Genomic DNA, 72,089 nt, shown 5'->3' with positions numbered 1-72,089 from the left:
CTTCAAAACAACCTTAAGAGAATCTAGTGGGTGAAAAACCTTAAACGGGTTAAGTTGTTCATCTTCGAAGAATCACACCTAAATCCCATCCTAAATAAATATAGACGAAGAACAAGTTTTCCAAAATCATTATCTTTATAATCAAGTGCTATGTATTCTCCTAGTCGCGAGCACATTGCCATTCTAGGATGCTCACACTGCCACAATTATTGTAAAGTTGGCTTTCCAAATCTTTCTCAAAAATATAAAATCCTAAAAATATTTAATGAATCTCCAACTTACAAAACCATTGACGTATCTGAATTTCACAATTAGAACTATTGTAATCGAAAAGTTTGTCTAGCTTAATTCCCAAAACTATCTACTTGATGTAATGATGAAATCTAGTTAGCTCCATTTACGAATCGTGAATAATAAAAGAGTTTTCAACTTTTGTAAGATTGTGTACTTTATACTAACTTTATGCTAAAAGTTTAAAGTTTTCGTAGATTCAAGTATTGAAAAAGACCTTAAAGAGAAATGAATGTTGCAAGCTCTCAAGAAGTATGACTAATCTTACAAATGTTAACAAAACTAGACCATTGCGCCTTCCATATCCATGCTTACCCTAGCTGAAGCACAAGAGGAGAAATTCCTTCTCAAGAAAATCAAACCACCTTAGTTTAATGGCAAAGGAAAGGATGTCAAGTCTAAAGTGAAAATTTGGATCGAATCTATGGAGCATAACTTCGTTGCTGCAAGTACTGCTCCTCCAAATCAAGCAATGATAGCAAAACTAAATTTAATAGGTGAAGCCTGACTTTAGTGCAAGCAATGGTGCAAAGACCAAGGGGTTTTGGACACGAACATTACTTTTGGGAAAAGCTAAAGGAAGTTGTATATGGGCGACACCTCCCACCGGCCTACCATATATTGAAAATGAATTAATTCTTTAGCTTGAAGCAATCTGGATTAACCTTGGAGGCCTACTATTCTAGATTTGTATCACTTTTGAAGTATGCCCCACCCATGGACATCACCCAAGCAAGTGTCAAAGTTTTGCCACAAACTTAACCCTCCACTGGAAGCAATGCACCTATCTAACTTACAAGACGTATTAATTTGAGCAAGGTCCATTATATAATAGCTTCAACAACATCAAAGTGTGGCAGATTTTGAAAACAAAGTTCTCCATTCAAAGGACCACAAGGGTATGTCAAGAGGATCCAAGGACAATACCACACATGGAAAAGGAAGAATGCCAAGACAAGTGCAATTGGAAACTTCGTACTTATAGTTGGCAACACGGAGTTACCAATATATTTCCATTGCAACGAACTTAACTTCAAAAGACAATGTCCAAAACATTTAAGTCCACCAATCTGCCAAGGGAAATTTCATGACCAAAATCAAGCGGTTTTAACTACTAAGGGAAAAGTTGCTAGAATAACCTTCAAAGGAAGAAACAAAGAAATAGTCAAAGGTGAGATCCCACTTTAGAAGCGAACATTCAGAGAGAAATGGCACATGTGCTGCTAAAATATCAGAGTGAGAGACAGATAGTGTGCATAAGAGGGAGAGAGAAAGAGAACTCAAGTACAAGAAGAAGATCTTGCCTAATGAGTTGTTCACAAGTACAACTGGTACACTCTCCTCTACATTGAGAGTGACCTTTAGGTTGTTTAAATGGCCTTTGGATAGCTATCCATTCACTTTTTGGCTTTTGTACATGTCCTAACCCCTCTTGGACACCCACCAATTTTTTACATGACTGGCTATTTTGGCCTAGGTCCTCTTTCCCTATTCCCCTATTCCCTTCTATTTACATTGTGGCATCACCCATGCCCGTCTACTCTTTACAAATTACAGAGGAGGAAGCCTGGTGCTTTTTTACAAAGATTTCGGGGTACCTTTGCATTTTAAAATGCACCTCTTCCATTTTTGCACTCGCCTTGGGATGCAAGGAAAATGGAAAAACCAAGATTTGTGGAGACTGGTGATGATACTGCACATCCTATTGTGCAAATTGGAAAAATTCCCTTGTCTATGCAGGATGGGAAAAAGAAATACCTATCTGATGTATTTCATGTCCCGAATATCACCAAGAATCTGGTTTCTATTGGTCAAATGGTTGAGCAGGGCTTGCATGTCAGATTTAATCCTCATGGATGCTTTGTTGAGGATATGAAAAATAAAGGTCGCTTGATAGCAAAAGGAAAGAAGAAGGGCAGAATGTTTACGTTGGATGTAGACATGCCTGAATTGAGTGCAACAATGTTTGCACATGGGACCGGTGTAGTTGCAGATATTGATATCTGGCATAAACGCATTGATCATATTAATGTACAGTGACTTAAATCAATGTAGGCCCAAAATATTGTTGAAGGATTGCCTAAATTCAAGGTTGCAGAAATGCATAAGGTATGAGAAGCCTGTCAATTTGGAAAACAGGCAAGGAAACCATTTCCTAGACATGTTCAAGAGAGTAAGAAGCCATTAGAATTAATCCACTCTAATGTGTGGACTACTAAAGCTGCATCTCTTGGAGGCTGTCATTATTTTATTACTACTTATAATCACTCTTGTAGCCTGATTTATAAAGGCATCCCATTTTGTTTGAGGGGGGGACGGAGCATTAACATATCTTATAGTCTAACGCCACTCTAGCATTGAGGCGGAGTGTTGAGAGACATGCATGTGAACCCTATGTATGCAAGGGTGGAAAAGGGTAGCTGGGTGTGAATGAAGTGGAGGGTAGGGTTTTGAGTTTTGAGTTTGCATTTTGCGTTTTGTTCTTAAGGTGTTCGAGTTTCTATGTTTTAGTCGTAGTCATACATATTGTGTTTCCTCAATGCAAACACTAGCATAGCTTATATTTAGAAAATTCAATCATCATATGTTTTGGAGATAAAGTTGGCCTCCAATTCTTTTGGTACTTTAGGGATGGTAGAACATTTACTAATAATACGCCATGTCTTCTTACATTTGTTGCACTTCACTTTGTCAAGATATTTTTTCCAACAATCACTGACAAGATGTCCCTTCTTGAAGGTCTTATCAATTGCTCTAGGCAATGGCAATATCTAGTCCTTTACACAATGGCCATTAAGTATGAAAGCAAAAAGAGATGATTAATACATAGCACTCTCAATTGTGATGTGTTACAAGATGAGATGAGGGATGAGGACAATGGTCTATATGTTTATAACCTACACATAGCCTCATAATGACACTAAAGTACTCAATACATATGCTTAAGATAGAAACAAATCTTATCAAGACTGAGGTTTTGTGTAAAACATCTTTCACATTCTAATTAGAAATAGCATCATGACTATGAGATGTAGCATTAGTGCTTACAAGCACTCATCTCATTGTATATGTCTACAAGTCGGCTTTCTCATGAGCTTAAGGATGTTCACCAAGTATCTTTGAACCTGAGATGGAGCTTCCAAATCTACAAGAGACTCCACAAGACTTTAGTGATTAGAATCACTATTATTGTCAACCAGAGTGACTAATGTTAAAAGAAGAAATCTTAAAGCTTTCTGTCTATGGCTGCCAGACAACCCACACCTAGGGTTTTACTCTGTGTGAGCACTAGGGAACTGTGACAAACCCTCTTAGGTGGAGATAGCTCACTTGGAGTACTAACAAAGCCCTAAGAAGCCCTCCCACATTGCATCTTCCACAGTGCGTGGCAGTCTATGGAACATCACGCTACCACGAATGGTGCCTTTTTTGCATTTGCAATGACGGCCTACTGTTGCACATCCAATGTCCAAGTTTGGCATACCAAGATGCTATGCCACAAGTTAGGAAACAAATCTTCCTAAGGAATTTTGAGGCTAAATGCTCTCGCCAAGTCCTCCAACACAGATGGGTATGGGAGGCAGCTATGGATGTAAAGAGGTATAGTGAAAAAATGGCATGCTTGTGTGCACTTAGTGGAAAGTGGAGCTGAAGGAAGCTTGTTGGATTAGAGATGGATCTGATACCATGTTCAAATATCAGAGTGAGAGCAAGAGAGTGTACAAAAGAGGGAGAGACAGAGCTCAAGTACAAGAAGAAGATCTTGCTTAATGAGTTGTTCACAAGTACAACCGGTACACTCTCCTCTGCATTTAGAGTGGCCTCTTGGCTATTTAAATAGCCTATAGATGACTAGGGTTAGGGTTTTCCCCTTCCCTCTAGTTCATTCACACTGAGCTACCCTTATCCACCCTTACATACATATGGTTCACATGCCTATCTCTCAACAACATGCTGCTCTCAACAAGAAGAGCCTCAACCGACAATTCTCAATAATCCAAACCCCAGTAACTTACCAAGGTAAAACCTTTAAGATTTTGATTGATTGTGGAAGTCTCCACTCATTTATCTCATTGAATTATTCAAAGAGGCTAGGAATAAACACTGAGCTTGCATCTAAGTTATTAGTGGAATGGACAAATGGGAAAGAGACCACTTCTGCTCAACAGACCAAAAGGATGGAATTTAACTTAGGAGGCAATCTTTCCAACATGGGTTTCAAAGTCATGAATTAAGGATCTTACAAGTATTTTCCAAGGATGGATTTGCTCATCTCCAATGACACTTGTATTCATTGCAGGAAATGTCAAATCATGTTCTTGGATAAAAAAGGAGAGTTAGCAACCATTTAGGGTGAAGCTAGAAACCCTAGAATCCAACTAGCAAAAGCTTCTTGGATCATGGATGAGGGTTTGAGAAAAGGACTATCTATCTACCTAATCAAACTTAATAAGATTGTGCAAGGAAAGGAAGCTGGTGAAGAACCATCCCAGCTAAAAGAATATGCAGATGTATTCCCTAAAGAGCTAACAGAACTTCCTCCACCAAGAGAAGTTGATCATGACATTAAACTAATACCAGGAGCTGTGCCAATAGCAAAGAGACCCTATATATGACCATTCTAGAAGCCATTGAATTGAAAGAATAACTCAAGAAACTTTTGGACAGATCAAGTAATTCACCATGGGGATCCCCAATACTATTCCAAAAGAAGAAGGATCGGACCCTCCATCTCTACGTCAACTACCATGGGCTAAACCAAGTGATGATCGAGAACAAATATCCAATCCCAATTATTGATGAATTACTTGACCATCTTCATATAAAGATCTTGTCAAATCTGTGTGATCAAGCTATTATCAAATAAGAATCAAAGAAAGAAGACATTCCAAAAACTACATTTAATACAAGATACAGATATTAAGAATTCATTGTAATGTCTTTTGCACCTGCAACCTTTAACAAGCTGATGTAAGACCCTTTTTGGCTCTATCTTAATGACTTTATTTTCTTCTTCAACAATATCTGGAACTAATCAAAGAAGAATGAAGATCATGAATCACAACTTGGAGTTTTCCTTAATACAATGAAGACGCACAAGCTCTATGCCAAGAAGAAGAAATGTGTCTTCTTCTTTTAGAGGCAGAATGAGTACCTTGGATTTATAGTCTCAGACAAAGGGATTGTGGCAGGCCCTGCCAAGGTTAAAGATGTACAAGAATGGCACCCCCAATGACAATCAAGAAAGTCCAAAGTTTTTTGGGCTTGAGAGGATGGTGTAGGATTTTTATCAAGGATTATACCTTGATTGCCACATCCTTGACTGGCTTACTCAAGAAGAAAACTGCCATTGAATGGAATCCCATTGAACAACTAGCTATGAGAAGCTTAAATAGAGTTTGACCATAGCTCCTATTCCAAAACTACCCAACTTGAATCAAGAATTTTAAGTTGTCAGCAATGCAAGCTCTCTTGTATTAGGTTGTGTGCTCACGCATGAAGACCATTTGACGGCCTACTCTTCTAAGAAGTTGAAGATTAATGAGAAGAAGTGTGCTACCCATGATCTAGAGCTACTTTTTGTAATTCATGCTCTTAAACTATGAAGACACTATTTTATTGGTAGCAAGTTTACCTTAGTCACCAACCATAAAAATCTCAAATGGATATTTACTCAACCCTATGAGGCAATGACGATGGATTCAAGCCTTTTAGGAGTGTGACTTTGAGATCAAATACAGGCCAGGTAAGGAGAATTCCATTGCGGATGCCCTAAGCCACAAAGCATTTCTCAACGCCCTTATCTCATAAGAACCCTCCAAGCAAGGTCTCTAATAGCAATGGTATCAATGCCTAGTAATCCAACCATAGAAATGGCTAAGGAGGAAGCAAGTAAGGACCCAAGGTACCAACAAATGATTAAAGAAGTCCTATCTAAAGAGATAGACCCTAAGTTCAAATTCAAATATTTGAACTTCTCTGTAGAAGGAGGACTTATCTACTTCAAGATTAGACTATGCATCTCAGGAAATCTAGACCTCAAGAAAAAGATACTTTAGAAAGCCCATGATTCTCCTTTCTCATGACATCTGGGCTATAATGTCTTTTTTTTAAAGGGCAATGTGAAGACTCTCAAAATTATAAAAAGAAGCTTTCATAGGGAAAAGCTCAAGGGAGATGTGCTTAAATATTTCATTGAATGCCTGTGAGTCAAGGATAAGTTGGTCAAGATGCCAGGAAAGCTCCAACCACTTGGCATCCTGCAAATGATGTGGGAATTTATCAGCATGGATTTTGTAGTTGAGTTACCCTATGTCCAAAAAGGATACAATTCAATCCTAGTCATTGTGGATATACTAATTAAGGTTGCTCACCTTATGCCAGTTAAAACCAACTAAAAGGCTTCAAAAATTACAAGGATCTTTGTAAAGAAGATATTTAGGATGCATGGATTGCATAGAAGGATCATCAGTTATCGTGATTCTCTCTTCACTTTTCATTTTTGAAAGATTTTGTTTAAGGCCAATGGTACCTAGCTTTGTTTCAACACCGTCGATCATCCTCAAACTGATGAGACAAAAACTAAGCAAGTCAACCAATTCATTGAAGATATACTTAGAGCTTACTGCTATAGGAAGCCTATGCAATAGATACAATACCTACCTTTGGTAGAGTTTGTTTACAATGCATCCTATCATCAAAGCATCCAAATGACCCCATTCCAAGCCTTGTATGGACAAGAGTGCCTAACATCACTAAAAAAATTTTACCCTAATCTAAAAGTAGAAAGTTCCAAGAAGATGTTGGAAGAAATGGATGAGCAAGTTAAGTCTATCAGACAAGACATCCAGGGGGGCAAGGATCGATAGAAAGCATATGATAATCTAGGCAGACAATAATGGATCTCTAAGGAAGGAGACATGGTTTTCATTCGTGTTTGTCTAAGAAGAGCTCTTTATCTTTGGGGAATGCAAGAAGCTAAGCCCAAGTTATTTTGGACCATATAAAATTATCAAGTGTCTAGGACTCAATTCTTATAAGCTATAACTTCCTGAACACTTGAAAGTTCACAATGTATTTCATGTTAGCCTTCTAAAAAGTTATGTACCCAATTCTGATCATGTTCTTGATTATCAACAAGTTGTCATGCCAAGCCAAGGAGTCCTTGAGCTTCAACCTGATAGTATACTTGATATAAAGGAACATGCCTTAAAAACAAGACCCTTAGGAAATATCTTATCCAATGGAAAGACTAAGGAGGATACAACTTGGATGGACAAAGATACCATGTATAAGCAACATCCTCAATTTCTTTTGTGATAAAGAACTAGGCCCTAATGAAATCTCAAAAAGATCTTCCTCAAATGTAATAAACCTTATACTTGAAATAATAGCTACTTAAAATAATTGTTCTACCTTGTCCTTATAATCTTGGATTTCAATGCAGCACCACAAAAACATGAAGAGTCCTATTCTACAAATCTTACAATCCAACTTATCTAACTTCAATATGAGGACATCTTGATTTTCCTAAGGGAAAAAGGATGTAACAACCGATACCCACGCGTGAAGGGGGGGGGTTAAGGGAGGGGAGCTTAAAGATATTAAATCCTTTCAAAAAAATTTTAAGAACAAACCAAAAAAATGAGGAATAACAGACGCAATGCCACTGCCATCGAAAGCTTTGGACATGATGCCACCCTTCCATGAACTGCTACCAGCTTGAGTAATGAGATCCTTGTAATCCTCGTCGATGCTATCCTCTTGCCGAGCTCATTGACATATCTATTCCACACAATTGTGTGATCGACAACAACCTCGATATCATTGTGAACGATAAGAAGGAGAGTAAGGAGCTGAAATTGATTGGACTAAGAGCCTTGATAAGGCTATAAAATCTAGTCTTAGCTTTAGCTTAGGCTAATGCTATTATTCTACCCGCGAGTCACTACCCACAGAGAGAGAGAGAGAGAGAGAGAGAGAGAGAGAGAGAGAGAGAGAGAGAGAGAGAGAGAGAGAGAGAGAGAGAGAGAGAGAGAGAGAGAGAGAGAGAGAGAGAGAGAGAGAGAGAGAGAGAGAGGAATAGGAGAAGTGGGGAAGAAGAGAAGAGAAGAGTAGAAGGAAAGAAGGAAAGAAGTGGAGAAGTGGAGAAGAAGAGAAGAGGAGAAGTGGATAGGTGGAGAAGAACAGAATAGGAGGGGAAGAGGAAGGGAAGAGAGGTGGTGGTAAAGAGGAGGTAGTGAAGAAGAGGAGAGAAGGAGAAGAAGAGGAGAGGAGAGAACAGGAAGAAGAGAAGAAAAGGAGGGGAAGAGAGAAAGTAGAGAAGAAGAAAAGGAGTAGAAAAGAAGAGGAGGATAGATAGGACGAGAGTGAAAAAAGAGAGGGAGTGAGATGAAGAAGCAAGAGGAAATCATCGTAAATCACCAAGGGAGCTCCACTCTGGCTCACAAGGATCTCATCTACCTTCTCACCTTTCGCACCCCAACACAAGTGTTTTCTCTCCTAGCGAAGCATTGATCTCGCAAGGAGCCACCAAACCATTTAGAGTTCAAGATAGTCAAAGCAGCTTAAAGATAGTGTTGTGGACATCTTCTCACAATGGCCCTGAAGAGGCAGTATTCTAGAGCAAGGAGCATGAGAGCTACCAACACAGTCGTAAACGTGCTCAACACACCATCATACACAACATAAGACTAGGTTCCTTCGTAAATTAATGTCCATTCAATACACTGCTAGGAACATAAATTTAAAAAATTCAAACTAGTAAAGAATATAGCGAAAGAAAATGTTAGAATATGTAAATATTATTAAATTATAGTTTTATAATTCGAAGTTAGGATAAATTGCATTGCATTGCATTGCATTGGGTAAATTATCTTAAGTTGATTATAAACAAACAATTGCATCAAGAATAAATTCTATTTATATTTATAAATTGTGCAAACATAAAAAAAGGTGAAAAGTTGCATTAAAAATCACTCTTTTTACATTTATAAATTATCCAAACATAACAAAAGGTAAAAAGTTGCATTAAGAATATTTATTTTAGCATCTATAAATCATGTAAATGTTAGAACAAGTAAATTTTGTATTTAAATAATTATTTTAGCATTTAAAAATTACATGAATGTAAGAGAAAGTGAAAATTGTATCAAGGATGTTTCTTTTTGCATTTAGAAATTTCTTAAATATTAAACAATACTACATTAATATTATAAACATAGAAATTTAACTTTTTATTGGTATCAAATATTCATTTAAAGTGGATTAGGATAGCTAAAGTAGCTTTTTATAAACATAGAAATTTAGCTTTTTATTGGTATCAAATATTTATTTAAAGTGAATTAGGATAGCTAAAGTAGGTGATCAAAAATCTATTGATTGACACTACTTTTCTTTCAAGAAGAAGACTCCATTACTATTAATTAAGTTAAAAATTCTAGCGTGCACAACTCATCGAAAATTATTAAATCAAATATGTAGTCTTAAATTTAGGATATTTGAACCAATTCACTTGCCAATATGACAAAGCAAAATACAAGTCCTAGATTATGAGAGAGAACAAAAAAAAGATTATATAATTCTCCCTGGAAATAATAAAAGGCTAAGAATTTCTAGGAAGAAAGTACTTGCTTTGTCGACTCACATAATCTCCAAAGAGAATTCGTGATTCCAAGACCTAATTAATCCTCACAAATTAGGATAAATTCTAGATTTGTAAATTATGAGGTTTAAGTGACCAACCTTGACAAGAGTTACGAGCAAAAATTGTGAACAAAGACTAATAACAATCAAGGAAAGACCCAATAAAGAAAAGCTAATCAAAATTTAAATCTCAAAAAGAGGGACTTAGAAAAGACAAATCCAAATAAAAATTGAAAAAAACCCAAGAAGATAGGAAGAGGACCAAGTCGGAAAGAATTGCCTCTAAGTTAAGATCTTGCTTAATTGCCTCTCTATTTAAATTGCTTGAAGAAGAACTACTTGGGCTTATAACAATGCATACAAGTTTAACCTGATGCACTTAGGAAAATTGATTGAATAATCAAAAATCCTAATACACTAAGTCTACAACATGATAAAAAGGAAAGTGCACTAGACCTCCCCCAAGGCTAGTTGCGAGTCCCTTTTCCAAGCGAGAACAAACTGCCATTGGAGAGTTTTGGACTGACCCCAATGGTCGCTCTATGAACACCTCTACCCCAACAACCTAAACAAGAAGTGAAGAGCAAGGATGAGCTCAACCCAGATCTTAGAACACCTCTACCCCAACAACCCAAAGAAGAAGAGAAGGGCAAGAATGAGCTCAACCTAGATCTTGAAACACCTCAACCCGAATAACCCCAACCCCAACCACCAACCAAACTCACAAAGTTCAATGATGATAGGCTAAAAAAAGAGTTAAAGGAGAGAATCCTCAAAATATGGGATAATATAGAAAAAGATTATAAGAAAGAAGAAGGAAAAGACTTATTAGATGGAGCCACAGAGAAGAACAATGACAAGATGAGACAAGAAAAGAGAAAGAAAGAGATAGAAGATCAAGTAGAGTTAAAGGAGAGAATCCTAAAAATATGGAATGAGATAGAAGAAGATGATAAGAAATATGAAAAAAACTTACTAGATGAAGCCATAAAGAAGATCAAGGACAAGATGAGAAAAGAAAAGAGATAGAAAATCAAGTAGAGTTAGCTAGGAAGAAGCTAGGAGAGAAAGAAAAGCTAGAGCAAGATATGAGGAAGCAAGTAGAAAAAAAACAAGAAAGAAAAAGTTAGGAAAAAGATTGAGCAAGTAGAAAGAGATGGAGGAGCCAAGCTAGAAGAACAAGTGTGGAGAGCTAGGAAGCCAAAGGAAGAAGATAGGCTAGAATAAGAAGAGCAAGAAAAGATAGACCAAGGCATGAAGGCCAAGGAAGAAGAGATAGAAGATAACTTAGACTTAGGTAAGAACAAGAAGGAAGAAGAGGAGCAAAAGATAGACCTAGGCAAAGAAGGCTAAAAAGAAGAAGGAAAGATAAAGAATAAGAAGAATGAGAATAAGAATAAGAATAAGACAAAATCAAATGCGAAGAAACAAAGGCAAGCGGCTAGAGCCAAGATGAGAGATGAGAATGCAGATGCCTCCAAAACCCCCCAAGCTAAACATCTGGCTAAGGATGAAGCAAACCAAGCTTTCGATCCAAGGCCACATCCCATCGTACCCAACTTGGATCAAAGTAGGTACCAATTATACTTCAGTAATGAAGTCATTGGCTATACCTTTGAGCTCAAAGAGGCAAATCCTTATGAGCTTGGAGAAAATGAATCAGAGGATAAAGCCTCAAAGAAGGGAGAGTATAAGGGATTGCTCGCAATATCATCCACAACCAAGGTAACTTGGTGCCATGGAAGGAAACCTTGCTAGTTGAGTCTTGGAAAACTCTCCAACGCACTCTTAAGGTGAATGTCTTTGGACTATGGAACTCGTTGGGACCACACTTAATGCTGGTAAAGATTGAGATCTAGACATTCAGGTTGCAAGTAGTGCAAGGAGTTGTTATCCCAATCCTATGGATCCGTGACATACCAAGCACTCCAAATATGGGCGACATCCCAAGAACTTCGATGATAGCTCAACTTTTGCAATGCAAATCCAGTCTAAGTATGATGACTTAGTCAATCCCCCCCCCCAGAACTTCAACTCCAAATGAGACTAAGAAGAGTCGCAGAGGTGCCATGCACCAAGACTGCACCTTGTGTGTGAAAAGGCAAGTTGAACTAGCTAATCTATCTTAAGTTCAAGGCAAGCAAGAAAGATCCGACAAGGAGGCCAAGGAAAATGGTCCAAGTTCTTGACTTGGAGATGAGGGCAAAGCATCTTGGCAAATGAACCAAGAGACCCTAGTACCCAAGGCCCAAGGCGATGGCAAGAAGAAAGGGAGGAACAACACAAGGACCAAGTCAATGGATTGCCTCCCTTAAGGCATGGCACAACATGGCAACAACCACACCACCATGCCTTGACCACAACATCGCGACCACTTGGGATCGAGTCCACAAAGCTTGGCATGCAAAGCCATAAGCACTGAGGCAAATAAAAGTTAGAACTATGAAGCCTCCACTCCTCAAATGTAATTGAGTCAAGGCTAGACTAGAATGAAAAAGAATAAAAGAACTAAGTCTGGATGGGTAGACCCTGGCCAACTTGATAGAAAAAGCTGTGTTATGACCCCCAAGTTGTGGTGTGGCAAACACTGACCAACTTAATAGAAAAGGTTACATTAAGTCCCCGCTAATGAGTTAAGTCCTAGACTTGCACTAACCTACTTGGTAGAATGAGCTGTATTAAGACCCCAAAATGAGTAAATAAAGCCATCCTTAGATTGCTAAGGGCAGCAATCCATTAAGCAAGGGTGAGTGTAAGGTATGGGCTTTGTAGCTATCATGGCATTAGAGCCAAAAAGACCTATATAGTGAGTAGTAGTCACTCAAGCCGCCCTACTTAGGATGTGCTTCTACATGTGACTCCCTATACTCAATAGTGAACCCTCACATGTATGGCATCACGAGGGTGTAGTCCTGAGATGTGCCTCAATGTTGTATCTTTCTATATCATGAATACAAATGATTCCTTATCAATATACCTTGTGTGCCTTTCCGGTCTACCATTTTTGTGCCTCATGATAGGTTATGACTTGAAGTCCCGTGAAGATCCATAATTTTGGGCCGGGGGAGGGGGGGGAGAGGTGGGGACTTAGAAGCTAAAATTGAGTATTAACTATGCATACATACTTGAGTGTGCATATGACAGTAATTTAGAGAAAGATAGAGAGAGAATTATACAAAGGTAAAGAAGATTTGTGTATGATGCGACTATGCATGTATGTTTTGTTTATAGAACTAAGGTGTATGAGTGTTTGTGAGTGTATGTGTGTAGATGTAGAGAGTAGATCCACATAGTAGGTATGAGTAGAGCTAACTAGTAGGTGTGAGGTATAAGCTACTTTAAGTCGATAGATCAATCCATATGAGAAATGTGTATATGCATTTTAAAAAAGGGGACCTTAATGCATGCATAGGTATATGTATAAGTAGAGAGAGAGAGAGAGAGAGAGAGATAGAGAGAGAGACTATGTGTGCGTGCGTGCGTGCGTGCGTGCGTGCGTGCGTGCGTGTGTGTGTGTGTGTGCGCGCGCGCGCGCATGTTTGTGGGGGGAGAGAGGTGTTGTTTTTGCAAATGAACAACTCTCTCTTTCAAAATGCCTCAATCAAAATCTCCATCAACTGCTTTTTGTCCAAAGGATTTCAGCTCCCTCTTTCAAAATGCCTCAGCCAAAGTCTCCATCAACGGCTTTCTATCCAAAGATTTTAGCTTCCATGCTCAATGAGGCAAGGGTGCCCCCTGCTCCTCTTTGCCATAACAACTGAGCCACTTATCTATGCAACTCACGAGAGGATGGAACAAGGGTTGTCAAGGGTTTCAAGCTATCCAATGGAGGCTATTTTGTTAAGCAAATATTCATAGGATCATGACACCACTTTAGTATAAGCAAAAGAAGGCTTGGTTAAAGCACTTCACTAGGTCTATGATGATTTGTCAGTAGCATCATCTGGGCAACAGGGTTTCACCTTTGAGCCTGATTGGGCACCCAAACTCAAAAGATAGAGCATATTTGAGAAAGATAGAGGTGCTCTACTTAGGATGGGAGGAGACACTAAGCTCGATCAACAACCTTGGCTTCAAGCAAGCCAAACCTAGTGCCATAGCATGCTACCACAGCTCCATGATCGGCATAAGGGTGGTTTACAATGGCAGGAAAGTTCAAGTGGCTCAAGGATTAGGCAAAGGAAAAGCTAATCAAGTGGACAAGGCCGTCTTAGAGCTTGGCTAGCAAGTGATTAGCGGTCATGCAAAACATGATGGCATCATTTACACACTATGTGGGGTCTATATACACATTTTTCGGCACTACCTGGGGGAATATGGAAAAGATGCTACGAGAGTATCTGTGCAAGAACTTATCCATGGGGCTTGGCGTAGAGTCCTTGCCTGCAAAGTCAGGCAGGCTGGTATTTGCATTGCTCAATCAACAAGATTGAGGATGGGGTGAAGTCACCAGGCGTGTGATTGGCATAAGCCCCACTACCCTAAAACTCAAACATGGATTCATGTAAACGCCCCGAGCAACGTAGTATGCTTAACAATTATGATATTCGCTTGTTTTCGAGATTTAATATAAAAGAGAATGAACACGTAAAGCTGAAAATGAAAATTACTCACAAAATTACAGCCATGAAAATGTAAAAGTAATGGAGACAAGATTGAGGGTTGAAGATGGGCAACCCCCCCCCCCCCCCCCCCCCCCCGAAGGAATGTATTTCTGCTCAAACCAAGTCCCTTAGGGAAGAGCTCAGTTACAATCAACCTGAGAGTGAGAAGAAGTAATTCTCACTCTCACAAGATCATGCAAAGATGTACAAACACACATGCATTATCTATTATGCAATGATAAGAACTGATTTCTTTACAGTATGAGAGAAGAAAAAGGGGAATTCAGCCTTTCTCCATCGTTGATCAGCAGTACATGGATAGGGCTTGCTTCTTGTAGCTAAAATGGAAGAAAGAGCTCGAGAAGGAGGTGTTGTAATGAATTTACAAGCTTGCTGTCTTGTAAAACAACAGTGATAGAAGAGGGAATATGGAGGAATTTGATCATGGAGAAGTGGGGGATGATGATGGGGATGGATGGGGCCAGTTTCTGGCTATCTGTGGGTGCTGTACATGAGTTTACAGCAAAGAAAAATGATGTTGAATGAAGAAAAACGAGCTCTTATTTATAGGAGAGGGGAGAGCTAGTACAAAAGGGGAAAGTGGAGTAGCACAAGACAAGTGTCCAGGCACATGTCATGAGATGTGACAAGTGGTGGGACACTTGGAAACTTGTGTGACAAGTGTCTTGACACTTGTCTCTTCTCTATGGCTTTGCTTTTTGGGTTGAATACTGTCAAGAATAGAAACAACCAAATTTAGTAAGCACAGTCAGAGTACAGAACTTACTATTTTTAGAATGACATCCCTATTTTTTAGGACTAGCATTTTTAGGCTAATTCGAGGCTCCTAAATTTTAGAGACCTCCTAAAATTTAGGGATCTCCTAAAATTTAGGGGGCCCCCCAATATGGGTGTCATATGAAAGCTTTTTCTGTGTACATCGCAAAAATGGTATTCGAATCTTCATGTGACTTTCCTATGCAAAGAGATGTGCATTTCAAGCTTTCAGCCCACACATTCACATTATACAAGCATTTCATGATCATGCCATCTTGTTGATTGTAACTGTTTGTTTTGGTGGATCTAGCCCACACTTCAAGGCATCAATCCTTTCTGTGTGCGAGTCTAACCCTGATATGCGTGAGTTCTAGTCACAGGTGCCCAATCGGGTCATATAGGTGGAAGTGTGAACTATCTTTTCTCTAACCCACCGCGTGGGTCCACCATAACCTGTGACCACTCATCAGTGGCCAGCTCCAATGCACTTTTCTTTATATCTAATTAGTGCAAAGGAAATAAATTTAATAAATCATTATATAGACAAATTAATGAAAAAGGATACAAATTCTGTTTCTATAGAGTTGTGACAGCCCTCTGGCTTTTATTCAGCTGTCCTCAGCTGAAAAGCTTGTTGATATTGCTATAGAATATTTGGATAATCCTTCATGAATCTTTCATCTACCCATTGTGCATCTGTTGTGGGTAGATTCTTGAATTTTAGTAAGAATTTTCGTGTCACAAGGCCACTTCTCGTGGTTCGATCCTTGAGAAACAAAATCTTTTCAGGTTCCAAGAGTTGCTCTGTTTCTTCAACTTCTGGGGAATCTTCAGTAATGGGTTCCTTTGGTTCTGGTCCTATGTAAGGTTTTAGCAAACTTACATGAAAAGCATTGTGTATTTTCCAATGAGCAGGAAGCTCAAGTCGATAAGAAACTTCATTTATTTTCTCAATCACTTTGAAGGGTCCAAAGTATCTACTGGAGAGCTTTGGAAAAGATGAATTTTAACCAGAACCTTGTTTGAGCCTGCTTTTATCAAACTTTAGCAAGACATATTGACCTTTTTCAAAAGCCAAAGGTCTTCTTCGTTTATCTTCTTGCTTCTTTTGTCGCTCTTGGGCAACTTTGATAGTGGCTCGAACTTGATCCATTGCGGTTTTTAAATCTGAAGCAAACTCATCAGCAGCAAAAATCTTATCTTTAGTGAGAATAATTGGAGGAGGAATCACTTTACCCTGTACTATTTCATTTGGAGCTTTCCCTGTGGATGAGTGCACTGTATTGTTGTAAGCAAACTCCAATAATGGAAGATTTTTCTCCCATTGTGACTTATGTTCACTAACATAAGCTTTCAACATATCCAAAAGAGTGAGATTCATCACCTCTATTTGGCCGTCAGTTTGAGGATGAAAAGATGAGGAGAACTTTAAAGTGGTTCCCAAATTCTCAAATAAAGCACGCCAAAAGTTACTTGTGAATTTGGAGTCTCTATCTGAAATGATCTCAGAAGGCATACCATGTAATTTGAAGACATGTTGAATGAAAAGTCTTGCAGCTTGTGCGGATTTCAATGTTTTTTTACATGGAATAAAATGTGATTGTTTGCTGAATCTATCAATTATGACCCAAATCATATCATGACCTTGAGGTGTTCTTGGAATACCTGAGATGAAATCCATTGTGATAGATTCCCATGGATCTTTGGGCATTGGAAGAGGTTGTAACAATCCTGGAATCTTCTGCCTATCATATTTGGATTTTTGGCATACCAGACAAGCCTCAATGAAGTTATGTGTATCTTTTCGTAATGTTGGCCAATAAAAGTAGCGCTCAATTGCACTTAGAGTGGCTGCCCTTCCTCTATGCCCTACATAAGGGGGTTCATGACTTTCTTTAAGCACCTTTTGTCGAACAGGAAGAGTGACACAAAGGCGATTGTTCATGAGAAGGTAACCGTCCTTGATGGAATAATCTGGATGAGAACCTCCTTGCTGTAAATTTGACCAAATTGCTGCAAAATCAGTATCTTCATCATAAGTATTCTTCATCGTTTGAAAATCTTCATGATAAGCCACTGTAATAGTTGCAATGCGAGGCACTCTAGAAAGTGCATCAACAACTACATTTTGTTTCCCTGGAGTGTACATAATTTGAAAATGAAACATAGACAAGAAATTTTCCCATCTTGCATGTTTCTCCTGCAAATGCTTTTGAGTCTTGAAATACTTCAAGCTTTGATGATCGGTTTTAATAAGGAATTCATTGCCTAAAAGATAATGTTTCCATATCTTTAAAGCATGAACCACTGCTAAGAGCTCCTTTTCATAAATGTCATACCTTTTCTCCACATCATTTAGACGGCGGCTTTCAAAGGCTACGGCATGGCCTTCTTGATTTAGCACTGCACCAATACAATCACCGCAAGCATCTGCTTCCACCACAAATGGTTTTACCAGATCTGGAATGATAAGAACAGGTCCAGAAGTAAGAGCTGTTTTCAGCCTTGTGAAGGCTGCCTTCTCTTTTTCCTTCCATTGGAAAGAGATCTTCTTCTTTGTAAGGTCATGAAGTGGAGAAGCCATATGTGCAAAATGCTTGATGAAGCGGCGGTAATAAGAACGTAAGCCAAGAAACGATCGCACCTCATGTATATCACGAAGATGAGGCCATTCTTGGATTATCCTGATCTTTTCAGGATCCATCTGAATCCCTTCAGAAGAGATGACATGCCCAAGGTAATTTATTTTATGCATGAAAAATTCACTCTTTTTACCATTTACCAAGAATTGATTTTGTTGTAGTAATTGTAGAACAATTTCCAAGTGTTGATGATGATCCTCTTCATTCTTGCTAAAGACAAGAATATCATCAAAGAAAGTACCGACATATTGTCGATGCTCTCTAAAGATGCGCTCCATCATTCGATTAAAGGTGGCTGGTGCATTGGTTAATCCGAAAGGAACCACCAAGAATTCATAAAGACCGTATGAAGTGCGGAAAGCAGTTTTGTGTACATCTTGTGGTATTACCCTAATTTGATGATAACCACTCTTTAGATCAATGCGGCTGAAAACCTTTGAGCCTCCTAGACGATCCAAAATGTCGTCAATTCTGGGAATAGGAAACCGATTCTTCACAGTGATTTTGTTGAGGGCTCGATAATCAATGCACATCCTGAATGTGCCATCTTTCTTTTGAACAAGAAGAACCGGTGAACAAAATGGTGAGCTACTTGGCCTAATTAGCCCACGGTTGAGTAGGTCTTCGACTTGCTTTCTGATTTCTTCTTGTTGAGGACGGCTCACACGGTATGGTGCTATATTAGGAGGAGAACTGCCCGGAATAGTATCAATATGATGGTCTTCTGGCCTTTTTGGGGGAAGTTGATAAGGAAGATCTTCCGAAAAACAATCTTTATACTTTTCCAAGAGCTGAAGTCGCTCTTGGTTTTCAGCATTCATATTATCTTTTACATCAGTGACATAAAGCAGACAACATTGAACACAATCCTTCATTGCTCTAGAGACTTGCATATGGCTTACCATAGGTATGGTGTCTCCAGAAACTCCAGCTTGGATCTCGTACTTCTTGCCTTTGTTGGTGAGTTCTACCTTCTTTTTCTGAGAGAAGATGGTTGAATCTACTCTATGATTCCAGGGCATGCCAAGAATCACATCGCAACCATTAAGGTCTCCGATATAGAAGGTATCTTCATCACTGTAGCCTTGAATTTGAAACTTGAGCTTGCCAATGTAGGGTATCACAGTCTTCACTGTGTCACCTTCATCAGCATTTAAAGCTTGGCGAACTTCTGCTGGAGTGTCCATCTCTTCATTCTTTAATCCAAGCTCTTTAGCTAATTGCAAGGAAATGATATTTTCATTCACCCCAAGATCTATCAAGAATAGTGCTTGCTTACCTTGCAACTGTCCCCAAGCTTTTAATAATTTGCGCGTCTCTGGAGTGTGAGTTGTGTTTGCAACTACACCACTGATAGCATTGATTTTCACTGGCGACTTAGGCTTGTTGTCAGAAACCTTTCTTTGTCCCTTGTTTGGACATTGCTTCGCTATGTGGCCTGTTTGTCCACATTTAAAGCACTTCCCTTCTTTCATGAAGCGTTGCTTTTCTTCTTCGGAAAATTGCTTTGCTTGTGGGTATAGATTGGAGCGAAATTGAGGAGCATTAGGAGGTGCATAGGGCTTCATCTTCTTTTGATTTGATGGCTGCTTTTGCCACTGTTTTTGTCCTTCATTTGGGGCTGAATACTCCTCATCATCAGCTACTCTCTTCTTATCATTCTTTTGGAATGATTTGTTGCCATTATGCTCCATTTCCCATGTCTCAGCATGGTCAATGAGTTCCCTGAGACTAGAACAATGATAATGATTAAGAGCAGTACGAAGTTTAAAATGCAAACCTCCTTGAAACTTCCTAAGCTTTTCCGAACTGCTGATCTTCTTGAAATGTTGGACCTTCAAAAGTAGCTCCCAAAATCTCTTGGTATAGTCACCAAGTGACTCATTTTTCCTTTGCCAAAGCCGATCCCATTCCATTTTTACATCTCTTTTGAAATGAACAGGAAGAAATTGGCTTTGTATCAGGCGAACAAAGGACCGCCATGATTTTGGGGCAGCATGATCATATTCCAACCCCGTCCACCAAGTATGGGCTAAGTCGGTTAAATGTAAAGCTGCAAACTTAATCTTTTCTTTTTCTTTATACTTGTCACGACCATACAAAATTTGAAATTAACGAATAAACTTCAGAAGAAGATCAGGATTTCGGGAACCATCATACATACTGAACTTGATCTTCTTTTCAAGTTGAGATAGTGACTTAGTCTTCTTCTTCTTCTTATGCCTTCGTCCATGCTCGAATCTTGAGGTTGAAGATGATGAAGTGCTTGATGGGGATGAAGATGGAGACGAGGGTGAAGAATGTCGATGCCTTTGACGATGATGAGGTCTTCCACGAGAAGGGTGTGACTCTTCATTACTAGAAGAGGATCCATCAGAATAGACGCCAGATGACTTTGAAGAAGAGGATGAGCTTCGAGCGATCCCTTTCTTTGTATTGAAGTAGAATGGGACTGCCTCTTAGAAGTAGTTGGACTTCTTGATCGGCTCCTTTCATTGGTATGGCTTTGTCTCCTTGAAGTAGATGGGCTTCTTTCCTTGAATTCTTTAGGATTCTCAACTTTTTCCAGTTTGAGAAGTTGCTCACGAATTTGCTGATTCTCCTCTCTAAGACTTTGAATGGCTTGAAGGATAGCACTCGATTGATCCATTGAGACTAAAGAAAAAAAATATGCTCAAGCACTCAATGCAAGGGCTAAAACAAACAAACTTATAGTTGTAAGCACTACCAGTGTTGGGGTGAGGACCGAGCCAAAGCTCTGATACCACTGTAAACGCCCCGAACAACGTAGTATGCTTAACAATTATGATATTCGCTTGTTTTCGAGATTTAATATAAAAGAGAATGAACACGTAAAGCTGAAAATGAAAATTACTCACAAAATTACAGCCATGAAAATGTAAAAGTAATGGAGACAAGATTGAGGGTTGAAGATGGGCAATCCCCCCCCCCCCGAAGGAATGTATTTCTGCTCAACCCAAGTCCCTTAGGGAAGAGCTCAGTTACAATCAACCTGAGAGTGAGAAGAAGTAATTCTCACTCTCACAAGATCATGCAAAGATGTACAAACACACATGCATTATCTATTATGCAATGATAAGAACTGATTTCTTTACAGTATGAGAGAAGAAAAAGGGGAATTCAGCCTTTCTCCATCGTTGATCAGCAGTACATGGATAGGGCCTGCTTCTTGTAGCTAAAATGGAAGAAAGAGCTCGAGAAGGAGGTACTGTAATGAATTTACAAGCTTACTGTCTTGTAAAACAGCAGTGATAGAAAAGGGAATATGGAGGAATTTGATCATGGAGAAGTGGGGGATGATGATGGGGATGGATGGGGCCAGTTTCTGGCTATCTGTGGGTGCTGTACATGAGTTTACAGCAAAGAAAAATGATGTTGAATGAAGAAAAACGAGCTCTTATTTATAGGAGAGGGGAGAGCTAGTACAAAAGGGGAAAGTGGAGTAGCACAAGACAAGTGTCCAGCCACATGTCATGAGATGTGACAAGTGGTGGGACACTTGGAAACTTGTGTGACAAGTGTCTTGACACTTGTCTCTTCTCTATGGCTTTCCTTTTTGGGTTGAATACTGTCAAGAATAGAAACAACCAAATTTAATAAGCACAGTCAGAGTACAGAACTTACTATTTTTAGAATAACATCCCTATTTTTTAGGACTAGCATTTTTAGGCTAATTTGAGGCTCCTAAATTTTAGGGATCTCCTAAAATTTAGGAATCTCCTAAAAATTAGGGACCCCCCCAATATGGGTGTCATATGAAAGCTTTTTCTGTGTACATCGCAAAAATGGTATTCGAATCTTCATGTGACTTTCCTATGCAAAGAGATGTGCATTTCAAGCTTTCAGCCCACACATTCACAGTATACAAGCATTTCATGATCATGCCATCTTGTTGATTGTAACTGTTTGTTTTGGTGGATCTAGCCCACACTTCAAGGCATCAATCCTTTCTGTGTGCGAGTCTAACCCTGATATGCGTAAGTTCTAGTCACAGGTGCCCAATCGGGTCATATAGGTGGAAGTGTGAACTATCTTTTCTCTAACCCACCGTGTGGGTCCACCATAACCTGTGACCACTCATCAGTGGCCAGCTCCAATGCACTTTTCTTTATATCTAATTAGTGCAAAGGAAATAAATTTAATAAATCATTATATAGACAAATTAATGAAAAAGGATACAAATTCTGTTTCTATAGAGTTGTGACAATTCAACTAGGACAATAAGATGTGGCAAATCTTTAAGAGGAAAACATCAAAAGCAAGGCTACCTAGCACCATTAGATGCAAGCAAGCCTTGCTAAGAGATAAAGGGAGACATGAAAAGTGGGAGCTTCTGGTATGATCAAAGGAGTGGTTTAAAAAAATGCATGGTTGATAAGAGAAGAAAGATGAGCAATTTGCGGAACATTATTGGATTCTCGTCCTCTGGTACTTGGGCAGGTTTGATTAGGTCTGTTCAGGGAGTTAGGCTCAAGGTCTTAAGACTTTAAGGGGTCCTTCCCTCATTTATGCTGTAAACATTTTTATTTCTTTTCTGCAATATAATTTAACACTTTAAACCCAAAAAAATAGCAATTTATGTGCTGCAAGAAATGCAAAATTAAGGGGCAATACATTTAGTAAGAATGATATAGATAGTGCTCCGAGGAGATGTCTAAGACCAACTTGACATGATGAACAATTTCGGACATCCAATTGAGTAATCATTGCTATAAATCTCCAGACCTTGCATTCCAAAGTGTACTTCATATGCTCAGATTGGATATGATGGAAATTACCATCACCTACTTTTTACAATAGCTTACCTTAAAATTTGTATTACACTCAACTTATAACATGTTGCTTAAAGGCTTTTTATCTTTCGATAACCCATAAGAGGGGCTCTGCAACAAGAGGAGCAATGGGGCTGATGGCAAGCCAATTTTCTGGCTTGTTGGGGCAATGAAATATACGTTGCTTCGAAGAAACCATCCACCCTAGGCTTGCATTGAAAGGTGATCACCGTCAGTTTTCACCAAACCTCACGATCAGTTTTCCATAGATATAGAACCCATGTGACACTTCTCTAAGTACCTATTAGACTTGTATAGAGCCCATGTGAAGCTTCTCTAAGTACCTATTTAAACTTGTGAAGGCAAAGAGACCTTGCGATAAGGTGGCTTCCAAGCTTTGTGCATGAGGACTATGCTTATGGAATGATGCAAATATTCTTTAGCCATATGAATACATATTGGTTGCATTAAGTATCCATCCAATTATAGTTATTCGAACATGGCATGGAAAAAGGTATGAAGCTTATACGAAGGTAACTAAAACTTTTGCGAGAATGAGACACCCATCACGTATGTCGTCTTGGCAGGACGAGCCCGTCTCTCTACAGGGTGCATCTCTCTCTCTCTCTCTCTCTCTCTCTCTCTCTCGGTGTCTCTGGCCCGTCTCCCATGGGTCGAAGCTCCAACATAGTAGCCTCTCTGCTCTCTGTCCTACACAGCAGGTCGAAGCTCCTCTCAGCCGCCACACAGTCCCTCTCTTTCAGCTACACTTCAGCGGCTGTTCCGATCTCCCTCCCCTCCGTTGCACATAAATGTCTGCTCACGGGCATAGACCCAAGCGTTTTCTCATCTTCCTCACCACCTCCCCCCATGGTGCGAGGGCGCCGCCTCGGGTGAGGTTTGCTTGGGCTCCTGCCCTAACAAGGAGATGAATCCAAACACTCCCTTAGCAGTTCAGGCATCACCACCCAAGCCAAATCAACAGCCAAGCCCATGGCAGGAATACTTACGCCAACGAGCTTTAAGGAGAGAGTGTGGTTTTGAGATGCTTACCAAAGTGCTCATGCATGTACCAACGTGTATCGCTATAGCTAATAGGAACACACAAGATGATATCAAGGAAAATGACGAGCAAAGTTGCAAGAGGAGCTACATAAGGACATCGAAACAAGGATGCAAATAAACAGAGTACATTGCCTGCACCATCTTTTTAGTGGAGAAGGTTGCACTCAATGCACTCGTTTGCAAGGCCTGCTTGCTTATTAATGGATGGCTGGAAGAAACACGAGAGCAACTAGCTAATGAAGATGAACAAGGATGTTCGAAGTTATAGCACATTGGTTGCTCCTTCCCATTTTCTAAAAATGAATTCTATGTATTCCGATGTATTATGAATTCCAAAGCATTCTCTTCTATGGATTGTCCCTCCCTTTTCTTATACATTTCAATTTTTCTCCATCATTCCTAAGGGGACTCTGTTTCTTTGAAACTATTAAGAAACCTTTCTTTTGTTGCTTTATACTCCATATGTACATGTGGTCTTTGTCAATTCCAATGCCTTTTATCATCATCAAATCGCTCTCTTCGTCTACCAAGAAGACGGTATTTGAAAATTTGCATCTTAGCCATGGTATAACTTATATAAAATGCACGATGCATCCAAGCTCCAACTTCTCAAGGAATTGTTGGGGTTCTTCACTCTTCGCTCCCTAAAATTCCAGAAAATAACTAGTCATGTTATCATTTCAAGAATTGTTTGTATTGAGCACTAAAATCACTCACAATGCTTCCAAAAACACCTACAAAAGACAGTAAATGGGCAATTTCTCAAGGTGATAAAGCCATCATCAAGGAGTCCAAAAAGCCTAAGCACCAAGTTACTTTAATATCATGATGCATTTAGTAACTTCATAACTTTAGTAAATTTTTTAAAAAAATTGTGCCAATGGCAATCCAAAATGCATTGCAACTAAAATCTTGATCTGCATCTCTTTATTCTATAAGCCTTTGAGACATCTAAAAGGATGTTAATACAACATTGTCTGTGTGCATGCATATGTGTGTGTGTGTGTGTGTGTGTGTGTGTGTGTGTGTGTGTGAAATCTCTATGACCTTAGCACATTTGAAAGCAGCTCAACACTTTAAAGTTTAAATTGAAGAGTAACCTACCTAGGTTTGCTCATATGTAATCAATTTGTTTAGGCTTTTTATTACTACAAAGTTTTCCATTACTTACATGCCAACTCAATCTTAAAAATAGGAGCATCTACAATTCTAGGCATACCAAATTGTTATCCTATTTTGTCGCATTGTCACACATACAATCGTGTTCCATCATGTCTATGTATATCTCTAAACTGCATTTTTCACAATATTCTCTCGCCCCAACCAAACCCCACCCCCCTCTCCGAGACACAAAAAAAAGGGGGGGTTGTGATTTGGAAGTGAGTAACCTCTTCTTTCCTCCTTTGCACCTTCATGACTAGCAAAGTTGGCTAGTGCAAACCAAAGAAAGCCAACACTTGTTCATTACATCCCAAGGTCTCATGCCTAACATCACATTAGGATACTCAAGACTTTTCCCACAGCTATCAAGGCGATCACGATCAAGTCTTCTTGTCATAACAGCATACCCATGAAACTCCAATGAAAGCATTCTTCATCCTTGATGTATAGATTTTCAAACTTTGCTTGATTTAGCTTGTAATTTCATTGATGGTTTCTCATAAATAGACCCTTTACACCATGTTTGATCTAGCCTCTATTTCTTAAGAGTATTTTTCATACTATTGATTCATACATTACCATAAAAGGTACATCTCTTAGCAAAACATGACGAGCCCCTAAAGAAGCAAAGGGAGGTGTTATCTATGCTTGGATGCTGTAAAAAGTCTTTAATGATGTTCTTTTACTAACTTCCCTTAGAAAGCCATAGCACTATGAAGCTCAAGTAAAACCCTTAAATTATGTTCTCAGATTTCTACTTCTTGATGGATGACAAGCTTTGCAGAAACCAGGAAATAAGTACACGATAATTGGTGTGTGTGCTAATGCCATACATCATTCAGGATCATTTTTAAGTCTCTAGATATCACTGCTTATACAATTTTGAGCAGACATGTTATCTATTTCTCTCGATGGCCAGTATTCATGGAAGAAAATTCCACACCGCACCACTGCAGAATGGTGCTACTACATACTCATAAACCAGTGTAATAGGAGACCTCCTTATATAAGTCACATAGTCATGAACTAGTGTAATCAGAGACCTGATATAAGTCTTGCATATGATGAGAATATCATGTGAAGCTTTCAGAAAGATGAGACTTTCAACAGAGTGCTACTTGCTTATGTCTGAATGGCAGATACACTCTGACCCAGATATACATGATCTGAGGTGTTCTCAGAGAACCTTCAAATGAGGCAGCAATTAATAACCTTACACCAGACAGAGACACCTTTCATGCTTCTCCCCAACGCCATTTCCTGATGCCGAATGCTAAGAAGCAAATTGCAGTGAAAGCAAAAGTACAATAAAGGGAGTAGCGAAGCCCGGCAGAAGAGGCTACTGCTTCCTGAACAAAAGAGTGCCACAAGCCAATCCATGCACCAGCCATACTGCAACCAAATGCTCCACCAACCATCACCTGAGCTGGCGTATGCAATCCTTCAGAAATTCGCAGCCATGCCTGGATCCCACTTGTATGTCAGTATGTGAAAAACACAATCATTCTCCAGTCTTTTTTTTTTTTTTTGGGTAATCAAGTGGCTACACTGGTGCCAAATCAATTTGAATGTAGGAGTTAAAACGAAGACCTGGTCACCATGCGTTCAACTTAACCAACCAAGCTACTCCCGTTTGCACTCTCTCTCTCTCTCTCTCTCTCTCTCAACTCATACTAGGCAAAGTCATCCAATTGAGGGACTGAAAAGAATTTCCCCCATTTTGTGCCTCTAACAACTGTTTGAATCTATGCAATAAAATCGATCACAAGATCAACATGAAATAACAGTACCAAAGTTGGATTTGGAATGAGAAATAAAGTTCTACCATAAAGATTGCAGATTCAATATTGGATTTTAAGTTAAATTGGTATAAATTCAGAGTCATCAAAAAGAAGACTCACCTCTGGATCTGACACACAACAAGATGCTGGTCAGAGAAAGCTCCAAGTTTGCATTCATTAATCTGTCAGGTGCTATCCCCCAGGTGGCTGGGGGAGAAATTGCAGAGCCTGGTCTACCAGTGCTGCTAACCTGAACTTGGCTGTTTTATTGCATCGGAAGCTAAGAAAGGCTCAATCATAGCAACTCTCTAATGCATGCAAGGAGAAATGCTTGTCAAGTCACATGTAGACAGTCTCAGGTGATATGTGAGACATTTGTCAAAGCTACAATCACCACAAAGTCAGTCAACCCTTTGACCACAAGATCCTTCTGTACCCAAAGCATGCTGCCAATCTCATAGGTCAGTTAGAAATAAAGTGTCCAGACAACCACAAAGGTTCATGCAGGTTTCTCAGACCAGACACACTGCCCCAGAGCAAGCTAATACAAAGCAAAACAACAGCAAACTATCCAGTCCTCGGAATTCAGCAGTTAGGTAATCAGCCAGGCCCATAGAACATACCCCGGTTCCCTAAAACATCACCTTGTAACAGGAGGGAAAATCAGCCCACAATGAAGGCTGCATTCCGAAAAAAATAACTCTACAGGTTTGGAAGGGAATGAGCAAATTATGGCAGCAGCATGGCAGAAGAAGGGAAGAAGACGTTATGGAGGACCTGATGCAGTTAACTACGCTTCATCCAGCACCAAGTCTTGTTTTCAAATGGAAGAGGTCAAGTTGAAGGGGTACAGGTCACACTAAACCAAAATTTTATGAAATAAATCATCAATGGAGTCGGCTTGACAGGCATCATCTTCAGCATCTCTATTGATGGCATATGGCATCCACTCCAGGCGCCAACTGTAAGTATTGCAGGTTTTACAAGTTGTGTGACATGCACATCTGCAGTAAGTGAGTTTCAACCCATCACTTGCCAATCCCTTGGTGCGATTATGTAATTTGAGCATGTCACAAGCCTAAGATGTCAAAAGGATAAGTCTATGTAAAGTTGTGTACTTTGAACACGGTAGAAGGCAACAGGAGTTCAGCAGAAAAGGTCCAAGTCATTAAGAAACCTAGCAGAGGGAACAATCGGTCAATCTTTACTGGTCTTCCAGATACATTGTACACTGAGTAATGTGACAAAAGTATTCAAGTATTCCATGCACACATGGCACTTGAGCTGCAAATTGGTGGTTAAAGTTTTAGCAATTCACTTCAAAAATGAATTATTGAGTAGCATAATTACTAATATACTTTTGATATCATACAATCACAGTTCATTGCTCAAGTCATGGATATAACAGCTTTGGACCAACAGTGAAAAATATCATATTTTCATCATGTAAGGGTGGATCAGCCCAATTTGTGCTTGGCTGATTAGCACATTTATTAATTCAAGCACTTTGTGCACCATGTTATAGGCTATTGTATAAGGCTTTGAAATGTCTCTGGTGCACAAAGAATGACAAATCAAAAGCTAAAAAGAATTGGTATGAGAGCTCATATATCTCTGACATTAAGCAGCATATAATTGTACACATAGGCATGCTATTATCTGTCAAGAAAAGTGACAAGACGGTATGCACTCATACCATATCAAAGAGACAATAGGGTTTGCAGGGAGAAACCCAAAGTGTTCGGCAAACATGGAGAGAAGAAAAACTCAGAAGAAGAAGAGTGAAGAAGATGATGAATGATGAATCATTGAATCATGCTCAACAAATCAAGCTGATTCAATGGAGCCAAAGCTTAAAGATGACTACATTGCCCTAGATAATCAGGCAGCAATATCTGAAGGAAACTTGCACTATAGAGGGAGTGAAACACAATCCTCCTTGCAGTAGGGTATAGAAGGTAATGCCAAATGACAAAGAAAGGGACAGCCAGCTGCAAAGGGAGGAAACTACAGTCCTTAGGCCCTAGGGGCTATGAAAGATGAGGAAGAAGATCACCACCTATAGATGCATACTCCGGAAGGTGAAAATCAAAAGGGCGGCCTACATGATGGCCAAATACAACCCTAGATGTTGAGCTAAAATAAGCATTGCATGCTGAATTAGCCTCTTAAACAGCCCCAAAAATGCTTGATTAATGAAAACCCTAAAATGGTGCACGGTTCGAGAGAGTTTTAAAATGGCACACAATATGAGGTCCCGAAACTTTCAATAAATAGATAGGCTGCCCTCCATTCAGCCCAATCTCGTTTTTGCAATTTCATGCCCTCTAGCTTCGCTGCCCACACCCCATTCGCAAAAGACATGTCAATCGAAGCTGCCCATTGTTGTTTACATCCACCAAGCACCTATTTCCAGCCTTCATCTTGTAATCTACACTGCCTACTACTGCTGTCCAGCCCTAACAACTGCTGCAGACCACTCACCTGTTGCTGCCAACTGCCACGTGGTAGCACTTGCTTCATTTTCACCTGCTGGCTGCCACCCTGCTCCAATCAACTGCAGATCTACCTATGTTTTCCTCAGCTAGCTGCTATACAAGCTGCCAAATCATCACCTGCAGCTGCATTGATTGTTTTCTCTCTCCTTTGCCTATCCAACACTGATCTGCAGCACTATTCACTGCTGCATTTGCTGCTGTCCAATATTTCGAGGCTGCCTTGCTGTGTTTCAGGATCTATCAAGAGTATGACACACTCTTCCGCTCAGCACCTCTGCCTCGATCCTGAAGACATGAGAGTTTGGGGTTCAATTCTCATTCCCTACACAATTTGTTTGTTGCATGAGCATTGTATATTCAATATTCAATCATTCATTCACATTTCCACCGTGCCCATTGTCTCTAAGTTACCCTAACCCGTGTTCTATTGAGTTTATGCTTTGTCATACACTTTCATTTATGTTTTTGTGTTAGGATATTTATTCACATGGTATCAAAGCAAGGTTCTCTTCCACGAAAATTCCACCTTTTCTCTAAAAGCCCTTTGTAAGAAGCAGGAACAACAAGAGGCCAAGATGACTTCAAACACAACTTCACCACATCATCATAATGCTCTTGAGCCTGCACATCAAGACACAAGACAGAGTGGGCTTCACAACTTGCTCCTTCTAACATGGTTGGAGTGCTTTCAAACCACCACGGAGTCCATAGACCATATGAGATCTCATGAGGCCGAATACAATCTCATCCTCATGCATCCAACTCAACAGTAAATTGAAGGTAAATTTGAGTTTTTCCCTTGAGATTCATTGCACCAGTCTAATGATTTTGCAAGAAGGACACGAGCTCCACAACAGACTAGTCATCCTAAGGTGGAAACTAGCATAGAGTACAAACCATTTTCCTCTCTATCACCATCATCTTTATCTTTACCTCTTTCGTCTTTTCCACACACTACTTCACCTTCGTTCACTCCTATGTCAAGTATGCATGTTACTACTTCTCAATCTTTTAAATTTACTTCCTCTTTTCAACAAGATATTGGCGATGCTTGTGATGAAGGAACTCTACAAACTAAGTATTGGTTCATAAGACCCAAAGAGGATAGACTTTTCCACTTACATTTGAGAAAAGGTAAGCAAAGGTTACAAGAATCTATTGCAAGTACTCATACTTCATCTTTTCCTTAACTTTTACATCTCATGGTCGATTTGATTTTGGCAATGCATCTTTTCATCGTTGCATTTAATGGACAAAAGTGTTAACTGCTATAAATAGTGCTTAATCAAGTTATTCACCACCCTATCCGAGGAGGAAAGCTTGTTTCATGGTTTCATTGCTGGAATACCACTCAATCCCTTGATTTGGTGGGCCCGAGACACCTGATTACAAGCCAAAGCTTTGTACTAGTGCTTGTTTTTACTCTCAACTGAGAAATTACAGCAATATGTCTTCATACAGTGAGATGGACTTGAGCAATGATGATGCCTCTCAATATGAACATTCACATGGAATGAAGGAAATGCAATGCCTGACCTTGGACAAGGCTTAGACCATGGACAGCAAGCTGAAAATGTTGTTGTTGGGCTAGATGCACAACCTTCACGACATAAGGAGGCTGATGTCCAACAAAGTGAAGAGGAATTTGATGACCAATTCAAGAATTAGATGAGGATAGCAATAAATCTCTTTGCTAAATTGGTAAAGGATCCTCAATTTACCCAATTTTTTAATGCTCCAAAGAAGGACAACAAAGGCAATAAGAAGAAGACGTCTTCTACACCTTCGGGACAGCAAGATGCACCCAAGATAACACTAAACCCTTCATTTGAAGCTCCCAAATATACTAATAAAATAAAATAGTTACTACCTACGGGGCAAGGAATGTAAATACAATGCCATCACGAAAGTGTCAATCCAATGGGTTTTGGACAGTCAGGCATGCATGCTATGATGAGGCAGCCAAGATATTTTGGTGGAAGCATGATTTTTCATGCTATGGTTGGACAAGGACCCCCATACGGGAATGTATGGCACAAATCCCTATGGTATGCAACAACCAATGCATAGTGCGCAAGGCCCAATGTATTCGGGTATGACTGGAAACATGCAAAATTGTATGCATGGCAACATTGGCTTGATGCCTAGGACACAAAGTGGCATGTTTGGTACTGCATCTGCATCCCCGAATGCTTATGGGGCTCAAGGAATGAATGCTAATCATACAAATGCTCTGTTTGGCGTTGGTTCTTATGTAAATTCAACAAATGCACCCTTTTTGCAGCAACCAGTGTATGACAACTTGACACTCGAAGGGGTAGCAAAAGACTATGATAAGGGTGGAAAAGCAATGAAACAATGAAGTTTAAGTCTTTTAGTGATATACAAGTAGGCTGAAAACTTTGATTTTCATTCAGCAATTTGATACAGCCTATTCAATGGGAAACTTCACGGAGTTCTTGAAGATTGCAAGGGGGAGTCATATTTAGCCGTATAGATTTGAAAAAAGTGGGTATCATCAGATACGCATTAGACCAAAAGATGTGCCTAAGACAACTTTTTGGACATCTTTTGGATTATACGAGTTTCTTATTATGCATTTTGAACTTAGGAATGCTCCTGCCATTTTTAATCGAATGATAGATCGTACCTTCAAGCCACATAGAGGATTTGTGGGCACTTTCTTTAATGACATGGTTATCTATTCAAAGAACGAGGCAAAGCATAAAAAACACTTGGACATTGTGTTCAATGAACTGCATGCGCATAGATTGGTTATCAATGACAAGAAAAGTGAATTCTTCTTGTGTGAAATCCCCTTTTTGGGGCATATTGTATCGGCTGATGATATTTGCATGGACATTGCAAAGTTGAGGCAATACGATCATGGCCACCTTTGAGGAATGTGCATGAGATCCGCAGCTTCTTGAGTTTACATTCTTACTACAAAAAGTATGTACGCGGGTTTGCTGAAATTGCATCTCCATTGCATACCATGCAAAAGAAGGATGTACCATTTGAAAGAACAACAGTGGAAATTTCAGCATTTCAAAAGTTAAAGGAAAAGATGACTTCAGATCTTGTGCTTGTATTGCCTGATCTAAGAAAGTCATTCATAGTTCAATGTGATGCATGTGGTAACAACATTGGGACTATTCTTATGTAGAACGACTAGACTTATGAGAGCCGAATTCTCAACAGTGCAAAAAAAAATTTGCAAGTCTATGAGAAAGAACTATTGGCTGTAATTCATACACTATCTACGTGGAAACATTATTTGTTGGGGATTGATTTTACCATGCAAACTAACCATCAAACTTTGAGGTACTTTCTGACGCAGACAAATTGTCAGAGAAGCATATGAGATGGGCAAATTTTCTCTCTATGTTTCATTTTCAGATTGTACATATTGATGGTAAAAAGAATGTTGTGGCTGATCCACTGTCACGTAAGCCACAAATTTCAGCTATCAACATGGTTTATCACACTAAGTTGGAAGCCATGAAAGAGCAATATGTTGCTAATTTGAACTTTGGTAATGTTTATGATCCGCTTTGCAATGGCCAAAGACATGAACACTTTGTGCTAAGAGATGGATTTCTAATGATACATGGACGACTGTGTGTCACAAAGCAGTTAAGGCCTAGAGTTATCACTGAAAGTCATGCTCCTCCGTACGTAGAACACAGAGGTATTGATGCCACACTCAAGGTAGTGGAGCATTTCTTTTATTGGCCAGTTTTAAGGCATGATATAAAACAGTTTGTTAAGACATGCATCGTATACTAGAAGGTAAAGCACGATAAGCAAAAAATGCCAAGTTTGTTGCAACACTTTTTTATTCCAAATAGGCCCTAGCAAAGCATTGCAATGGACTTTATTTTTTAACTTTCTAAGACACCTACACGGAATGATGAGATATGAACTATCATTTGCAAGTTTAGCAAACAAGCCCATTTCATTCCGGTGAGAAAGAAAATAAAGGCTGATCATATGGCACATATTTTTGCAGCACATCTTTAAGTATCATGATATGCCAGAGTCGATCATTAGTGATCCAAACCCCCAGATCTACAATTTATTCTGGAAAGGATTGTTTGAGAATATGGGTACCATGCTGAAATTCTCATCATCCTTCCATCCGTAGATAGATGATCAGTCTCAGAAAGTAAAATTCCAGTGTTAGATCTTTAAGGTGCTATGCTTCAGACCACAAGACATAGTGGGAGCAGTATTTGCCCTTGGTTGAGTTTGCTTATAACAACATTGTCCATAGTTCTACAAGCAAAGCTCCATTTGAGGTGGTTGAGGGTGGCAAGAAGATACCACCTATTCTGCAAACTAAGGATAAGATCTTTGAGGCTGATCATTATGTGAAAAACTCAGATGTAGCATATGCAAAGATAAAATATGCACTTCAAAGATCGCAAGAAAAGCAAAAAAGAGCAGCTGACTGCCACAAACGTGCTTTGCAGTTTGCAAAGGGTGATTATGTATTGCTACACTTTGAAAAGGCAAGGCTGAAAAATATGAAAGAAAGAAAAAGATTATATGTGAAGTTGAGTATGAGATACTATGGGCCCTTCCACGTATTTTAGAATATCAAAGATGTAGCATATCGACTGAAATTACCTCCACATTGGCAGATACACGATGCCTTTCGTGTCAATTGTTGAGGCCTTTTCACGGTGATGTGCCAAAGGATATGTCTATTGAAATTCAGCCAAGGCTAAGGAGCTAGATGAGATTTTGGAACCCAAGCAGGTGAAGCATGGAGATGAAGCTTGCCTGAGTGTATTTCTTAGATCATGGAGCTATTGGTGGATTCGTGCAACTAGACTACAACGAATGGATTGGTCAGTAAGCTCGCTACATTCGATTGAAGAGTGTACGTTGGCTATGTGAGAGATAGCCATAACTCGATTTCTTGAAACACTTGAATCAATAAGCGGTCTATGGATCCAACGATGTTGCTCACGAGAGCACCAACATTGACTTGGAATGAAGGCTTGTTAGAGCTTTTTAGGCGAGCTTTGTCAAATTTCAGCCACACCTAAGCTCCTTGTAGAATCAAGTATCTTCAATGCTTATTTGTTACTTTCTTTTGTTTTTTCTTGAGATCTTTGGGTAGCTCATCTAACTTGGAAAAAAGTTGTATCCATATTACGCACGAACTCAACGGCATGAAATATCTCCTCCTTTGTTTTGAGAATAGGTAGTAAGAGTGGTTTTTTATATATGATCTCAAAAGGGGCTTTTCCTATAGAAATATAAATTGTGTTGTTATAGGTATATTCTACCAACGATAAATATTTTTCCCATTGTTGGTTGGCTTCATGGCAATGGCACTTCAATATATCCAATATTGTGAAATTGGCTATCTCACTTTGACCATCTATTTGAGGATGATAAGATAAAGAAAAAGTAATCGTTGTATGCCAAAAGATACTAGTGGTTCGTGGATCTCTATCACCCACAATGGATGGTGACAACCCATTATGCTTAAAGATTTGTCGAGTAACTATTCTAGCCGTGTGTTGAGACTTGATAATCTTCTTAACACGAATGAAATGAATCTGCTTGTTAAACCTGTCAAGAACAGTCCAAATGCCATCATTGCTGTTTGCTAATTTTAATAAGCCAAAAATAAAATTTACAGCAATGTTTTCCCAAGATTAACTTAGAATCTTAGAATCGGTAATGGCTACAAAAGCCCTGCAAGCTTTTGGCAATCGAACTTTATCTTTTGGAATACAAGACATTCCTTGACAAATTGTTGAATATCTCATCAAAGACTTGGCCAAAAGAAATACATTTTAAATACCTTAGTTGTGGCCATAATACCACGGTGAGCCATATAAAGAGCAGCATGATATTCTTCCATTACTTTAGGCCTGAAATCTTTAGTTATGCACAACTTATTCTCCATTAAAAGAAATCCATCTTTGATAACATAAGAGTTTATCATTTTACCAAGTTGTAAATCCTTATACCAAGTTTATGTTTATATAGTTCTTGAAACACTATTTTCAAGTGTTGCTTATGCTCTTTTTCATCTTTTGAATGAACCAAAGTATCATCGAAGAAAGTACCTATAAACTTCCAATGGGCTCTAAAGATTCTTTTCATTATCCTATTAAAGGTTGCAAGAGTTGGCAAGACCAAATGATAGCACAAGAAACTCATACAAACCAAAAGTTGTCCTAAATGATGTTTTATGAATATCTTGAGAAACAATTCTTATTTAATGGTAGCCACTCTTCAACTCAATTTGGCTAAATATTTTAAATCCATCCAATCTATCCAAGTTACCATCAATTCTTGGAATGGAAAACCTATTGCGAATTGTAATTTTGTTAAGAATCTTATAGTTCACACATATACACCAAGATCCATCATTCTTCTACACTAAAAGGACTAGAGAGCAAAAAGATGAGAAACTAGGTCTTATAAGTTATTAGACCCTTCTCCAAGAGCTCATTTACTTGCTTCATAATCTCCTCTTGCTGTGTTGGACTCCTACAATAGGATAGCCTATTTGGAGGTGAGCTCCTAGGAATCAGGTCAATGTAATGATCTTCTAACCTCTATGGTCATAACTCATCAAATTAATGTCTACAACACAATCTCCGTACTCCTTTAAAAAACTCATTCACTCCTTAGTCATATCTAAGATGGACTCTTCAATTCTAGACTCTTTGTTAGAATCTTTGACAAAAATCAAATACGAAGAAATAGACTTTTTCATCGCTTTAAAAATTTGTACACTAGATAAGACGGAAATAGAATTTCCTTCCACTCTCACATTGAAATATGCATTTTGATCCTTGAAAGAAAATCTAAATTTATTTTGATTTCAATCAATGGCTGCATCTATTTTTCTATGCCAAGATATTTCTAACACAATATCACAATGACCAAGATCTCCCATAACAAAACTCTCATGATCTACATAATTTCCTATCTCAATCCATAGTTTCCCAAAAATGAAAGTAACTTAAGACTCCATTCCTTGAAAAGTAACACCTAACATTTCTAGTGTTCCAAACACCCCCTTTGATAAATATAGAACTTCAACAATCCGAGCATGGATATAATGATATGTAGCCCTTGTATCAAAATAAATGAGAATAGGCTGATTAGCAATCTTAACCCAAGCCATAAAAAGCTTCCTTTTCTCTAATGGAGTTTCATCTTGTTGCAAGGATTCCTTAGGTGTAGTATTCACTTGAGGTGTCTTTTGGGGCTGGTTTTCCTTCTTTGCCTTGTAACCAACCATGTGTCATTTTTCTCCTCAAGAGAAACATCACCTTCTCTTGTATATTCTACTAACTACTAATATGTTAGCTTCTTTTTGGATGACAAATGTAGTGTACCTCCATCCGTATGCTTTCATTTAGTCAAACATCTAGGTCTTCTTCCTTTGTGGTTCTTCTTTTAAGGCTTTACCAAGTAATACATGGCATATATAGTCCTTCAGCTTCTAGGCCCACATCTTAGGCTACGTTCAAAGCATCACAATTTGTCATCTTAACAGCTCACCGTACTATTGGATGTAATCCATAGATAAACTTTCTCATCTCCATATCAGAAGGAACTTCATTAAGAGATATAAATTTAAGAGAAACAGCTATAAACTTGTTTATATATGTTTCAACATTGTCTCCTTGGCTTTGCTTCAGCTCATCCCATTCTTGTTGCACATTGGCTTTAAAGGATGGAAGCTGAAACTTCTTGTTGAACATCTCCTTAAACTTTTTTCAAGACCATAAAATACATCAAACTCCACACTCTTCTCTCCAAGCTTAAAGTCTCTTTTAGCATTGTTTTCCTTTGCTAAAGAATCTTTGGAGATTCAACTACCATGGAAATAGCCAATTCTTTGACTTTCTCCTTGCCCTGTGGAGGGATTATTGGGACAAAAGGAGATAGCTTACATATGACGAGGTTTTGATGTCACTGCTTGGCAATCCTTGTATGATGGGTGATGTGTTATCTTTCATAGACTTAGTTACATCAATTACATTGACACCTTTCATGCTAAGATAGGCCTTCGCAACTGTAACACCATCTACCTCAAGAGCTTTCTCAGTAAGAAAATCTTCAAAGAGCTTTGCTTTAGCCCTTCTCTCCATCAAAGCTCAAATTTCCAATCCACTTCCACCTCTTTGTATCTTTGTATCTTCTCATAATTAAAGAAAAAGTTGAACCCAAAGATCTTGTTGCCCAATAAAATTTCTTGCAAAGAAAAAGTCCTTGCTCTGATACCAATGTAAGTCCAAGGAAGAACATGGAAATGACAATACTTTGAACTTAATCAACTTGATAAATTATCAGCACAAAATTAGACGATATATATATATACATATATATATATATATATAGAGAGAGAGAGGAGTTAACACCACGTTGAGAGGGGAACCAACCCCTTCCCCTTTACAAGATTTATTGAAACAAACCACGGGTACCAAGTGAACCATATACAAAAGAGCAGATTTACTGTAATTCTGAAAATTAGGGTTTCAAAACTCTAATTTCTACATACTCCAAACAGCAAACATTTTTTCTTCTTCAATGCTTGGACTAGATCAAACTTAGTAGAAAGTACTTCTTGAATGAGTGATAGATAGTAGAGTACAAAGCATGTGGCTGAAATTTCAGCACGAGAGCTTATTTGAAATGAAGAGAGAGACCTCCAATATATAGGTATGGGCTTTGGGTGCTCAAAAGTGGAAGGTAGATGCTACAAATGACAAGTGTTTGCTAACAATGGCATCTTATTTTAGATTCCACATATCATCTTCTAGAGAAAGAAGCTTTTAAACCTACACCTAGGTCAAATCTTGGTAAAGGACTGTGAACTTTCCCTTGGAAATCGCTTTTGGTGTTAAAGGGATTAAGAGAGTTTAATGATTTAATATCCTAGACTAAGGTTTGTGAAAAAATTCAACACTTTTAAGTTCAAAGAGATTAGGAATTTAAAATTGAGGTTAAGCACCATTTAATGTTATTTTAATGAGGATAGGGCCAAAGAGCTATGTAACTTGAACATGCATGTGAAGGCCCTAGTAAAAATGGAAATTTGCCAAACGTCCAGTTTGGGTTAGTTTTGGGCTTTATGCAAGTAAACTCCCATATTAGGCTATTTTTCTCCCATTTTGGGCTATTGAGAACAAATTTAAGGGTGGAAATTTGGGTGGTGGACTAAGAGAGGGCTATCAAAAGCAGATGCAATAGTGGAAGTGTATACTAATGCTGAAATAGACTACTGAATACACAACACAAAGAAAGAAAGAACACTACAAAAGAAGAGACCTCAAAAGAAGACTCGGGAAATGGAATCTATATACCAAGTCACGAGACAATACAGAACCAACGTGAGTCACTGGCTGTGAAGGCACTCCCACCAGCTCCTCTCTCCAACAAGGACCTACAGATAACAAATGAATGATAATAATTGCGAGGAGCCTGAATTAATAGGCCAAAAGAATGCCATAAATGGCAGCAAATCAACTAGCATTTAATACTGATCAAACAGCATAAAATGCTAAAATAGCCATCATAAACATCCAAATAAAATACCTAAATGATCAAGATAATATCCTACTGCCCCAACTCATTGAATCACATGCACATGCTCAACATGAACTAACATGTCTAATAACACCCTCTCTCAGATCATGGGTGATCTAATACAATACAATATACAATGATAATGCCCCATCATAGTACATACAACAATGTCCACCAGAGTAGAACCATGGATACCCAAGGAGTGGCTACGCAAACCACCACCAAGGTATCTCAAAGAGAACTTAATGTCGATGTCAATCGTACCAACTCCTCGAAATAGAGAAGAATCAAAGCAACTCTCAATGTCTGTCAACAATTTCTTGCAATAGCATACAAGACCATCCTATCAAAAATGCCTCTGAAAACATGTGCCTATAAATTTCCCGCAGGCCACCAAAGTGTCCCCTTAATGTGAGCTCAGACTAGGAGCCAATCCCACTCTTTATCAAATACCCACCCATCACGAACTTGGATGTCAATTTCAACTCCAAGATTTGAACCTACCTTACTTCAATCAATGTGTCAGGGACATTGCTTTCTAGAACCTATGCATCTATATACTTATATAGATGAGATTCACCCACTCCATCTCACCACCCTCTCACACTCCCTCTTTGGCATTGGAAAGTCTTGAGGCATGACCGCATCACCTATACTAGAAAGCAGCACCGAAAGGGTCAACCAAGCCCTTCCTGCGATCTAAAGACGAGGATCCCTTTCATGCCTTAGCCTTTCCTAGACTGAAGAATCTAAATTGGAGTCTGAGGAAGAAAATCACTCAATGGAGGAATCCACATCCTACTTCTTCTTCTCCTTCTTTTGCCTGGAAGCCGCTAACTCTTTATAGTCTTCCACGAGTGTCCCTTCTTACCACAGTGATAACACTGGGCCTTCAACTTATTCTTCCTGTCACTCCTCTTTGAAGCTACAAGAGCCTCACCAGAGCCTAAATAATGAGACGAAAGTCTGCCTTGTAGGCGCCAAGATGCCTCATGCTTAAGCATCATGGAGGACATATAGGTAAAGCTCACAAGTGTCCAGGATGTCTGCACCCTCGAAGCATTGGCCACTCCATCAAACTCCAAAGGGAGCTTGTAGAGTGCTGTCTCTACAAGGTGTGTCTCACTAAGAGCAAATTGTATGTGTCAAAGCTAGTCCTGTATCTATGTAACACAAAGCAAAAATTACTTAATAGTATCCTTAGACTCGAACTTCATGTGCTTGAGCTATCCATGAAGTGTCAATGTACACATGGTGAAAGGTGTCTCATACAACATCTGAAGCTTCGACCATACTTCTAGAGATGTCTTGCATGAGGTAACCACAAGTAGAACTTCTTTAGAAATACATCGAAGAGGTGCAGAATAGGCACATGCATCATCCGTATCACATGTAAGCACAACTTCCTCATGATAGTCCTCATTAAAATCTTATGGAACTGGAAAAGGACGCTAAGGATATGAAATAGCTCCACAAACAATGAACCATAACCACTTCTACACAAACTGCCCTTTCATAACAGCACTCCAAGTTAGATAGTCAGGGCCATGTAAAAGTGCACAGAGGGGCCATCTTGAGAGGATAGGAAGAGAAGATAGAGGATAGAAGATGGATAGAGAGAGAAGACAACCAAAGCAGCAACAAAGGCTGCACAAAATGAGAGTTCACATGCAGTATTCATAAGCTGATCACACAAAATTGACTGCATAAAATGGAAAACAGCCAACAAACACTGTTAGAAGTAGCAAATGCTATTGCCCAGCCTCTAGGAGCAGTAGATGCAGAAAAACACAGCAGCTGCAACCGAAGACACACGGTTAGACAGCATTAAATGCAGGTGACATGTTCATGACCTGCATTAAATGCAGCAAACAATGAAACGCAAGCAACTGAAGCAAAAACGCAGCCTCCAAAGGGTGACAAACAAGGCAATGGCAACAGACAACAATCTCCAAATCAACAGGAGGTAGGGGAAGTCCTGAAATCAATAGAAGCAAACAGTAGGAACACAAATCCTAGAATCTGATACCATATCAAAAGTGGATGCAGCAATGGAAGCATATACGAATGCTGAAATAGATTGTTGAACACAAGACAGAGAAAGGAAGAACGCAGCAAAAGAAGAGAACTCAGAAGAAGACTTGGGAAACGGAATCCATATACCAAGACATGAGACAATACAAAACCAATGTGAGTAACTCACTATGAAGGCTCTAGCACCGGCTCCTCTCTTCAGCAAGGACCTATGGATGACAAATGAATGATAATGACTATGGAGAAGGAGCCTAAATAAATAGGCCAAAAGAATGCCATAAATGGCAACAGGTCGGCCATCATAAAATGCTAAAATAGCCATCATAAAGATCCAAATAAAATGCCTAAATAATCAAGATAATATCCTAGTGCCCTAGCCCATTGAATCACATGCACAAACTCAACCATGAACTGACATATCTGCAAACAAGGCAAGTAGGCCATTAGGGACAGCAAAAAAACCTGATCTGCTGCACATTCAGGGGTTGGAACAACAAGGCAACTACTATGCAAGCCTTTCTCTTGTGGGAAAGAGTTTTCTCTAATTTGCTACTCATCTCTTCTTCGTTAGTAGATCTGAACTTTCTCAGCCTTAATCTACTGGTGCAATTCTAAATTTAAGCAGAAATTAGGGTTTTTTAGCTTAATCGAGAAGCATGCCATCAAATCTCAGCCAAGCAATAAAGGAATTTGCTAGAAACCTGAGAAATTACAAAATACATGAAATATTTGCTCATCTACAACCAAGGTGACTCACGTACAAGTATAGAAGATCGAATTTGTGGCCAGATGTACTCAAATAAGGGGAAATTATGGATACTTTGATGCCAATCACTTTTTAAGGCATAGTCACACGTGAGGTAAAATGGATTCAAGATAGGAAACAAGAATAGCCTCAACATTATCTCATATGAGCATTTAAGAGGAGGGAGAGTTGGGATTGATGGCTAAAAAGAAGACCCACTATTCGATCAGTCCTGCTTATCACCAAAATGTCACAATACACAAGTAAACTAGGACATGAAAGTAAACTAGGACACAGGGGTAAACTAGGATGGCCAAAAAATTGGCACAATTCTCGTAAAAATGAAAACATAACAATAAATAAATTAAATGTGCCCTCCAAAACATGTGCTTTGTATATGATCTAATGGTTTAGAAACTTATACTTTTGCAATGAGATCATAGGTTCAAATCCCGCCACAGTCCACACACAGACAAGGAGTACTGACTGATCGAGCCGTTCAGCTTAGCCAATCCAGATGTCCTAGGCCTTGACACAAACACCGACGACACCTTCATTGGTGGATACAGGGGATTATTGCTCGGGCTAGAGCTAGGTCCTCCATACCCACATGAGATTGTACCATTTGGAGCTCATTGTTACTAGATAGAGCTCTATGTTTTACACAAAGCCATAGTTAGTTTCCTTTCTTATTTTGCTTTGTGCTACATATTTTGCCCAGATAGTTGTACCATCATACACATGATTGTAACTCATGGTCTCATAGGTCATTTTGGCCTTTTATAGACGTTAATATATCATTTCATTTCATTTCTCTCTCTCTCATCTTTTCCTATCCTCTCCAAATCTCCAAATGGCTCCTCCCTATTGTTCTATTGATGACAAACTTCATAGCCCTGATTACTTAACATGGAGTGTTGTTATGAAAGCTTGGTTTGTATAGAAGCACCTGTGATACATTGTTTCTGGAGCTATTGAGCGTCCTCAACACTCCACTCCTCTTCTAGCTAATTTCGACAAGGACAACCATAAGAAAGGTGTGCTTACATGGGATTTTGATGATGCTCATGCCTATTCTACTCTTCTTCGTTGTATCTCTAGAGAAGTCCCACCGGTGGTTACCTCTTATAAGATAGCTTCAGCAATATGGGCAAAGCTTCAGATGTTGTACAAGGCTCCCTTAACTATGCGTGCAATTACCCTTTATGAACAACTCAAGCAAATGAAGTTCAAGCCGAAGGATACTATTCAATCATTCTCGCTTCATGTTACACAGGTACAAGATCAGCATGTCGCATGCAGTCCACCCTTCCAATGGCTCATCTTGTGGAGACAGTGCTCTACAAGCTCCCTCCAAAGTTTGATCGAGTAGCCAATGCTTTACTGACCCAAACATCATTAGCACCAATGAGCTTTACATATACATCCTTGATGCTGCCTGAGCATGACCCGTCCTTGCAGTTACATAAGAGGCTTCCATCCCAATATGGTAGCTCCAATGAGGTATTTGCTACTTCAAAGAGGGGTAATAGGAAGAATATGTCAAAGGCCCAATATTATCATTGCGGTAAAAAGGGACATCTACGCAAGGATTGCAAATAGTTACCGACTTCAAGGAAGGAGAAGAAGAAGACGTTGGATACAAACTCCTTCGCCGAGTCATCCGCCTTCTACGACTCCAACTCAAATCCTCCAGCAAAGGCCATGACCAAAGCGTAGAAGGGCTTGGCAACCCCTCCTTCTACTACTTTCTCATGCAAGTAATGCAGTCATCCCTCACAAGTCCCTAGTGCCAGAGAGGGAGTGTAAGAGGGTGGAGAGATAGGGTAAGTAAGCGTCAACTATATCAGTATCAAGATAACCACGAAACGTTTCAACCCCAAAACATTTCACCCTGAAACGTTGCATTTCACCCCGAAACGTTTCACCTTTGGGCAAGTCCCAAGCAAAACGCCAATGAAACGGTTAAGTAATATATATGAGATAGTTTTCTTTATAAACAATGCATTGCAACTTACATATTTATACCATGTGAATCCTTTCACATCAACAAATGATGTCTACCCTATATGCAAAGTGTCTAAAAACTCTCAAAAGAGCAAGAAAAAATAATTTTTTTCCATCTTTTAAAATGTTGTTTCAGCCAGCTATTTCACTTGAGTAGTTTTGCATCTCACTGAAATATTTTAGGCGTTTCAAGCATTTCGCATTTCAATGCCAACGAGATGCATTTTGTGGCTACCACGACTGGTATACAGGCGAACAAATTCGAGAAAGGGACTTCCTTGATGTATCCGGCTAAAGTCTAGAAGGTTTTAAGATCCTAGAGCTAGAATTGACTTTCATGCTCATGATAGGTTGTTACTTGATAGAGTAAGATTGGCTCCTAGTCTGAGCTCATGAGAGGACACTTTGGCGATCTTGGTGAAAGGCAGGAAATCCATGTTCACATATGCATAGAGGCATTTTTTAACAAGATGGTCATGTATGCTACTGCGAGGCATCATTGACAGACACAAAGAGTTGCTATGATTCTTCTCTATTTTCAGAAGCTAGTATGATCAACATCGACATTAGGTTCTCTTCAAGACACCTTAATGGTGGCTTGATCACTCACTGCTTGGGTATCCATGGTTCTATTCAAGTGGTATTTATTGTATGAACTGTGATGAGTCATTCTCATTGTATCATTGTGTTGTACCAGATCACCCATGATTTGAGACAAGGTGTTAGCAATATAGTCAGCTCATGAGCGAGTCTGGGCATGTGTTCTAGTAAGCTAGGCATTTTAGTCAACCGGCATTAAATGCTGGCTGACCTAATCATATTATTGGCATTATTTTGTACTTTATATTTAGGCCCCTCCTCCGCAATTCATTCATTCACTGCTTGCAAATTCCAATGCAAGTTCCTATTGGAGAGAGGGAGTCAATGCCAATGCCCACGTAGCCAGTGACTCACTGTTGTACATAGTTGTCTTGTGTTTGGTATGCGGATTGCATTTCCCAAGTGTATCTCTGAGTTCTTCTTTACAATGTTCTTGTGTTTTCTCTTTTCTCTCTCTTTTGTCTTGTGTTCAACAATTTATTTTAGCATCCTTCTATGCTTCCATTTTTGCACTTCTAACGATAAGATAGTTTGAGAGGGGAATAAAAAGGAAGTGATGTTTCTTGTGGCTATATAGTCATAGGAATGAAAAGAAGCTACCTTCCTGCAATCTTGAAGTCCAAGAATGGCCATCACTTGTTATATAGTTTTGGGACTGGAAATGCAGAATTCTCTCATGCTTCTCTCTTATCTAGATTTGATACATGTGCCATTTGGAAAAAGAAATTAAATATTTGAGTCTCAAATTTGAACCTGATTGCATTGTGGATTACCAACTTGTTATTCTCAACTTGTAACCAACAGGGGTTAGTGTTTACATGCATACCTCAATGATTCAAGAAGGTGGTTGATGTAAACTCAACTAATGAATGATAGAATAGATGAGATTTTGAATCTACAAGTGGGTTGATTTGCATCCAACAACAAAGGGGCAATTTGGAGCTTGATACGGCTGGTCATTGGAGACCTACATGCAAGTGTTCTTGATCCAATTTATATCTGATCGTGCATCCTATCAAGGAGCAAATTGAACTTGATGGCTATTGGTTACAAAAGACAACATATTATTAAACGATAGAATAAATGAGATTTTGGATCTATAAGTGGGTTAATTTGCATCCAACAACAAAGGAGCAATTTAGAGCTTGATTGGCTGGTCAGTGGAGACCTACATGCAAGTGTTCTTGATCCAATTTATGTCTAATTGTGCATCCCATCAAGGGACGAATTGAACTTGATGGCTATCAGTCACAAAGAACAACATATTATTCCAAATGTTGCTAGAATATTGGCTCTCCCAACTGTACCATAAGTGTTTTGAAATTAGTATTAAATGAAATACTACAAGAGGCACCAACATTTTGGGGCCAATCGGATGTCAACTCGTCTCAAATTTTCTTAAGAACAATCTAACCCAATGTGGTAAAGTGTTAAGTTTTCATTGCATCATCTATTATATAATTTTATTGCTTGCTACTATAAATTACGAAAAATCAGTGCATTTCAAGGTTCCACTACCCTTTTGTAAAAAGAAAGGGCTAGTTATAAATTACGAAAAATCAGTGCATTTCAAGGTTCCACTACCCTTTTGTAAAAAGAAAGGGCTAGTTTCACCCTTGGGCCTCAAATAGCATTGCTACATTATTTCGAGAGGAGAGTTCGGTTGAAGGGGTTAGTATGATAATTGCAACCATACCAATAAGCTGGTTTTGAGTAAAGACGATATTAAGATTCTCTCTCTTTTATCAAGGTTGATTCCCCAATCCATTATATGCCAAACATGTGACGCTGAGTAAATTTTGTGAGAATTATATTACCAAAGTACATGTTCCTACTTTGTTATAATGCCCTTTACATTCCTGTGAATGCTATTTTAACTTAATGACTACCTTCTTTAACCTACCTACTTCTCTGGGTAAAGCAAGTTTTGCCCTGTTACTTTTGGCTTATGACCTGAGGACACAGTTATGTAAATTTTTTACATCATAGTTTCCAATACAAAACTACAAAACAACACAAATGTTTCTAAAAACAAAAAGTTTTTTGTCCATCCATATTTTCTTTAATGTGATATGCGTAATCCCTCCATACAATTTTATGCATATTGAAGTTCAACATAGCCATAATATTTTCTTCAACATGTTTGATATTATGTCCTTCACTTTCTTGTGTGCAACAGCTCAGTTCTGTATTGCAGAATTTTCACACACAACATTACAAATAAGAGGGAAATGAACGTGTACCAGATAAGCACCAAAAAAGAGGACCGCTGCAGCACCAATGACTGCTAAAATCTGCATGCCTTGCCAAAGGATCACTGTGACACAGGCCAAAGGAAAAATATCATTGTTTTGCCAAGGCCCACAGGCAATGCATGATTTCAGGAGCAATGACCAAAGAAACATACAGCCAACGGCCGCATAGAGACTCAAGTATCCGAGAGACTGAGCATGGGATGATGGCATTCCAGGGTCAGCCTTCAAGCCCAATGCTGAGAGAGGCCTTTGCTGGTTGAAGAGTTTCTTTAGAAGTTTGGAGTTTCCTGCATTCAAAATACCACCTGTCACTGCCCATAGCACCTGATCGTCACGTCTCCATGCGATTACTGCAAGCACAAGACCTACAACTATCCATCTGCTCTGCAAACACAAAATATACAAGACTAACTAGATGTTTATAAAGAAAATCCATTCAATCAAAGATTGTACTACCACCAGTAATGGGAACAGTGAAAACAGGGGGCACGTGCAGCAAAGTTTTTAAGCCGAAGATGGTTGGCATGGTAAACATAGTTTATAGAGGCATTCAAGGACAATATAAAGTATACAGATGTGATGCATAGGTTGCATACAATGATACTGATAAGGATGCCCCAATAAGCAATTCCACAGTAAGAAACACTTAGCAGCACAAACAGGTTGTTCAAACTAACACATGGTCATCTGTGAGTAAGGTGCACCTAGCTAGGTATGCAGTCCCCCCTTTGCAAAAGCTCATGATGTGGTCGCAATCCACCATGTAAGAATTATAGTGGGAATTTGACTAAAACTTATTGTGCAGAGCCATACATGCTTTCTGCTCTAAGTAAAGCGAATGAGATGCCTTCACATTTGGACGACACCCACTGCCCAATTCGTCAAATTGAACTATAACAGAAAAAATTATCCAAACAACAGGCATGTATTCTTGAAGAATATGAGCACAGACAAGGAATGTGGATACTTAATGTAACAGAAGGCATGGCTGATCACATTCAATTTAGAATGCCAGCATATCTTTTACACAGATTCTAACGTTACAATTTGATTAAGTTCCTATGGATGCAGAAGGTGTGAATTATGCCAGCACATGGCGCATGTGCGACCACGTTTTACATAGGTTCCCCGACGCTCTAATTTGATTGAGCGAGCTAAAAGCAGTCCATACCAGAGCATTAAGAATGCGGCCGGGGGAATGGCGAAGGTGCGTCGAGTCGGCTGCTGAATCCTGATCCATGAATTGAAAATTTGGGCGATGATGATGATGATCATGCTCATGCTGCTGCTGGTGATCATGGGGATGGAACATGTCAAAGCCTGTGGAGGCCCGTGCGCGCAAAGCTCTGCTGAACCTGTGGTTGAGATGGAATGATGAAGCAGGGGCGATGGAAGAGGAGGTATCGGATGGAGCACCATGCGGAAGGAGAGGCAGGATGGAAAAGGGAGGAACTCCCTTGGTCGCTAGCATCGCTACTTTCACTAGAACGGCTTGCTGGTTTATGCCATCATTGTGGGGCGACTTGCCTCACGCATAAGGGGGGCTCTTGGCATTTTACAAATCTATAGCATTACCCAGCAGGCATTACCCAGCAGCGTTCAGCGCAGCCAGAGGCATTCGCATTTTGATATATATATATATATATATATATATATATATATATATATATATACTGAGATACATATTGTCATTATATTCACCATAACTAAATAGAAAGAGAAATCGGAGCAATGCAATTTCCAAGGTGATTTTTAGGCAAGATGAGATCGTTGCAGGCAACGCTATCTGTTGCAAATGTTGTTGTCCTTCCTAGAAGTTGGTTACTATTTCATAGAGTGATGCATGCAAACTCATGTTGAGTAGTTGTAGTAGCTCAATATGCAGAATTCTTTATGTATAATCTGGTAATAGGGCAAGTACGTGCTTGTTCTGATCTTTGTTTGCATAACATGATCCACATTTTGTTATTATGATCTTGACCTTGTGTTGTTGGCATGCAAGGATGAGGATTGTGCTTGATAGAGTAGTCGAAACTTGCATTTATTGCATACATTGATCACTCATTTGTGAGAGGGTAGTTTGATGTTGCATCATGACTACTTCACAAGATCCACATATTATTAGTGTGCCAATGACACTTGCACATGCAATTGCCTAAGAAGATTCAAATTTACAAATATCATATCAACTCGCAGCATAAGGTTTTAGTGATGTTTTTAGGAGGCCATAATTCTACTTTTCCTAAAAGACCTTAATGAGGCCCTGCAATTTGAGCATCTCAATGGAGCGCAATGATGTTATAGATTCTATTAACATAAGAATACATATTTTTTCATGATAACAGTATCATTCTATGTTTAAATATGAGTTAAGCAAAATGAAATGTCTATTTTAAAGTATGCATTTGATGAACAACATTCACAAGTATTTGGGGCTAATGACGTTCGGCTAAGAACACCTTGTAAAACATATGATGGAAAATCATAAAGTTGCTTGGTCAAAGTTTGAGATGTAGTGGTTTCTACATTTGACTTTATCTATTTATTTAAGATTGAATTTATAACTTCATTAAAACATAACAATAACATGGAAAAACTACATAAACATGCTATATAAGTAACATCCTAAAGAGTTGGAATAAGTCTCTTTTATATTTTATAATTATAAGAAAAGGTGTCATTCCCCCATTGCTTAAAAAGATGTGCAATTTTCTTCGCTTTTCTTTTACTTTTCTTTACCATTGATAATATAAAAAGAAATAAAGATAGATTATAAGCTTGTGAAATATTGTATGTGTGAAGATTGTAGTTCTATTTGCTACACTAAAGCCTATAATGACGAGACATAACCAAATGAACAAACTATATTAATTGTAAGTACAATAATATTAGTTTCACGTTAAAAATATTAACAATCAATAATGGATTATTTGATTATAAATAGTTGAATAATTAAATAACTACATATCTGTCTATCTCATATGCACATAAATAATTATTGACTATAATCAACAATCATATTTATATAAAATTTGTAAGTACAAAAATTATTAGCTTTATGCTAAAATTAGTTTTTAATTTTCATTTCAAACTGATACTACTTAGGATAAAGGGGGCCAATTATTATATGGGAGCCAATGATAACACAATTTCTTGACCCTAACAAGGGTCAATTATAAAACACTTGTCACCTATGACAAGAATATAAACTTGGGGAATGTTGGAGGTAAAGGTGTTGTGCTTAATTGTCCATTTGTATTCATTACACTGATAGTATTTGCACACTTCTATACTACAGGTGGCAAGCACACATCATTCTCACTCATTATTTATTCTTTCAATGACATCTGAATAAGGGAAGGCTGATCAAACATTGTGCATACACACACACACACACTCTCTCTCTCTCTCTCTCTCTCTCTCCACATCCACCATAGCTCTTGCTTTCGCCCTGTGCTTCCACTCAGGCTCTACCTTTCAACTGGTATCAAAGCCAACAATTTGAGGAGCTTCTTTATCCTTTGCTTTAGCCCAAATTCAAAGCTTCAACTCAAGGTTTTATGGTGGCAACCATTGTTTCTTCTTCTCGCGGCATGCATTGAGTCTTTCCTTCTTTCAGCTTGTTCTAGCTTGCTTCACACTTGTTATTGAGCAACTTCCCAAGGCTTAGCTAAGCCTTGTTGAGTACTTATTGAGCTGAGGAGTAGCCATTTTATCCACTTTGAGTGGATACAAACCATGCTCTAGCAATCATGGATAGCTAAGGCAACTTGATAGCATTGTTATATTTTGGCCATAACTTTTGCATATGGTATTGGATTTAGACATTCTATAGCTAGAAACGAAGAGCACAATGAGAACTACAAATTTGACACTCACAAAGTTTATTCTATGTAGTTTATTATTCTCTATTTCACACAACAAAAAACAGTTTTGGTTTGGACAACAAACAGGAGAATTCCATAATGCATATTTGAAACTTTGGGGATGCTATTTTGGTACTTAGATGGTCCAGTTATGCCTATGGGACTGATTTGAGTTGGAAATAGCTCAGATATTGCTATCATTTTAGTGTTGTAATAGTAGTACAACAAGCATTTATCAATGAAAAGCTATTGCCTAATGCTCATTCATACTTTGTGGGATACTCAATGGGATGTATTACTGCTTCGGTTGTTATGTATACTTTTCGATATACTATGCCATGATTTTGAGCTGAGATTTAGGCTCCATTACATTAATATTGGCTACGGTTACATACCTTGGTTATTTTATGGCTTATGCAGTTTTACAAACTTTATGTTTTGAGCTTGGATTGCTCATTTGGCATTCAATTTTGTTTTAGTGGGAGTTACCTACGCAACTTTGGATATTACATAGAGCTTTGGATTTATGCAATTGATTTTGAGCTTATTTTCACCAAGACTATGGGACACTTACTTCATGTATATGCTCTCTTGATATATATTGGATGTAGTTACCCTATAATGGGTTGATTTGATCACTTACTTTGGACCTGACACTTACATCTGTTAGTGTGTTTTCAGTGACCTTTATATGTTTATAGGCTATGTATTGAGCCTTACTTAGTGGGTTGTGCATTTGGTAGCTCTCCTCTCTTTATCGTAAAATCTCCTATGTGCATGATATCTATGCTGCCTACGACATGTATGGTTACTAACATACTGCAGTTGTGATAACCTTCATTACTTATTAATCCTGGTATTTTTTTCTTGGTTGCTCACACTTGGTTGTTGACATATTGTTGCAATTTATTACATATGCCTGTCATTTTAGTTTTATGCATTCTATCTCAAGGCAGTTACTTGAGTTTGATTATAACTAGTGGACAACTCATCCCCCACAATTTCTCTTGCTCGGCCCTTGATTTTGGCTATGATTTTAGGATTGTTTTGTTGTGATTTATAGTAGTCTATTTGTCTTAGATTGTGCTTTCATCTATTGCATTATGACTAGTAGGTCGAATGACAATGTTATTTTTAACATCGAGAAGTTGGATGGCACTGTGGGAGGTTTGAGTAGTTGTTGCCTCCTGCAAAGGCATTGTCAGGCACTGAAAGACCTGTTTTAGAAGGCAGTTCTAGTGACCCTATTCTGCTAACTTGCTAGGTGGATGTTTTAGGAGTTTCTGTTAGTTGTGAGGTAGTTAGAGAAACTTGCACTTAAATATCAAGAGAAGAACAAGTTTTGAATCTAATTAAAAATAAATATACGGAGGTGTGTAAAAAGGGGTTCTAACCCCTCTATAAAAATAGAAAAGGAATGGTTACTTTATTTTCTTGTTGGGGACCGGCAATCAAGGCATGAAGTTCCATGTTTAGGTTATGCACGCACAAATCTAGCAGGTTCTAGTGCAAATATTACATATTAAGCCATTGAAACGTAAGATGTGAAGCTTGAACACTTTGATGCAAAGGATTAGGCTAAATTGGATGAGTTATGTAAATCTACAATCATTTTGTCAATGTCTAGGTAGGTCTACTATAATGTTGTCTCTAACGGGCAAAATGGATGGGAGTTATGGGACAAGATTTGTCATGTCTATGATAAATAGAACCCTATCTCTTAAATATATTGATTGAAGCAACTCATGGACCTTCGTATGAAGGAGGGGACTTCCATGTATGCCCAATTAAATGAGTTTCATTCTATTTTCAATCACTTGTCTTCACATGAAAATAAATTTAAGAACAATCTTCCTCCCTTATTCTTACTGATTACATTGCCTAAGACATGGGATACATTTCGTATTGCTATGTGTGCAAATATACTTATTGATGGACTGAAATTGTAGGATGTAGAGGGCACTCTCTTGAATGAATAATTAATAGAAAGAATATAGATATTTCCCACAACTCTCATGCTTTGACAATTAGAGGCAATAATGATTGAAGTAGTAATGACCGTCGTGGGAGAAACTCTCAGAAATCTTGTTCTCAATCACATGGATAGTCTCGCAATAAGTCTCGTGGCTGTAAGTTCACATTGACTTGTCACTATTGTGAAAAGTATGATCATATTCGGTGACAATACCATAAAATGCATGATAATAAGTGCAAAAAAAAAGAGAAATGATAAAGTCTAGAAAAAGAATGATAACCACATCATTATCCCTAGCAAGTCCAATGTCAATATTGAAGAGATTAATGTCATGCAAATTTATTATGAAATTGCATACTTGTAGCTTCTTCTCTCGATGTTTCGCAGTCGACTGATGTCTTGTCTACCTATGCTCAGTATTGGTTGCTTGATTCAGGAACTTCATTTCATGTCACTCCTCATCAAGAGTGGTTAAAATGTCTACTCTTTGATAATGGGGACGAGTATGTATCTAAAGTCTTTGAGCAGTTTTGTGATGGGAAGGGTAGTAAGAGTTAGTTGACCTCCCTGTATGTCCCACCCTAAAATGGTATGGTTGAGAGCATGAATAGGATGATTTAAGAGCAAGTAGTATGCTTAACGAAGTAGGCTTACCGTAATACTTTTGGACCGAGGTAGTTACTATTGCCATACATTTGATTAATTAATCCCCATGCACTGCTCTTGACTATTAAGTTATAGAGGATGTATGGTCTAGAAAACCTCCATTATATGCTCATTCACATGTATTTAGTTATGAGGCTTTCTACCATATTCCCAAGGGCAAGTGTAATAAGTTGGATCCTAAGTTCATGAAATGCATCTTTCTTGGTTATGGGGATGCAAGTGAGATGGGCTATCACCTATGGCATCTACAAGCTTGGAAGGTCATCCATAACTATAATGTTGTTTTCCATGAGAAGAAAATACATAAGCAACATGAGCAAGTCATAAGGTACGCAAGTTGATCTTTAAGGAGGAGCCTCTTGTTATTGTACAACTAGCTAGACAACCTACAATAGATGATACTCCAATGGCTCCTGACCATGATGTTAGATATGAGGTATAGGTCTCATAGCCTATTTTGTGGCAATGTACTAGAGATAGACGTCAACCTGGTCGGTTTGTGCACTCTATAGATTATGTTATGGTGATAAATGATGGTAAGCCTCTTACCTATGATGAGGCCGTGTGTAGAGGTGATAGTCACTCTTGGAAGAGGGCCATGCAGCCAGAATATACCTCACTGCAAAAAAATCATACATGGGATTCGATTCCTTTGCCTAATGGAAAATGTCATTTGCCATGCAAGTGGGTGTACAAGTTGAAGAGTACTCCTATACGCCCCAAGCCATAGCCTATAAGACCATATTGGTTGTTAAGGATTTTAAGCAAGAGCATAGTGTTGACTTTGATCAAGTATTCTCTCCTATCATCAAGATGACTACCCTACACTTGGTTTTGGCTTTAGTTGCATAGTTCAATCTGGACCTCTATCAAATGGATGCCAAGACAGCTTTCTTATATGAGGACTTGCATAATGAGATTTATATACAGCAACTTAAGGGCTTTGAGAAAAAAGGCAAGGAAGACCTATTGTGCAAGTTGAGAAAGAGACTTTATGGCTTTAAGCAGACACCCAGGGAATGGTACCACAAGTTTTATGCTTTCATGCATTCCTAAGAATATACTTGTAGTGATAAGGATTCGTGTTTATACACGAACAAGGCTCACGATGGCAGTCTTATGATTTTGGTACTCTATGTTAATAATATGTTGATTGCTAGGAGTGCTCATGATGAACTGGATGCCTTGCAAAATTAGCTCAAGAACAGCTTTGAGATGAAAGATATGGGATAGGCCTCACATATTCTTGGGATGCACATCACACACGATCACTCTAAGGATCTCCTTTACTTGTTGTAGAAGGAGTACATCTGGAAGGTTCTTAAGTGGTTTCATACACAAGATGTTAAGCCGATAAACTATCCTTTACCTTCTCATGTGAAGGTTATAGTTAGGCTGATTGTCCATAGTCTGATGAGTAAAAGACTGAGATGGCCAAGATCCCTTATGCATCTACAGTGGGCAGTTTGATGTATGACATGATAGCCACTTGTCTTAACATAGCATTTGTGCAATGGTAGTTATGGCATGCTATATGGCTATACCTAGCTAGTGGCATTGGGATGCCATAAAGTACTGGTATCATGAGGCTGTCAAGATTGTGGGAGAGAAGGAAGGAGACTCACTTGTAGCTTTCTTGCTTGCACAATGGGAGAATACACACAAAGGTGGAGGCTGAAAACAGTTTTCCTCTTCTTAGTTGTGTAAGCCAAAAAGAACTCTCATGCAAAGAAATAGAAGAACCCTATATATGGGTCTCAAACCAAACTCAACTAACTAAGGTGGCATACTAACTAAGCCACGAACTAGAGTAGATAACGATAGCTGTCATCTAGCTATTATTCATGGGCGGTGTACCAACCGCATCTGCAAACAACTGACAAGTCGGTGACATAAATGCACAACGGTCACCCTAGCATATCACGAGTGGAGCTCGATATCTCAACAGAGGCACCTAAAGGACACTACATATATGTGCATATGTTATGGTGGCTAGAATATAAGAGTTGTGGGGTACAGTGACTCTAACTATGCAAGACATGCAGACAGTATGATGTCCACCTCTGACTGTGTCTTCACCTTTGTTGGAGGTGTTGTTTCTTGGATGCTTAGGATGCAAAAATGCATGGCCTTATCCACTACAGAGGCAAAGCATATTGTAGCCATTAAGGCAGTTGGCCAAGAATTCAGTCTTCCATATGAAGACAAACCATATTGAGGTGCGTTACCATTTTATCCGAGAGGTCATTGAGAACAAGTCCATTGAGCATGTCAAGATCTCATCTGACAAAAATCCTACAAATCTACTCACTAAAAGTCTCTTAGTGGAGCGTTCTACCTTCCTTAGGAAGTTAATGGCATTGGATGAGATGACGTATTTCCTCATCCAGTTGTACTTTATATACAGGTTGTCCTTTGTCACTTTTTCTTATTCTCTCCTCATTAGGTAGGGCCACATTCGCCTTTAAGTGGGAGGTTGTTGGGGGTAAAGGCGCATGTGCCTAACTACTCATATATTCATTACACTAACATCACATGCACACCTATACATTATAGGTGATGGGCACCCATTATCATCACTTCATTTATTGTGTCAGTGACATTTGAATAAGGGAAGGCCAATCACAAAATGTCATTGTTGGAGTTTCCACATACGGTGTCTCTTTCTCTTGCTATCTTACTCCATTCGCCATAGCTATTGCTTTGCTCTTGCTTCCACTCGAGCTCTACCTTTTAGGAAAGTGGTTACAAGAGTGTTACGTGACTTTCAACTTTTGCAGAAAATAGGGGTTTCAAACGCATTTTATCATTGGCACACATATGTTTCTACTTTGGCTTTCATGTATCATATATTAGAAGGCTCATTTTTTAACATGGAAATTTATGGAGCAAACACTGTTGTGTGACTTTTTGCTCAAGATGAACTAATATTAATTTCTCTAGTGGAGATAGACTTGATGCACATCTTTGTAATTTTAGACCTTCATAAAAATTTTAAATAGTAACAATCCATTTGCAAACTCTTAGATGCTCAACTACTGGCCCCATCACATTACAAAACTAATTTTTTAGCTGTTAAAACTAAACTAACAATCTAATAAGTTTTAAACCTAATTACTAACTACTTAATAAACTAAAGCTCTAGCTAAGTTTAAATGTAATTACTAATTAATTAATCAATTAGCTTAACCAAGTCTCTAACAAAATTCTAAACATAAGTACCAATGAATTAATCAATTAATTTAATTAAAACTAGTCCCATTAATCATCGCTAACTATTTCCCGTATTTAAAATTCACCTTTTAAGTGTAACCTCTAACCAACCTCCTTATACAAAACTAACCCATATCACTTATTACTTAGTCCAAATTAACTATAATTACTACTACTACAAATCTAACTAATTCACTAATTAAAAGTAATGATTAATTGCTAAAAAGTAATAAGTATTTAATAACACAAATTAACTTTTAATTATCTAATTAGTTTATATATCCAAATTGTATACACATAATCTCTCTATAATATTAAATGACTAAGAATTAAGTAATATATAATAATCAACTACTAATTAACTAAGTAACCATTAATTAAGTAATTAGTTATCTAACACTAATTGTACATGCCTAAACTAATCGTGCATACCTAAACTAAGTAGTACACTAAGTAATAGTATAATTAACTAATTTGTTTATCTAGCACTAAGTATACATATGCAAATTATAACTAATTAACTAGTTGGCAGAAGCCCCAAAGTTCATTGGTTTGCTTGAAAGCCTTTAACATAGGTTGCATGCCTTATCTATTAGGCCTACAAGCTACTGGGTCAAATGCCATTAATGAAGGGGAAGGCCCATATTTCCAAGCCTATATGGCTCATTTCATATACATGTAATGGATTTTCCTTTTTGTTTTCATATTTCAATTATGCCTATGATTAGTTACACTATAACACATTAACTGTGACAACAGAATGTTAATCAATACTCTTAGTTAGGCCCATGTTTAGTTACACAACAATATATTAAACGTGATGATGAAGATACCAATCGACACATTAATGTGATGACAAAAACACACCACTCACACTAATGCAACGATGAAAAAGTAATCAATGCACACTACTATGAAACATGACTATAAAAACACAATGCTTAAAAATTACTATTGCAACACAACATTAACATGACAATGATGAAATGCTAAAATGTGATGATGAAAAACTACTACTTCAACACATTACCACACACTACTAATAAACACACTAATCACTAGTCAACATGTTCACACTAATCAGTAAAATCAACACACTAACTTGGATGTGATGATGACTACAACCTCAACCTCTCCTCCTCATCGCCTCTCTCTATCATCAAACAAATCACAACCTCTCCTTCTCCTCCTCGTTTCTCTCTTGTCATCTTGTACTTATCAAATGAATCAATGGATCAACATTAGCATTTGCATTTGATTTCTATATCTAGCATATAATGTAGCATTTTTTACTTTTTTGAATTTTGAATTTTAAATTTTCTTTCACTACAAGATATAGACCTTATACCAATGTTTAAAGCGACGAAAATACAAACAACAAAATTTGCTCCCGTCGTCGCAAAAAGCGTTGTTATTTACGACGCCATAGAGACGTCGTTATTGGTGTCGCTATATGTGTCGCTATATGCGATGCTTATAGCGACGCAACCAGTAAATTTGCGACGCAAATAGCGACGGTAACAGGGAAAAAAAAATTTGTGGCAGGGCCACTGTGTGCTGTATGAGAGCCATACAAAATAGTTTCTGCACTACTGTATACAAAGCGCTTGCAAACAAAAAGAATGTATACTGAAATCATAAAAATGATACATGAAATAAATACATTATCGCATAAAAAGCGATTGGTACAATCATGACAAGATATCACTAATACATAGAAAATGTCTACATAAATCAGGCGACTAAAAAATAAATGTGTGTGAGCTCCAAGGATCCAAGGGCGAGCTACAAATCCTCGTCCCCCGAAAGCTCGTCCCGCCGCAAAGGAGCATCGAACGGATTCTGCAGAAAAAGAAACAACACATCAATCCACCATACAATAATGCATTCAAATATCTCATGGTAACTACGGACAAGAAAGATGAGTGACTTACAGGGCCGCCGCGTCTATACAATCGGTCGATCAATGCATTGAGACCGTGCCTCTCTACATATCGAGTCTCAAGGCCTTGCGGATCGCGATTTGTAATGGAGTGCTGCAAAGAAAACAAAATGCTAACTGTTAGAAACATGATTGTCAGTACAAAGAATATTTCAAAAAAACAAACAAGCAAAACAAAAGAGAAACTTACAAAGTCCTCCAAATATGTCCTGTGGCCGCCACTCCCAAGATGATGGACCACTCCGGCCTTGAGTGGTGCCCTCGTCGCCTCCCGCTGCTGACTCCAACGTCCTGGCGAATCTGTAGCCTCCTCTCTCAGTCGGCGCCAGTCGTCTGCATCTAACCACTCGGGCTTTGCAACCCCACTCTTGATTGCCTTGCATGCGTCGGATCGTCTATGTGATATGTATGCACGCATGCAATCCATCATCCAGTCCGTAGAGAATCTATCTACTGTGGCTGGCACCGGAAACTCCTCGTGCAAGGATGCTACTATGTAGTCCTTGCTCCCCTCCGGTATGTTCTTCCAATGATCCAGGACGTTGTGCCAAAAAACTTGTTGGCACAACTCTCTCATGCGAGCCATCACTCTCCTCCCCTCATCATTCATGATGATGGATCCTGACCTACTATCAACCAGATATCCATAACCCCTAGGAGTCTGCCTAAGATGGGTCCTCTCCCATCTCCGTCCACGCTCCTGGGCATATCCAGGAGACCCCTCTACATCCGGTGTACCAATGGGGGTAACCTCTCTCGGAGTGGCTGTGGGAGCTTTCGCTCAACCGCCAAGACCCACAGACCGCTTATTGTTTCAAGCATTCCAAGCCGAGTACGCCACTTGTACTCCATCAATGCAACCCCCTCAAAGAGCAGCCCTACCACCAACTCCCATTGCCCTACCACCTACTACTTAACCCACCAACGTGCCCCCAACGACCTTCCTCCCCACCACTAGCAACACTCCATCATGGCAACCACAAGTGTCCTTGTCACCCACATCTTCAGTGCATGCTACAGCCTGCTACCTATGACGGTGAGTGCCATGGGACTGGCACTCGTCTAGGAGGGGGGTAATGTTACCCCAACACGAAGAAAGCAAAAGGAAATAAAAAAGATGCAGGTCAAAAGCGGAAAAAAGGTAGCTCGACGGAAGAAGGAAGAGGAGAAAAGGCCAAAAGTGCAAGGGCAACCTTAAAAGTCCAAGGGAAATGCAAAAGGAAAAAGGCGCATTTTAAAATATAAAGGCGCACCCTGAAATCTTATATTTTGATTAGTTTGGGAGACAGGTCGAACTCTAAGCAAGCCTGGAGTATTGTCCTGCACTTGAGGACCCAAACTGTGTATATACTTTGGTGTAGATATTATGTGAGCGCTCGTGCATACTTAGATATTACGTAGTTAGAAGACCGCGGGCTAGTTTCTCGTAACAATGTGTGGATGAAGCAAAGTTGTCCATGTTGAGAAGAAGTATATGTGAAGGTATATGAGACATCCTTTGCATTGTGACTGCACGACGTAGCATAATTGAACACAAGGACACCGCACTTTCAATAGCTGGAAACTATTGGACTTGGTTGATGAGTATGGTGTACTTTTCATGGCCAATCGTGCAGTGCATATCACCACTAATTGCAATGGTACTAAGGCAGAGTGCAAGAGAGAGTTGTGCAAGTGGGTCAGGGTGACAGGTCTAACCATAGGCGAGACAAGCTCCCCAGGTATGTCCTGCCCTTGATTGCCCTGAACAATTGTGGGTGATGGTAAAGGGGCTAGGGGACTAGGGACGAAGCCAGTCGTACCTAATTTGAGGACCCCTAGGTGTTGTGTTGTGATCGTGGGTGCTTTTTTTTTTTGTTGGACATGCCTGAGTACAACCATTACAATATGTTGAGGCTATCAGTCTTTCAATGGGTTGGACAATGTCAAGCTTCGAAGGCGCAGAAAATGGATGGTACAATGATGATTGCGCCCTAACCTCATTGTTAGAGAAGCAGTTGGCGAAATGGGGAGATACACTTGAGATATTGGAAACCTCCTTGCGACACATGCGATGTTGGCACAATTGAGGTAACGACCGCCGTGAGCCAACTATAGAGCCTGGCCCTAAAAGGGAGCGTGGCCTAGGCGATGTGGGCAATTGGCAAGGGTGATTCGTGCTTTCGGTAGCGTGGCTTTGCCGTGGCTTCTTGTGAGGTCGATGGTCTTGCGGTAATTGGGCATTGAACACTTTCGCGCAAAGACCTGTCTCATCCTGTATCCACTTGTCGCTTCATGAGAGTACATGCATGGTATATGCCGCAACTATAATAAACCAGTGTAATGCAACGAGATGTCACTCATCTGAATTCTATGGTGTTGACTTAGATATTTATCACCTGCGCTTGATTAGCTCTTTCTTTTGCTAAACACGTGAAATATATTAAACGCCGATATGAAAAGTTCATACGAGTCGGGAATCATGTCAACACTTAACCATTCAAAGACAAAAAGTTATGGCCAGTTGGCATTTGATGAGCCCTTTATGCAACATGGACTACTCGATTTGTACGAGGCGGGGCGAGTCTGGGTGGCCGGGTGATTGGGGCTCTGCTGGTGTGGGGCTCCCGTGGGGTTGAGCAGGGAACATGTCGGCCGGGACATGAATGGTGTAGTCCCGACCCACTACCGTCTCCAGAATGTCTTTAAACAATTCATTAAATTCTTCCCTTTCCCGAGATGCCCTTTTTGCCCTTAAATATTTGGGGCCCGAGCGTGAGTTGGGGGTTTGTGCCACTAGTGCTGCCCCCTGTTGCGCATTTTGAGTCTCTACTTTCTTGACTCGAGGATTCTTCGGCCTTCGCCTTGGACAGTGTCGCTTAGGGCCTCGCTTCTTGGCATACCTTTTGATGGTGGGTACGTAGCGCTCTGGTGGAGGGGCACGTGCCACATGCTCCCGTCTTTTGCGAAGAGCGTCTTTGCATGCCAGATCTCCTTGATTCTCCATGCGTTCCGCCAAAACAAGGAAGCCTGCAAGACACAATCCAAGGGTTAGACCTGGATATAGGATACAACTGTTTGCATGGAAGGGATTTTAGTGTGGTTTATGAAGCGCATATGATAAGAAGGGGAGGGGTGAGGCATGCGGTGTTTGTTGTAGAGGAATGGCCCCCATGCTGATGTTCGCGTTGCCTCCAGTCCTTAGCGGATATTGGCTTATGCTAAGTTGCGTGGACTAGTTGTCATGGAGTGGGACAGGGTACATCCTCGGAAGGATAGACCAAAAAGGGAAGAAGGTGTATAGAAAGGGACTACACCCTGTCTACACCATCAAAGTTTTTGGTCAAGGCTTCCTATGGCGGCAATATGGGGTGCGTGCCCTTCACTTCGAGGTGGGGCTGGTCACACGGTTTTTTGAATGTGTGATGAGAGGAGGACTTGAGGAGCTTAGTTTATCTGACCCCACTCTTTTCCCTGCGCTTGACTATCATTGCTTGTGTGTGTTGACATTGTTTATACACGGTGACACAAAAAGCAGTGCTTATTTATATATATATTTATGAATCCATGTCACTTCACGAGGATAAGAACCAAGTGTAGAACTCGGGGTTGTACCAGAGCGTGGCACACGCATCTAGTGTTCGTGGCAGCTGACTTAATACTGATAGATATTTTGCCATGTCGAGTAGCATGGAACCTTGACTGAGTCTACTGGCAATATGTAACTCCTCCTCAGTGAGAACCTTATCAATCAAAGGGCCCTGTAGCCTAGTCCCAGCTAAGTCGGTACCCCGAATGTCAGTCAGCACTCGAAGGGAAGTTGGTGCCACATAGGTTGGGTCTCTTTGAGACCGCCATTTGGCCAATCGCTCTTCTGAGACCGTCATGATCTGAGCCCCTAGTTCGGCCATTACAACACGGCTTTCACACCAACGCTGCTCAAATTGACTCTGGCCTACTGACAGTCGCTTTAGTTGCTCTATGTCTACGAGATTCGGTCGGCATAGCATTTCATTGAGCGTGACGGTTAAGCGCAATTCGTCAGCCTCCTCATCAAGGATGAGTCGCATGCGTTCATGCAGGAGCCTGTCGTAGTGCCCGTTAAGATGTTCTTGTTCCTCCCATGATAGAGGAAAGGTCAAGTAATCTCCAAGCTGCTCCTTGGGGATTGTGCCCATGTCCGCAAGGACGTAGACATGTGCGACCACTTTGAGCTTAGCATCCAACTCAGTTAAGCATTCTGTGACACTTCTATGTTCAACGAGGGCTTGCTCGGTTGCTATCTCATGCAAAGTTCTAAGAGTTTCCTTCGGCTTTAGCATGGCTGGTGGCTCAGGCCTAGATGAGCAAGATTGGTCAACGCTAGGGTCTCTTATGCTCTTGGGGTTCTCACGTTTCTCCTGAGGTTTTGTTGCTATTTTTTCATGGTTCTTCTCGGATGTGACTGGTATGGATTTGTCACCCTGTTGTGATGACATTGTTGAGATATCGAGCTCCACTCGTGATACGCCAGGGTGACCGTTGTGTATTTATGTCACCGACTTGTCAGTTGCAGACGCGATTGGTACACCGCCCATGAATAATAGCTAGATGACAGCTATCCTTATCTACTCTAGTTCGTGGCTCAGTTAGTATGCCACCTTAGTTATTTGAGTTTGGTTTGAGACCCATATATAGGGTTCTTCTATTTCTTTGTAAGAGAGTTCTTTTTGGCTTACACAACTAAGAAGAGGAAAACTGTTTTCAGCCTCCACCCTTTGTGTATTCCCCCATTGTGCAAGCAAGAAAGCTACAAGTGAGACTCCTTCCTTCTCTCCCACAATCTTGACATGGTATCAGAGCCTTGTTCGTGGTAAGGAGCTCAAGAAAGCAAGCCAAGCTCGCAGTGTTCTGGTAAGAGGAGCAGTGTTGCTTTCATTTTCTGTTTTGGGAGCAGATCTCTGCAGGTAGCACAGCTGAAAAGTGCAGGAGTGCATTGTCTCAGGTTGAGACGCCCTTCGCGGTGAAGCAAGAGGGCTTTAGCCATTTCGGGGCCTATTTTGGAGGCGGAAGTTTTCTCCACGCATTCAGGAAAAGGCCCAGTTTTATGCTGTGTGACCACTGTTCTACAGGTCGGTGAAAAGTTACCACAGAAATTGCATCGTATGCTTATGTGCAGAGACATTGGGAGTTACAGAATCATCCTTGGTTTCTGTTTATGCAAAATCGTCACTAGGAAGTGACTGTGTGGTCAAATACCACTTTCGTCAGTTTTGCAGATTTGCCTTTGTGAGGCTGAAGCTGTGTTCTTTGCAGTGACAGAATTTTTTGCAGTGTTCTGTAATGGCGTCTGATTCTCTCTCACAGATTGTCACTGAAAAGCTTGACAAGAACAACTTCCAAGCATGGAAGTTTAGAATGACAAATTTCCTTATGGGAAAAGGATATTGGGAATTTGTTGCAGGAAATGAAGAAGAACCAGTTCTTCCTGATGTTCCCAATCAACAGCAAATGCAGGCATTCAAAACATGGCATGAGAGAGCCAGGAAAGTTATGTATTGGCTGTCTATCAGTATTTCAGACTCTATGATTGTGCATATTCAGGATGCAAGTACGCCAAAGGAGGCATGGGATACTTTGTCAAAAATGTATAGCACAAATACGCAAGCCAGGAAAATGCAGCTCAAGCAAGAGTTGCATAATGTGCAAAGAGAAAGTATGAGCATCAATGACTACCACATGAAGGTGAAGAAGATTGCAGATGCACTTGCTTCCATTGGGTCGCTAGTGGAAGATGATGATTTAGTTTCCGTGACCTTGAATGGTCTAGGAAAGAATTATGCACAGTTCCGAACATCCATTTCCGTCCGTGAAAGATTTCCTGATTTTGAGGAGTTGATTGCTCTTCTAATTTCTGAGGAGCAGAGAAATGGTGGTGCATCTTCTTCAGGAGGAACTTTAAAAGAAGCTGTCTTCTACTCAAATTCTGGAAGAGGTATAGGCAGAGGTAGAGGAGGCCGATTTGGAGGCCGTGGCAGAAATCAGAATATGCAGCAAACTCAAGAAAACCAGTCCTATGGAGGAGGACGTGGTAACTCTAGAGGCAGGGGGAGCCAAAGAGGTCGTGGTGGATGGCAAAGAGGCCAAAGTGCAAACAGTAATGTTGAATGTTACTACTGTGGTAAAATGGGTCATATGGCTAAAGACTGCTATAAAAAGCAGAATGACATCATGAATGAAAAACTGCAACAAGGGAATTATGCATCTTCTAGTAGACAGGGTGATGACAGAAATGAGCACTTGTTTATGGTGCAGCACATGAACAATTCTGTGACAAGTGCAGAAGAAAGCAATGATGTATGGTATGTTGACTCAGGTGCATCAAACCACATGACAGGTCATGCAGAATGGATGGAGGATGCAAGAAAAATGGAAAAACCAGGATTTGTGGAGACTGGTGATGATATTGCACATCCTATTGTGCAGATTGGAAAAATTCCTTTGTCTATGTAGGATGGGAAAAAGAAATACTTGTCCGATGTATTTCATGTCCCGAATATCACCAAGAATCTGGTTTCAGTTGGTTAAATGGTTGAGCAGGGCTTGCAGGTCAGATTTAATCCTCATGGATGCTTTGTTGAGGATATGAAAAATAAAGGTCGCTTGATAGCAAAAGGAAAGAAGAAGGGCAGAGTGTTTACGTTGGATGTAGACATGTCTGAATTGAGTGCAGCAATGTTTGCACATGGGACCGGTGTAGTTGCAGATATTGATATCTGGCATAAATGCATTGGTCATGTTAATGTACAGCGACTTAAATCAATGCAGGCCCAAAATATTGTTGCAGGATTGCCTAGATTCAAGGTTGCAGAAATGCATAAGGTATGTGAAGCCTGTCAGTTTGGAAAACAGGCAAGGAAACCATTTCCTAGACATGTTCAAGAGAGGAAGAAGCCATTGGAATTAATCCACTCTGATGTGTGGACTACTAAAGCTGCATCTCTTGGAGGCTGTCATTATTTTGTCAGTTTTATTGATGACTATAGCAGAAAAGTTTGGGTGTATTTTATGAAAAAGAAAAGTGAAGTTTTTGGGCATTTCAAAACTCTTAAAGCTATGGTTGAAAAAGAAACAGGTTTGCAAATAAAATGCCTAAGGTCAGATGGAGAGGGAGAGTACCTCTCAAATGAGTTTGCAAGGTTTCTGCAGGAGCATGGCATAAATCAGCAATATTCATGCAGTCATACCCCACAACAAAATGGAATTGCAGAAAGGAAAAACAAGCATATTGGAGAGGTATCTCGTGCCATGCTCAATGAAAAAGACTTGCCAGATTTTTATTGGGCTGAAGCAGTTGCTACAACAGTCTACATAATGAACATGACTCCCACTGCAGCAATACATGGAATGACTCCAGAGGAGAGGTATACTGGTAGGAAACCAGATATTTCTCATTTGAAAATTTTTGGTTGCATTGCCTATGTACATGTGCCAGATGAGCTGAGATCCAAGTTGGATCCAAAAGCTGAGAAGTGCATCTTTATTGGTTACTCTCTGCAGCAAAAAGGGTATAGATGCTATAACCCTTCTACTCGTAAGTTTACAGTGAGCAAAGATGTTGTTTTTGATGAGATGAGTAGCTGGTATAAACCAGTAAATGTGATTGATGATGTAGATGCACAAAATGGTAATGCTGCACAGAATTCACAGCAGCAGTCACAAAATATTAGTGGACCTGGAGCGTCCTCTAGCAGTGGTTCACATTCTTCGCCATGGACAGGCAGATTGAGATCAGGAGAATCTTCTCAAAGCAATGCAGATAGTGGTATGGAGGTATCACGAAAAGGAAAAGAGAAGGTTGATCAGCCCATGTTTGATGTGAATGCAGGTCACTCTTATGTGGATGGTGAATCCAGTGGCTCAGAACAAAGCATTGATGATGAGTTGGGTATTCCTTCTATTGTTACACCTGGAGTAAGGAAGACCAGGGATGTTTTGAGAGCACCTGGGAGTGAACCTACTTTGCGCATGTCTACGAGAGCTAGGTATCCTGTGGATAGGCTGAAATATGATGGATTTACAGCCATTCACTATGCATATATGGTTAAAGTAATACAGGAACTAGAACCCACTTCTTTTGAGGAAGCCATGGGAAAAGAAAAATGGGAGAAAGCCATGGATGAAGAAATGGATGCCTTGGAAGCAAATGCTACATGGGAATTGGTACCTTTGCCTAAAGGTAAAAATGCAATTGGCTGTAAGTGGGTTTATAAGGTGAAGCACAATGCAGATGGTTCTGTGAACAGATACAAGGCAAGATTAGTAGTCAAGGGGTATGCACAAACATATGGCATTGACTATGAAGAAACATTCAGTCCGGTTGCAAGGATGGCAACCGTAAGATCAGTCATTGCTATGGTTGCATCAAAGGGATGGTCTTTACATCAGATGGATGTAAAGAATGCCTTCTTGCATGGTGATTTGCAAGAAGAGGTCTGTATGGAGCAGCCACCAGGTTATGTGCATGCTGTTCATCCTGAGTTTGTTTGCAGGTTGAAGAAAGCCTTGTATGGTTTGAAGCAAGCACCTAGAGCATGGTCTGACAAGATAGGACAGTATCTTGTCACTATTGGCTTTCAGATTTCCAAGGCAGATTTCTCACTTTATGTGAGAAAAACAGAGAAAGATATTATGCTACTTGTCATTTATGTTGATGATTTGATTATGACAGGTGACAGTGATGAATATATACTTCATGTGAAAATGCTATTGAAGCAGAAGTTTGAGATGAAGGATTTGGGAGAGCTGCGTTTTTTCTTGGGCATTGAGGTGATTAGATCACGAAGTGAGATACAGCTCTTGCAGAGGCAGTATGGATTGGACATGCTGTCCAAATATGGGATGACAGGATGTAAGCCTATTTCAGTTCCTTTGGAGCAGAATGTGAAGTTGAGCACAGATGCAGGTGAGCTTCTAGAAGATCCTACTATGTACAGACGCATAGTAGGAAGTTTGATTTATATGACTATTACCAGGCCAGATTTGAGCTATGCTGTTGGATTGGTAAGTCAGTTTATGCAGGCTCCAAGGAAACCACATTTGGATGCGGCTAGACGCATACTCAGGTATGTGAAGTCCACATTGCACTATGGACTATTTTATGAGACTGGGGTTCAGATACAGTTGCATGGATACACTGATGCTGATTGGGCTGGTAGTATTTCTGATAGACGATCTACTAGTGGATATGTGTTCTCTTTTGGGAGTGCTGCAGTCACTTGGAGCAGCAAGAAACAGCCTACAGTTGCCTTGTCGAGCACAGAGGCTGAGTACAGGGGTGCAGCAATGGCTGCATGTGAGGTAGCTTGGTTGCATAAGCTACTTTATGATATGCATCAGTCTACAGATGGGCCAGTTGTCATTTATTGTGACAACATGAGTAGTATACACTTGGAAAATAACCCAGTCTATCATGCTAGAACAAAGCACATTGAGGTGCATTATCACTATGTGCGAGAGAGGGTTTTACTAGGTCTTATTGATCTAGTTTATGTCAGCACAGAGAATCAGGTAGCTGACATATTCACGAAGGCATTGGGCGCAGAGAAGCTGCGCAAGTTCAGAGACCTGCTTGGTGTGCAGGAATTGGGATTGAGCTCGAGGGGGAGTGTTGAGATATCGAGCTCCACTCGTGATACGCCAGGGTGACCGTTGTGTATTTATGTCACCGATTTGTCAGTTGGCAGACGCGGTTGGTACACCGCCCATGAATAATAGCTAGATGATAGCTATCCTTATCTACTCTAGTTCGTGGCTCAGTTAGTATGCCACCTTAGTTATTTGAGTTTGGTTTGAGACCCATATATAGGGTTCTTCTATTTCTTTGTAAGAGAGTTCTTTTTGGCTTACATAACTAAGAAGAGGAAAACTGTTTTCAGCCTCCACCCTTTGTGTATTCCCCCATTGTGCAAGCAAGAAAGCTACAAGTGAGACTCCTTCCTTCTCTCCCACAATCTTGACAGACATTGTATCCACTCTTGATTGGTCAATGCGAGTTCTATTGTCAGTGGATAGAGTGTTGCAAGCAACTATTGATGGTAATAGCTGCTTTTATTTTTCAGAACACACGGATGTGTCTGAGGTTTCACCGCTATTAGGAGAGGCATTAATGGGTTCATTGGTGGACGGACTCGACGCGTTATTCATCGGCTCTCCGGTGCTCTTCGTCTCAATGTTCTTGGGGTCTAGTACCACCTGTGATTGTTGTTGTCTTCGTTGCTTTCTCCTCTTTTTCTTGGTCAGCGCAGGTGCATCTAATGGCTCAGGACCTTGGGCTAGGTCGACTGCTGCTGATGTGCTTGGTTGGGCCTCAGCATTTCCCCTCTAATGTGTCCTCATGGGACACAGTCGTGGCCTGCTGAATAGCCTTACCAAGCTGTGAGGGCACAACTGCCTCCCTTTTCAGGGAGTCTAGCTCTTCAGCCAACTCCCTTGTGTGTAACTCCTCTAGCCTAGGCTTTAGGCACTTTGAAAGTGCTGGAGTTGTCGAGGAAGTTGGTTGTGACACCTCCTCCACATGTAAACTTCTAAGGACATGTTCCACAAGGGGCATTGTCACGGCCAAGGGTTGTGACTACTGTGATCCCTGATTGGAAGTAGTAGCAACTAGTTTAGTGGGCTAGCTACCCTTGGTGGATTGCGGTGTCAAGTCCCTAGGGCGATCATAAGTGGTTGTGTCTTTTGTTGGCCTTTGAGCACTCATCTGTATAGATCGAACATGAGCTGATCTAGTCGCATTAGATGGCTCAGGCATATCCTTGGGTCGAGAGCTACAGATGGCATCATGTCCCACCTCTTTGACGATTGGAAGCTTAGATGGAGATAGAGATTGGAATTGAGCAGTTGCCCTTGACAACTGTTGTAGTGCTTCCTGTGTCTGTTTGGGAGAAGAGGACGTAGGAGATCTAGGACTCCTAGGTGGATGTGGCACTAGCTGAATGATTTTCTCAAGGCTATTAGATGATTGTGCCATTTGCTTTGTTGAGCGAGTAGCCTTGCCATGAGAAATGTTGTGCCTATGATGTTTATTCTCCCCTTGGGAAATCAAAGGCTCATTGGGCACTAATGACTTTTGTGCATGCTCAATGGTTACATATGACATCTGCTTATTAAGCATGCTAGGTTGAGGCTCTTTCTTTCGAATACTCATGTCTGGTTTCTTGCCTCGAGACCTAGAGTTTCTCTTAGATTTCCTCATGTGCTTCGTTGCTTTTGATGCACTATGGCCTTTAGCTGATAGAGGTGGTGTAGCAGGGGATTTTGGCACCCAAATCCATCGATTTCCTGCGTAATACCCTTGAGCACATAGCAACGCTTTGGATATCCATCACGGCGTTGTGCTGACCCTCCATCGATGCCTTCGTCTATAAGGCTTGGGTTTCTTTTGGGGTCTTCTACGATATTTGTAAATCCACAGCCTTTCCTTGGCATTGTCTCTTGACCTTCTTATTTCCAACATGGCCTCACTCACTGGTTCTCGTTGTTCGACTTGTGCTTGTATTAACTCTTTCAATAACTCCTTGCTCTCATTACTAGGCTTGCTTGGTATGTCAGAATGCTCCTTTCCCTTCCCTCGAGGTTTGGTGAGGTTACACTTGCTAAAAGTCGTGATTATCCTCACACCTGGTAGTGTTAGGTGTATCCTCTGTGCTATATACTCGGCTTCACACTTCGTTGCCTTTTTGAAGGGCCTTCCTAGGAGGATTTCCTTTCCACAATTCTCGCTATTTGGAGGAACATAGAACAGGACTGGCAAGCTTTCTGTTTCAATAGTTACAAGGATTCTGCACTTCCCTAGAAGTGCTTGTGGGTGTTCCCCGTAAGGGTTAAGAGTTGCGTCAGTAAGCTCTGGTTGACCTAGTAGAGTCCATGCTTCGTAAGTCAAGATATTGAAGTCCGCTTCTTCATCAATGAGAGCATCAACACTATGCTCTCTTTCTGTGGTGAGTTTGACCCTAAGATAAGCAGGTGGTACTATGTCTTCATCTTTCGGGTCTTGGCTTGTAAATTTAAACCTTCTAACAAATACCCTTGAGTCCCCACTTGCATGACCAGACGTGGATTTTCCACCAACGTCTTGGATTGTCTGTGCAGTGTTGCTCAAGGTACATCTCTTGTCAAGAGTGTCATGTCTAGTCATCTTGGCCTTTATAGCTTGCTGATGTTGCATTTCGCTCTGACTAGACATGGTATGAACACAATGTCTTTGTGTTCTCGTGGTGTGGCCTTTTTGCCCTTGATGGCTAGATTTGCCCATTGAGGTTCTAGGGTCTCTGTTTGTCTCTATTCAGGTATGGGCTTTTGGCTGCTCTTTTGCAAGTGAGAATCCATGCTTGTGTAGAGCCATTACTTCACCAGGGTCCAATTTGGAAGACCTGTCACGGCACGCGTTTTCTCTCCAACCTACTTGGGGGAGGTGCGGAGGGGGCTCTGCGGGGGTCCAGGGGGGGCAGTTCCCCCCGGCTCGTAGGGCCATTACGGTAAAAGCCATGCACAATTTGGAGGACTGTTTATAGCCAAATTTTGAACTACTTGCTTCTCAGTTTCAGCTTGGCAATGGATCTGTGATAAGGTTTCTGCTCTCTATGGTTTCTCGGTTAATTTCACTGTCTTCAGGCTAAAATGTGAGAAAATCTAAATTTGGCCCAATAGGTCCGAATTACAGGGTCCGAGTGGGTCACTCGGACGGGCCGAGGTGCATGGGCCAAGGGCTAAGTTCGGACGATTCGGACGAATTCAGACACGGTCACTCGGACGGGCCGAGGCACCTAGGCCGAGGGCCGAATGTGGGACATGGCCGAGGGCCAAATTTGAGTCTTGGGTGGGTCGACTCGGACGGTCCGAGTTCGGCCGAGTGGGCCGGGTGGTCCGAGGGCCGAGTCTGGGCCTCGGACCAGAGTCGACGTGACTCGGACACGCCGAACGCCGCGCGTGTTTTTGTCGCAACTCGCAAAATTCGATGTGCAGGGCGTTGGGGTTCTTCCCCCTTGTCGAGCAACTCCAGATTGGTCTTACTACTGTAGGGGAAGGTGTAGAATTACCTGGGCTAGCCAACGATCTCCTTGATGCCAAGATCGAAGCGGATTTCCTCGCCAAGATTTCCTCTTCTCTCCTACTCTCCTGGAACCCTGCAATGCACAATGTGGCCTTTCTTGCCACTTCTGGCCCTTATACCCTCTTCCGGGTATGGTATTGGCACTCCCAATAACTCATTAACCGACCTTAAGCATCACAAGCAAGTTCTTTACCACTTTTACACGATTCTTGCCCTGTTTCTGCCCTGTTTTGCAAGAGTAACCCTAATGCTTATTTTCTTGTTTTTCTTTGTTTTCTCCTACTCTAATGCATCCAAATCACAAAGTAAATACTTAGACTACTCCATCTCACAACAGAAATCTCAAGAAAAACAACAAGCCTACTTGCCAAGAAGATCGAATACCATCTTCAACCCCCTCGCTTCCTACCTATCTCAAGCACCGGTTCAGGGGAAACCCTACTCCAATGCTCAATTCAAAGCGCGCAAGAGCTCAAGGCTTGAATCCGTGGTCCCGGCAACGGAACCAAAATGTGGGAGCTTTTGCTCAACCGCCAAGACCCACGGACCGCTTATTGTTTCAAGCGTTCCAAGCCGAGCACTAATGGCTATCTCTTACATAGCCAACGCGCCATCCATATCTATGGGTGTAGTGAGATTACCTCCATGCCGTTCGAGTTACCTCCTCTCCCACGCACCCCGGTAGCTCCACGATCCAAGTGCAAGCTTCAAGCAAGCTCCATCCTGAAGCTCCACCCTCCAAGCTCCATTGCCGCGAGCAAGATAAGAGAAGAGAAGAGAAGAGAAGAAGAGAGGAGAAGATGGAGAGCTTCTCCTCCTCGGTCCCTCACCCTCACACACTCACTCCCTCACACTCTCACACTCCCTCTCTCAAGCACAAGCTC

The 72,089-nt window shown here is 40.0% G+C and overlaps 1 protein-coding gene across 2 annotated transcripts; it reads right to left on the bottom strand.

The window, feature by feature from the left end:
* Positions 1-25,692: 25,692 nt before the first annotated feature.
* Positions 25,693-48,068, bottom strand: LOC148041257 (lipid phosphate phosphatase epsilon 2, chloroplastic-like). Of its 2 annotated transcripts, none has more exons than XM_087678570.1 (4): positions 47,643-48,068; positions 46,624-46,855; positions 46,460-46,533; positions 25,693-26,441 (listed from the first exon to the last, which is right to left on the bottom strand). In XM_087678570.1, the coding sequence occupies exons 1-4, from the start codon at positions 47,940-47,942 to the stop codon at positions 26,214-26,216; spliced, it is 834 nt and encodes a 277-aa protein (XP_087534696.1). In that variant the 5' UTR covers positions 47,943-48,068; the 3' UTR covers positions 25,693-26,213. The 2 variants fall into 2 exon arrangements, with proteins under 2 accessions (XP_087534696.1, XP_087534704.1); XM_087678578.1 differs by having other exon boundaries at positions 26,275-26,568.
* Between the last annotated feature and the right edge of the window lie 24,021 nt (positions 48,069-72,089).

The sequence above is a fragment of the Lygodium microphyllum genome, chromosome 1 (genome assembly GCF_053477565.2).
Source record: "Lygodium microphyllum isolate KBCC chromosome 1, Lygodium_microphyllum_v1.1.10, whole genome shotgun sequence".
NCBI lineage: Eukaryota > Viridiplantae > Streptophyta > Polypodiopsida > Schizaeales > Lygodiaceae > Lygodium > Lygodium microphyllum.
The sequence above is the reverse complement of the archived record's forward strand: the minus strand, read 5'-3'. Positions and strand labels throughout refer to the sequence as shown.

Bases quoted from the DNA above. Each gene is read 5' to 3' on its own strand.
- LOC148041257 (XM_087678570.1), bottom strand. From the start codon at position 47,942: ATGCTAGCGACCAAGGGAGTTCCTCCCTTTTCCATCCTGCCTCTCCTT. The intron at 46,534-46,623 runs GTATGTTTCTTT...CCTGTGTCACAG, and splicing joins TCTCTATGCGGCCGTTGGCT to TGATCCTTTGGCAAGGCATG. The intron at 26,442-46,459 runs GTACACGTTCAT...AGTGGGATCCAG, and splicing joins TCTTTTTTGGTGCTTATCTG to GCATGGCTGCGAATTTCTGA.